This window comes from Dermacentor variabilis, chromosome 5 (assembly GCF_050947875.1).
Source record: "Dermacentor variabilis isolate Ectoservices chromosome 5, ASM5094787v1, whole genome shotgun sequence".
NCBI lineage: Eukaryota > Metazoa > Arthropoda > Arachnida > Ixodida > Ixodidae > Dermacentor > Dermacentor variabilis.
The window spans coordinates 159,035,587-159,107,675 of record NC_134572.1 but is presented as its reverse complement, the minus strand read 5'-3'; the positions used below and the strand labels follow the sequence as shown (position 1 = coordinate 159,107,675).

Genomic DNA, 72,089 nt, shown 5'->3' with positions numbered 1-72,089 from the left:
ACAGTGTAATTGTAGTGTGCCTGCGATGAACGGACATGCCTCCAGCGGAAGAAGGCAGAACGCCGTCCCTGGTTTCCCGCAGGGCCAATCGAGTGGAGTGAAGCGGGTGCACTTCACCCCACGGCGTTTTTCTTTCTTTCTTTTTTTTTTTTTGCAGCCAAACTCGCACCGCGTCTCTGGAGGCCTAAACATCCGCGCGAGCGTCGCGCATGGGGCTGTCGGGAACATAGCGGGACAGCACGACGGCGACGGCGGGCATGCGTGTCGAACGTCCGTGCGATCGCTATCGCAATAAAACCGTATCTGTCGCATAGAGTTTCCCATACAATTACTAGAGGGAACCATGACGCTGCGATCGTTAAGCCACCACGCATGGGAATAATGTGTAGCGCGTGGATTTGTCTGATATTCGTGCTTGGGGCTTCAGACTTTCTGCAGCTTTGTTTATTAGGTTTCATCTGGGCCTAAATTTGCCTAAATTTCAAAGCAATTTATGCTTTATATTATTGCAGAGGGCAATAAATAAATGAATAAATCTGCAAGCACACGTAATCGCTGCTAATTGCAGTCGTTCCGCTTGTCCATGCGTCTGTGGCGTAGTGGTTTGAATATCGGGCTCTGTGCTAAAGCCCTGCGTTCGAATTCCACCGTGGGGACAATTTTGATAATGCTTATTTCATTATTTGTAACGCAGTGCTTTCTTAAAAATGATCGCCTAGCAAAGTCACGAAGCCACTTAAATCGAAAAGGACAAAGTACAGGCATATCCATGTTCTACCCATTCGTTGTTCCCATGCTGGCTGAACTGCCTTGCCTGAAGCTCCCGCAGACACCAGTGCCACAGTTCCCTCTAGTAATTGTATGAAACTCTGTGCTCTGTTGTGAAGCCACACCTAGACGCACACCCTCACATCGTAAAAAACAAATACCAAAAACGACGCACCATCTCGAAGGTGCCGCGACAGCTTCCGGTGACGTAACAAAGTTTGAAAGCGTCATGCCCTGGTATACCTATGATTGCTCATTAGGCAAACGAAGATCGCGTTGCATCCCTAACGAACCAAAGGCCCAGGCTAGGAAGTTCCGAAAGATCGCTTCGGTGCTAAGACGGCAGATATACAAAACGCATTCTCAAAGTGCATGACGTCGCAGTGGCGTACAGACACTGACGCATAATTAAAGACAAGGCAGTTTGGCCCCGGCATTTCTTCTATTCACCTAATAAACAGTTTTCCGCCATGCAAATGAAATTTTTTACGCATAAATAGCTTTGAGACAACACTTCGAGAAGCTCAAACTGTTTTCGTGATAATTCAGTCCAGTTTTCTCCTGAAGCGATTGCAATTCGCTTCTAGAGACGAACGCAGATATTGTGAGCAGTAGACGAAGGCTGTATAGCAAACAAGAATTCAGCACTCGTATTCGTAAGAAGATATCTTCGGCTGCGATAGATCGTAAGCGCAGCTGACAGTCAATGGAGATGGTGGGCGTAATATATAGCGATGATGGCCGACCCACGGCAAACAGCCCTTACGAACTTAGAGCTTTGTGAGCAGGGGACCAGACCTGATTTTGTGGTTTTGCGCGCGCAAGCTGACGAAGCCATAGAAGAGCGCATTGTGACCGTTGTCCGCAAATGTGCCCCTGGCCTTGTTTGACCTGGCTGGCTGGCTACGTACCTATAGATGTATTTTCTTGCTTCGCAGGACGGTCGCACTAATTAAGCGACGAGCTGCCGTGTAGGTACTCTCTCGGTGGGCAGCGATACCTCCTTGGAAGAATCCGTGCGTTAATGGCATAAAGACAGGCGACAAAGGTAATTTTGGGGTATTTTTGTGCTCTTAAGATACTTTTGAAGATACTTCAGTCAAAGTTGACTGGTCGCTCTTGAAGGAATGCACTGCTTCTTTGAGAACTTGACTCGTGATATGTGCTGGCAATTAATCAGCCTTTCAACGTGAAGACCGTCCTCACGGCATCAGAGCCCGGCTCCTATTGAACGCCACACTGTGTTGCACAATATTGGCGCACGAAAGGTGGGCATGCCGCCGTTTTAATGTCCCCAGGTTATCGAGTGCCTTGCGCTAGGAGCAACCAAAGCTTCCTTAGAAGTATAAGATGCTGAGGAATACATTCCTCAGTATGTGCTACTCTTATCTCAGATAGCTTAAAGTATTTCGTATTCTACCAGGTGAATTTTAGGCGAAGTATTTAGTACATAATCTAAAATAATTAGATACTTGCTTTGAGTATCTTCAACGTGTCTGGCTTCACGTAGAAAGGCTGCGACTTACTGAAGCTAATATGTCGATCTCACGAAGCCGAAAATTCACGTAGTTTCCCATCCTCGGGCGGCAGCGAGCGACCGCGCGTTCTAAGTTGTTGACGTGCGCAAGCCGGCTTCCCAGGTTGCGCACGAAGCTCTCTTCCTTCTACGAGGAAAGTAACGTTGTACAAAACGTACCGCGTTTCCAACTGCTTTGCCGTTCTTGCCCGAAAGAGACTTTGTGCGCGTTGTGTCCTGTGCAGTCACGCCGGCGTGCAAATGCACAGCTGCTCGCAAAGCCAGCGACCGAACATGAGATGGAGAACATCGGGCTGCGACCCATAGCCCTCTTTTTTTCTTTAATGATCGCCGAAGCCGCTGCTTGCTCGCAAAGTGCAAAAAATAGCCTCTTCATCTTCACGATTCTGGCGCTACACAAAGATTTCGTTCTCGTGAGACGGGAACGAACTCCCGACTTCCCCCCCACCCCCTTTGTGCATCCTCCCGGAAGTCACAAAAACGGGACGCGCGAACCTCTTCAAATGGCAGCTCAACTTCACATTAAGCACCTGCCTACGTTCGCTAATAATCTTTTTATTTATTTATCTTTTTTGTGTTTTTTTTGTTTTTGTTTTGCTTGGCGCGGGCTGAAACACGTGTCGACCTCGCGTAGTCATTGTGCAGACGACAATCTCGCTCACGCCTTGTTGCCGCGCTTTATTACGATCGCCACACGCACTGCCGGACAAAAAGCAGCAAACTGGAACATTTTTTTTTTTCTATTTCGAGTCAGAACAGGCGCTGAAAAGGACTCGTCGCCGCAAAAATTAATCGTCCTCCCACCGCAATCTCCCCCCGCATACGTGTCGACGAGGTGCAGGAAATAAAAGATAACGGCCGTGGGCCTTGGGGGAAAGAGAACGCGATGCCGCTAGAAGGTGGCGCTCTCGCCTTTGAGGGTTCGGTCGCCCAAACACACATATACAGAGAAATCACTTCTTTCTTTCTTCCATCACGGCTCCGCGGAGGCCGATTAAGAGCGGTCACGCGTGCCAGCGCGTTCCATCTCGACCGCCACGGTGTGCGCTGCGTTAAGAAGTCAGCATCACGAGCGCGCGCGATGAGCGAAATGAATGAAAGATGTGGAATAGAGCGCGCGGCTCCTTTCAGCGGAAAAGAAGGAGGCCATTGCTCGGCCGCCTATTGTTAGTGGCTGCCGGGTATGGAGCGAGCGAAGAACTGGCGCCACCAGAATATATATATATATATATATATATATATATATATATATATATATATATATATATATATATATATATATATACGAGCGCTTTTCGTCTAACGAGGCGGCCGCATCTTGAGCAATGGACGGGTGCTCCACAAGACGAGCGAGTTTTCCCGCGTCTCTAAATTCCGCGCGCTTTTTTTCCCCTATCAGCCTCTCGCCCCCCTTCTTTCCCTCACACACACACGCACGTACGTGCACTTCTCTTCACTCCTGTGGACACCTGACTGCACACCTTTTGAGGGCCGGGATAGGATTTTAATACAAATGAAAGGAAAAGCAACGAGAAATAAATTACGAAACAACAAATGCGAAGAGAAAGCAAAAACCAATGATAGAAGGAAAGCGATGCAGTGAAAAAAATAATGATAACAGCCTGGAGTGGACGAAGACGTGAGGGAGGCCGAGGCTCTGCTTTTTTAAAATTCAGAGCACGCGTTCAGAAAGAAAACAAAAGGAAAAAAAGATGCAGACGCCCTCTGTCGTGGGTTCGTGACGGCTCGCGCGTTATGCCGCCCGAAATTTGCGAGCTCCAAGCGTTTAGCGTCGGTGAGAGCGAAGGAACGAAGAAAAAGAAAGAAAGAAAGAAAGGAAGGAAGGAAGGAAGAAAGAAAGAAAGAAAGAAAGAAAGAAAGGAAGAAAGAAAGAAAGAAAGAAAGAAAGAAAGAAAGAAAGAAAGAAAGAAAGAAAGGAAAACGTCCGGTGAAACAAACCGCCGCTCGGCGACAATGAATGCCCGCTTCTTTCTTTCTCACGCTGGGAGAGATAACGAGATAATGCAAAAGAGCGACCGCTTTTTCGAACGACGACGCGCGCGCAATAAACACGTCGTATACACATCCGCGCGGCATTTGTCCAGGGCGGCGACTGTGTCCGATGGCGTCGCGCTAATGAGCTCTTTTCGCCGGGCATGAAACTTTGTATCGTTGGCGCTTGTTGCAACGTTCCCCCCCCCCCCCTTTCTTTTTTTCTTGCCAGCCGGTTAGCCAAGCGTGCCAGCTGTAACGTATGTGCGACACTTGTATACAAGGCGAGAAGCAACCGGTAGGCAGCGCATTAAGATAAGTAACTGCGACTCGCGTTCTCACAGCCGTTTACCGGCGAGCACAATAAGATTGCGTCCCCAGCAAAGCTGCTTCTTTATACACGTGTACTTATGTTCTTACAGGCGCCCTCGGCGATTGAAGAGCGATACTGGGCGCGGCGTGACCGCCAGCGCTTTTTTGTGCCACCGGAGGGCGCTAGGGACGCTCAAGCTGATGCATTGTGGTATACGACGAAAGCTAGCGCCTTTGTGACGCACTAATACTGGATTTGGTCTTCCAGCTGTCGCCCAGCGATCTACAGAGGCGCGTAGAACGCTGGCGGCCATGCATAGACACCTGATCCACGGGGGCCAAGGCTCTGGGGCCCTCCCTCCTTCTGAAGTTTTCCCACCCCTCTGGCGATGCCGAAGCCTCCCTGCCCCTTCCCCTTCACCCCATTCCCAGAAAGTGTCATTACCAGACTTTTGTCACCCACATCATTTGAGGTCTCTTTTGAGTTGCCTCTACCTGTTTACTGAAAATTTTATTGTCGCTAAAAGCGTACTGCATCGTTGTTGGCGCGGACGTTCACAGCTTCAATTGATACTTTCGCTTTATTTCTGCAAATCCTCGCCATAAGAGGACAAGCGCATTAGAAGCACCAGCGGCGGCTACCTCGTCCGTATTTTCTCACTTCAACATTTTTTCCTTAATTTCCACTGTAAGCAGCATGAACAGACACGATATAATTACATATATACAGAGGACAAAGTTTATTGCACTATCTGCAGAGAAGGAGGTTGCCAAAAGCAATTATTTCTTATAGTATCGACAGCCAATACCTAGAGAACGAGTTGTCGTTATTTCCTTGTCCTCGTCTTGTGCGCTGTTCCCCCTTACATGGAGCTAGAGAATAAATGTGTTGCTGTACGTTCGACTCTCCTTCAAATAGCCTTGTGTGCCTCTTTAGCCTGAAAAAAAAAAAGAAATCTGAATACTTCAGTGACCCCTTGAGCAGAGTATTTTATCAACGGAGTGGGAAATGCAAGTGAATTATATCTATCGCAGTATTGATCCTCTTTCCAGTCCGCAACGTTCACGACTCCCGAAAAAAAAAAAAGCTCTTATAATAATTTCCGGGATGGAAACATCGACACTTGCACGCAGAGATAATAAATACATATATTTCAGTCACTAACTGAAATGAGGCCATTCCGGATTCACTCAAAATCAGAATCAGCAACAGTCATTCACAGCAGCGTCTATACTCGGACTCAGAGTAAAATAAAAAATGAAGAAGAAGAAAGAAACAAGGACAGGCTGCAGTTCGCCGGCAAGGCGAAGCATTATTAGTGATGGCGAAGTACAACACATTTACACCAAGGGAGATTAGACCATCGAGAGAGCCCACATTCTTGAAGGTGCGAGAGTACTCAGGCTGCAAAATTGAAATGTCCCCTGCTATGAGACCTTGTAAATACTCATATAAGGCCGTCACTTCAGTGAACAATTCTTCGATGTCACAGGGAGTTTCTCCAAGTGCAACTGTTATACCAGGTAATATATATATATATATATATATATATATATATATATATATATATATATATATATATATATATATATATATATATAGTCATATCATGAGAAGCCAACAAACACTGACACCAAGGACAACATAGGGGAAATTACTTTTGCTGAACAGCACAAGTAATTTCCCCTATGTTGTCCTTGGTGTCAGTGTTCGTTGGCTTCTCATGATATGACTAATAAAAATCGGGACCCTCGGTTAACCCCCTTTCTTCTCGTTTATATATATATATATATATATATATATATATATATATCGGAAAGCTGGTCGGACCATAGCTCCTTCCCCCCCCCCCCCCCCCCCGAAATGTTGAACCTTTCGGCCTATGCAGCAACGCTCTTTGCGTATCGCGCTTCAATCGCCGAGCAGTGTAGTGCATTCACGCGAGTTTGCACGCTCGCGGCGTTTTCTGTACATAAGGCTTAGCTATCGCTGCAGTTGACGTACTGCTACATTCGCTGTGAAACGTTTACGGGACAAGGGTAGCGCGAAAGTTAGGAAACTCTTGCAAAGCTTGCTGGTTCTGATTTAGTAGAACAGATTGCCCTGTAGGCAGTAGAAGCTTTTACTGATTACAATTAACTCTGTATTCGCGACTATATGTAAGGATTCGCCGAAAAAGAAAAGTTTCTTTATTGTTATTTATTGTAGATCCTGCGTCCCCTGAAGTGTTTTGACGTCGACTGTACAAACTTTTGTGGTTGAGTTTTAAAAGCAGTACCATTTCTAAGGTACCAACTTTTGCACGATAATGATAGTAAGTTGGGCGAGTGGGAACCCGCCACGGTGGCCTTAGCGGCTGTGGTGTTGCGCTGCTAAGCGTGAGGTTGCGCGGGATCAAATCCCGGCCGCGGCAGCCGCATTTCAATGGGAGCGGACTGCAAAACCGCTCGTGTACTTAGATTTAGGTGCACGTTAAGGAACCACAGGTGGTGGAAATGAATCCGGAGTCCCCCACTACGCCGTACCTCATAATCAGACCGCGGTTTTGATATGTAAAATCCCATGATTTAATTATCTTTAACAGCAAAAAAAAAAAAAGAAAAAGAAACAGCGTCGTATGGCTGCATCGTAAAAAGCGAACTGTCGTGCTCATTTTCTTGGCCTGCGTGTTCGTACACAGGTTTATTTTTGTGATGCGACCAACTTTCGCGCTGCGTCTTTTTCTCTTATTTATTTGTCGACGCGATAACATCAAATGGCCCATTGACCGGGAAAGCCTGCAGCAGCGAAACGGCACCTGAAGCCCCATTGGCTGCGACGCCACGTCACACGTCACGAGCGCGCCTCGTCGGAGCAGAGCGGGCGAAAGGGAAGAACGCCTGCTGCCTCGCTGGCGCGCCTGGTGCTGCGTGAGGGGAGAGGGCATCGCCGCGACGCCACGTCACTCTTGCTCCCAGAAGGCGGCGAGTGGTCCATGTGTGTGTATATATATATATATGCGGCGTTGGCATCGCAGGCTGCTGCGGCTTGCTGGCTCGGGCGGGTACCACTGTGGTACCCGCAGCGCAAAACTCGAAGGAACGCTCAGCAGCGTTCCATAGGACATTAATGCTTTCGCATTCACAGCTCATAAAAAGTGGTTAGGTGTGGTCGGATTTTTTTTTTATTATTTTATCCTCGGGCTTTGTACATTACAGAGGGCAGGGACGTATTACAAAGTGAAAATTAACAGTACGTACGATATCAAATATATAACAATCGACACATTTGTAGAAAATAATAAAGCGGTAAAAAAACAACTGAAGTAGAAATTAAGAAAAAGGAAGAATCTATCGTAGCAGTACAAATGAAGCGTCTAGAAGAAAACGAACATGTCAACCAGAAGAACAAAAAGCACAAATTCGAGAACACAGCCAAATACAGTTACGCACCTTATTCAGAATACGTGTAAGATACGCTGTATCCGTGACAGCATTACGTGCTCCTGGTAGCTGGTTCCATACAGAAGTAGTTCTAGGTAAAATGGCATGTGAATAATTTCTACAGCGAGGAGCATCGACCTCTCGTGAGCGGTCAATTATAGACAGACAGTCTAAAAGTAGGATGTTTACCGAACAGGTCAAACAATTTAATAAAAAAATCATCGACAGTTACGATACCTACTAATGCGAAATTTGAGCGCAGCTCAATCGATGTTTTGAATTCGCACGTCAATATGTCGTATTAGATTATATAGGCAAACGATTTTTATTAGAAAGATAACGCTGTGAGTAGCGTAGCTGGCACGGACGATCAGTCTCGCGCGGCACATGTATTTTCGCCGACGCTGACGGATTTTCGCTCAACGGGGCATATAATGCTTTCGAATTAAAATAAATTCTGATGCTTTACGAGCCACAAACGCGGTAATGACTCGCGTACTTCTTCATCTTTTTCCGGTGACCACTTTTGACCGGCTAACAAATGTCTAAATGTTTAAAGGGACAGACAGTGCTCATAACATGAATCGAGATAACCCCGCTGATGGAATGATTCTCTATCGTAGTGGCTAAAACGAGCAATGTTTTTTTCATTAAACTTGGATGTATATTTTTGATTCATCACTAAAACTCGCAAGAAATGACCTTTGCCGGCCCACGAAGCAAAAGCATGAAGCTTAAGAGGTCCACCACGTGACCTTCTACTTATGTAAGCGGTTCCTGGTCTCTTTATCAGTTTTGAAATGCAGCATACTTTTTATTATTACAAGTTTTTCCTGCCTTACAATGTACAGCTAAGCCTTCGTTTGTAGTGGCACTGCGATCGCCTTCGTTTTCAGTGAATTGGCTCTGCTCGTCTATAGACAGAACAACGACGACCGGGGCCAGCCAGCCATGTCGTAGGCATGTGCTTAGGGAAAATGCGGTACAAATGCAAGAAATATCTGTACAACAACGCGAACTTATTGCACCAGCTTTTTATTTTCGAAAGTGGTTGAAAGGCTCGAAATGTAGGTGGTTTACCACAGTTACACTGATTCCTGTGAAAGCAGAACGATGGACGGCTGCCACAATTTGAGAGGCGGGTTATCGACATCGCTCTCACTTGTCAGCGTTGCTGGAGGAGGGACTCTTACTTTTTTAGAGGCCGCTCAGACCGAAAAATCCTGCTTGCGAAGTATCCCCGCAGTTTTTGAAGTAACCGCTGCAGGCGTAAACACTACCGACGGTGAACTTTGCTGCACGCCATAAAAAATTAGGTGCTTAAAAATTGGTTGTCAGCCTCTTTAAATGTTATCCCTCGGCGCAGGACGCCCATGCGTGTATCGGAACATTCTCAATTGTCATAGCCGGTCTCTCTGTTGCCTATGTTGTCGACGAGCCTTGTGCAATCAAGTTGCGCGCGCGATGCGAATGGTAGTGTATATACAATGTGTTTCACGCAACTTAAAACAAAGGTTAAAAAAAAAGTGCCTAACCACAACTGAATGAAACCAACGACATATGATTTGCCGTCATGTGGTGCTCCTTAGGATATTTTTATATTGCGCGTAATTAGTTAACTACGATCAAGTATGCAAGATTTTTAATATTCCCTTTAGGGTCAAGTGCGTTTCGTTACGTTGTAGAGTTCAATAGAAAACGACCGATCCAATTTTTTTTTTTTTTTTTGTGGTCACGTGCGTGCTGCGTGGCCGTTTTTCTCGGCGTTTAAAGAAAGCCCGCGAAATATGAAATAAAACCATGCCACTGCGCTCGTGCGCTATCGCATTCCAGCGCGCCCAACCGTGCGCCGAGTCTATCGCTTATCAGGGACGACGGCGCTTCCTTTCCGTGTGCCACCGTCAAAGATGCTGACGCACTGTGAAGCCGATGCCTAGAGCCGTGGCCTCTCGCTTCGCCCCGGTCCGCGCGCACGGTTCTTTCGCACGCAGCGCGGTTGAGAGCGCTGCAATACGGTAGCGCATGAGTGCAGTCACGTGGTTTTGTTTCATATTTCGCGGGCTTTTTTAAACGCCGAGAAAAATGGCCACACAGCATATACGTGACCACAGAAAATTGGATCGGTCGTTTTCGAATGCCCTGTACGACGCAATGAAACGCACTTGGCCTTAGAGTGAATATTTAAAGACAGTTGCACAACTGATCTCAGTTAATTAACTAATTAAGCGCAATATAAAAAATAAAGCATAATGAGCGCCACATGACGGAAAACCGCATGACGTTGGTTTGATTCAGTTGCAGTTAACCACTTTCTTTAAATCCTTGGTTTAAGTTTCGTGAAACAGCCATTATACATTCTATAACTTACACGAGCGCCAGCGATCGCGCTCTGGAAGGTTCATGGAGCCTTGCATAAATAGCCGACGCGTCTGATTCACAGATCTGTTTTTGATGATCAACGAGTGTGCTCGTCGCTATGATGGTGCTGAGTGTTTATTAGTCGTTTTGCCGGGTACAGGTTTGTCGAGTGAACAGTTAGTATCGTGGCTTGCGTTGCGCCACTGTGGTTCTCCACCGTCACGACAACGTGACAATATAATTATGAGGCACATCGTAGCGGGGAGACGCCGGACTTCTTTTGACCACATGGGGTTCTTTAGCGTTCACACAAAGCACGGTACACGGGAACCATTGCATTTCGCATCCCCGCGAATTGCTATGGGTGAGCAGTTATAATTGCTATGATAATAAGTTTGATGAAAAAGAGTGAGTCGATCTGTTTCACACCGTATGGCAAGTTCTGGCAGGTTACACTGTGACTTGGACGAGGTAACACTGGATGCGCGGTTATAATTGAATAAGATGAAGCGAGTTGAAATGATTCTGCACTTATTTCTAGTTCATTTACTAATGTCGTGCACCCGAGATCTCAGATAGATTATGGATATTCAAATGACGGACGAATGTAAATGGTGTAGAAAAGCTTTTTCAGGTAATGGGGGCACCCTATAAAGGCTTCTTCGAAAGTACCCAAGAGAACGGTTAACTTTACGATTATGTACGTCCCTCGATGACGTACAGGGGGTGTCAAAAGATCCCAGGACACAGCTTACGCGAACACGTTGACTTTGTGCGCACGTGGTTTGTCATGTATCGGATTATATGAGCCCCAAGGTATTTTGTGAAGAGGGCTAGGGACACTGTTTCTCACCACCCCCAGCTCCCTAGTGCCAAAATTACTCCAGGAGCTCCTCAACTTGCTTGAAGAGTAAACGTTGTAGAACACGCTGTGGCGTGGGTACTTTTGACCACTCCTGTACATGTAAGATTGCTTGAAGTATGGACGCAAAAATATTTATAAAATGAAACCGACTCAAGAGATGGCTTATCAAGAAGCTAATGTGGGCATGTAATTGCGGTACGAGATAGACACATAGACTCGCATTTAGATATGCTTAACTCCAGGTTCCGCTATTGGCAACCGGAAATTATGCTATTTAAGTTTGTCTGCAGAGACGCAACACCGTCTTAATTACATATTTTATGCATAATTACGCATTCATCCACGAATATGCAAGCCTTTGATAAAAGGTAACTGGGTAAGTCATCGAAAAAAATTAGGAGAGGTAAGGCTCCCAAGACTGAGCCTTGGCGAACGTACAAGAGCAGGGACTAGACAGGTGAGTCAAGGATACTATAGTGGAAACATAATGACTGCGATTAGAAACGGAATCTCGAATCCAGTCAACCACATTAAGGTTTAAATATAATTGGACGTGCTTAGAAAAAGTAGCGAATAATGACTAACGTTGTCAAAGGCTGCTGAAAAATTGAAAAAGAAGGACACTTGATTACGAGTCCTGAGTCAAGCAAACGAGGGAGATAATTATTAAAGACAAAAAATTGCGGATTCTATGTGGTGAGGATGTAAAGAGATGGTTAAACTCAACAAATGTATGAATGTGGGTGAAAATAATGTGTCCGAATGCTTTAGCCGACATCCACCACCTGCTGTGGGTTTGCTCTGCGTTGAAACCGACGACGGACTACGGGTTACGGACTGGGTTCCAAGGGAAGGGAAGCGTAGCAGGGGGCGGCAGAAAGTTAGGTGGGCGGATGAGATTAAGAAGTTTGCAGGGACGACATGGCCACAATTAGTACATGACCGGGGTTGTTGGAGAAGTATGGGAGACGCTTTGCCCTGCAGTGGGCGTAACCAGACTGATGATGATGAAACCGACGAGGCTCCGGTAACTCGCAGCAGCGGGAATTTAGCCGCATAATTCTAGCCGCCTAGTCCTAGCCTAGTATGCTTGGACGCAGGGACCACATTATCGGTCCCTCCTAGACTTTATTAGATGCGGAAATCTTTTTTCATTCATTTAATCATCCTTATGCGCCTGCATCCCATACCCCTGTATGCCCTGGGACATTAACCCTGACATTAAAAAGAAAGAAAAAAACACTTTGCATGGAATGGATGTAAGGGAAATCAAGTGAAAGTTTGAGGGACTTCGTGTCACCGCAGATTTGTGCACAGGGACAACTTTCTATATCAGCCAGTCATCCAGAAGTCTAGACTGCTGCAGAGACTGGAAAATAATGCATGCTGAAATGATGGAAGAATATTCTACGCCGCATGAGCATGAGTTTTTATGAGCTCCTCAGGAGTACGTATCGCGCATGGCCTGCCCATATCGGAGTCGGGGAGAAACTGCTGCGCGGGCGCTCGACTGTGACGGAGAACAACGACGTCACTACTGGCGCAGCCAATCGCGCGCCTATCTTTCTCTTTTTTTTTTCGCATGTGCGTAGTGTTGCGTCGGAGGAATTTTCGGCGTACAGGCGACTGACAAACGGTCGGGCGAATCCGCTAGCCATTTACAGCCTCTCTGTAAAATGTGCCCGTGGGTCATTAATTGGGTACAGGCAGGGAATGTTGTTTTTTGACACCTACTGGACGAGAAAATGCTTCTATAAACGTGTTTATTTGTGTATTTTCCTTTCATCAGTGCTCTTTAAAAGTGTTCACTTGTGTTTACCGCTGTATACTCCAGTGCATTTTCTGTACCTTTTCTTAACCCACTCCTGCTATAGCGCAAATTGCGCTGCAGTATGTATAAATAAATAAATAAATAAATAAATAAATAAATAAATAAATAAATAAATAAATAAATAAATAAATAAATTTGAGATGTCACTTAATACAGACACCCATTCTATGCCAGCCACGTGGTGTCCTTTCGTCGTGAAAAATGCTATTGGGCAGCGTTAGTCAGCTCGTAAGACACTCCAAGCTTGTATAGAATTATTTTTTTGCGTAGCTGGAAGAGTTAGACTCTGATTTAAAAAGGAAAGTTTTGCTCGTTTTATTTCAGCTAAGTAGGTAGCGGTGGCATGTTTATCGGCTGACCAACGTGTATTGGACTGAGATTTGATAGCAGCACGATAGAGGCAGTTTTTCTCTTTTTCTTGCGATTAGAGAAAGGCGGTTACACGGTTAGAGCCTTGTTTTGTAGATTGCAGTATTCACCAAATTGCGTGAATTCAGCGTACTGACTTATTCATGATCATTTATCTATTTCGTCGCTGCGTCGACATTCGCTAAGCAATAATGATAATGCGCAGTAATGTTGGAATTTTCAATACACCACTATCAATTGTTTACAGTAAGCCGAAGCTTGGTAAATAAGGAGGGGAACAAAATCGAATGACTCGTGAGAACAATGTATCGAAACTATCGCGCGGGCTCCCCATACATTATGAATTACACGCACACACATGTACCTATAAACAGATACACAGCCACACGTAGACACACACACGCACATAAACACACGCACGCACAAACACACACGCGCGCACAGACATTCACACACATACACATGCACGCGCCGACAAACACACGCACGCGCACAAAATCGCAGATATGGGACAGACAGACAGACAGACAAGAAACTTTAATTGGTCCTAAGGGACTACGTTGTCGTAGTCGCGGGCCGCACTTGCACTGGGGGCGGAAGACCGTGATCTTCAGCCCTGTCGCAGGCCCTTTGGACAGCCCGAAGCTGGACTTGAAGGTCGTTGCTCTTGACGGCTTCATCCCAGTCTTCTTGCCGGTTTAAAGGCGAGTGGCGCAACGCAGAACATTGCCGTAGCATGTGGTTCAAGGTCGACCGTTCCTCGCCGCAGTCTGGGCAGCGGGGATCCACACGCGGAGTGTAGTGGCTCAGCCTCGAGCGAGACGGAAAGGAGCCCGTCTGCAGCATTCTCAGCACCGAGGCCTGGGGTCTGCCCAGCTTCGGGTGAGGAGCCGGATACTGTCTGCGTCCCAGCTGGTAATGAGTAGTGATCTCGTGGAAAGTAAGCAGCGGTTCCGTGGTTCGGTCGATCCCCTGCGAAGCCGGGCCCCTGGGACTGGCGCGGTTGATGAGACCTCGCGCCTGGTCGTGGGCCAGCTCATTAGGGTTGATAGAGCCGGGGGAGACGTTCCGGCCCATGTGAGCCGAGAACCAAGTGATGACATGACGGGCCGTGCCAGTCTTGCGGGTCCTCAGCACCGCCGCAGCCTCGACCGAGACCGAGCCGGCGAGAAAGGCCATCGCCGCCGACCTGGAGTCCGTGAAGATCTGCGTGCGCCCAGGTTCGCACAGAGCCAGCGCCACTGCGACTTGCTCTGCGACGGACGCCGTCGAGCGTTGTATAGACGCCGCATTCAGGATCTTGCCCTGGGGGTCAACCACCGTGGCCACGTACGAGTTTGATCCGGGATACCGCGCCGCGTCGACAAAGGACGCGAGCTCTGGGGTTTGCAGGGCAGTCTTGATGAGTGCTCGGGCTCTGGCTGCGCGCCGGGCCTCGTTGTGTTGTGGATGAACATTCCTCGGGAAGGGGGAGACTCGAAAGGTTTCCCTTTCACTCTGGCAAAGCGGGACGGCGCACGACTCCTCGGCCATGGCTGCCAGACCCGCCATCTCTAGTATTCGGCGGCCGGCCTTGGTGGTAGAGAGGCGAACGATCTGTGCCGTTTTCTGCGCTTCGACGACTTCGCTCAGGGTGTTCTGTACCCCGAGTTGCATCAACTTCTCCGTGCTGGTCGTCATGGGGATGCCGAGGACTCGTTTAATACTCTTCCTCATGAGTGTGTCGATCTTGTTCTCCTCCGAACGTGACCAGTTTAGCGCAGAAGCCACGTAGTTGATATGGCTCATAAGGAAGGCGTGGTAGATCCTTATGAGGTTGGCTTCGCTGATGCCCCCCCCCTCCTGCTCGTCACTCGCGAAACAAGTCTGAGCATGTTCTCCGTCTTCGCACTCAGGCGCGCGATCGTTTGCGCATTGCTGCCCTTTGCATTGAGGACCAGTCCGAGCACTCTGAGAGAATCCACCCTCTGGATGCGCTGACCCGTCTTCGTCCTGAGTTCGATCGGTACTTGGTCCAGCGTCGTGTCGAACTTGCAGCCTTTTCTGTCGGGTCGATACAGCAAGAGTTCCGCCTTAGTCGGCGAAAGGACCAGTCCCGTGCCCTCGAGGAATTCTTCTGTGACTTGCAAGGCCTCTTGCAGGGCCCGCTCCACCGCTGCGTCCGACCCACCGCCGCACCAGATGGTGATGTCGTTCGCGTAGATAGCGTGATTGAGATTGACGGCCCCGATTCGGTCGAGTCGGACTGATAGGAGTCTCATGGAGATGTTGAAGAGCAGTGGAGATAACACCGCACCCTGTGGCGTGCCGCAGGCTCCCCTATTGAAAAAATTGTATGAGAAATTGAACGAGATGTATGCATGTCGCACAGATTTGACGAGAAATGAACGATATGCTATGCATATTGAACGACTTCTCGTAGAAGATGAGCGAGATCTCTACGATGTGCTACGCAGACTTTTACGAAGTGCACGAGATGTATGCGATGTGCGATAAGAATGCGTAGAGAAGTGCACGAGATTTATGCGATGTACGATAAGAATGCGTAGAGCTTGTATGACGTGTGCGATAAGAATGCGTAGAGCTTGTATGACGTGTGCGATGTGCTGCGTAGACCTGACGAGATTATGTATGAGGTGTGCGAGGTGGCATGCGATGTGTACGCACTGTAGTCGTATGAGCAACATGATCTTTGAGGATGACTATGAATTGCATACAAAGTATGTGCACTTAAGTCGTAGTGCATACAAAAGCTCATCAATGACAGCGAGATTTATGATGAGTTGTTTGTAGTACATGCAAGAGCATGATCAATGTGCTGTATGACACTGAACCATTGTGACACATATTTACCAGAGCAAACGAGATGTTCAGAGTTAACTTCTGGAATTTCATGCAACGAACACATACAGCCCCATCAAAGCAGGTGTCGGTACTTTTGATGCAATGATTTTCACTTGGGGACATAGTCTCGGATGAACGCTTATGGCAATACATGCGTTATGCCTTATGAATGCGTTATGCCTTTGCATAACGCATTCCTCAAGCAACCAATAAGCAGTGCATATAGCACAATGATATTGTCAAAAGCTATCAAGAGAATGAATCCCTTGTTCAGAGTAGATCTGCCTAAGATTTTAATGCAATATAAGAGTCGGGTACCATCAAAGTTTTATAATAAAATGCTACATGTTTGTGCACACAATAAAAGAATCTGGCAATGTGATTATAGCGCATTGGAAACACTTCAAACAAGGACGAGTTGGCAAAGGAGTTTATTGCAGGCAGTTTGATCAGTGAGAGAAGACGCATGCACTTTGTCACATCCTAATAATATTGCTTGCATCAGAGATGTAAGTCAGGGATATTCATGGACTTAATGCATTGTACAATATCACCGTAGTGTTTCATGATGGAAGTGCACATGCCCAGTGTACAGCAATTATAAACAGTGTGAAAAATGACTTTGGCAGTCATTCCTTGCATCAATGCCTCCAGATAGAATGGACAGAATTGGTTGTGAGTGAGAACACATATTGTACCTTGGGATTAGCGAAATAGTTCTGAAAAAGCTTGACACAACAAAGAAGTTTCATAATCCTTATGGTGATAAAAAATCAGTACAGTGCAAGTTCACGAGAATGAGTATTGGTGCATGTGAGCCAGTTTGTAAGAGCTCGCCTAATAAACACACAATAAGCATAAGAAATTGTGCTTTTCAGTGAAAAGGTCACTGTTTCACATTCCTTCAACTTTGTATCTGTCCCGCTTCAGACAGCACATGCACTGTGTCAGGTTCTCTGTAGATGACACTTGCTTTGAAGCAACATGAAGTACCTCATGGACAAAAGGTTAACAAAAGGTGCTGTCCTGCAGCATTGCACCTTTTGTTAACCTTTTGTCCATGAGGTGCCAGGAAAAATAAGTGGGCAGCTGGAGTACACACTACTTCTTTTACAACAAGGCATTTGCATTACATATATGTCATTTAACAAGCTGCATTATACAATGCATTTATTTGTAAAAACAGAATGGTTACATTCAATCACTTCATTGAGAACAATTAAGGTTTGTGCTGGATATAAAAACTGTTCATAGCAATCTGCGACCCAAGCAAGTGGCGTTAAAGAGACTAGTGAAGACCACAGATTATTCCGCATTAATACTTGAGCACAAATAAGCAGTTGTGTGCATGGATTGAGAGCAAAATTGTATGAACCATTGAAGTGGTGGTCAAACAGCACCGCTGCGCTCTATGTACACTCATTGATATTGAAGAACGGCAATTCCTGTATCCCCATCATGGGTTTTACCTTTTTCTTTTTCATATAATCGTATGTGGTTTTCATTATTTCTTTTCTGTATCATGTCCCCAGCGGCTTTGCGTTCTCTTTAGTGCATGTTCCAGGACGTATGGTATTTTACACAAATTGCAAATACGCACACATGTGAACTGGGGAAAGCTGGACAGGTCGATACATTGTCTACTCTTTGGCTGTGCTCTTCAACCAAAGTTTTCAAACATTGTTTGGCATTGCCTATGTTTCCCAAGAAAGAAAGCTAAGTGCATATTCCACCCAACCTTTACTGTGGGGTCGCATTTCTTTGTTGGTGGCAGCCAACGTGTAACGTGCAAATTTGTAGTTGCAAGTTAACACTTTTACCATTTAGTATGTAGTTATGATGTATTACCACCAGGTATGACACTGTACATACAAGGAACTGTTCGCATTCTCTCATCACAGAAAACTTGAGCCAATTGACTTAGTGTTAATGCGCGGGTAACTGCGTTATGTACTATGTCTTCAGCATAGCACAAGTTTTAAAAATGTGCTTCAGTCCCATGACACAGGTGCAAATGCCACAAATTTCCACAATGCAGGTTTTCTTCATATGCTCAACTTTAAAATTCCTCTGCCACCAAAAATGCCCACACAACTGTGGAAACTCTATGCGACTCAAGCAACAACACATTACAGTTTCCAGAATTGGCCTAGTTCAGACCGCATCATCTCCGGGACCAGCCCAGTTTACTAAGAATGCATCAAGCATTGGCTAGTTTACTCAGCAAGAAACTTGCCAAGTATACTCAGAAAAAAACTGACTGAGCAAACATCCCTTGCAAAAGCCAAAGAAAGCTTTGCGTAAAAATGATGCACTTGGACAGTACAGAAGTTTCAGACAAAGGTACGCCACCACTGGAGGGCTCAGCCGTGCAGTTTGGCCACCATTCCCATGGTCCCTAGAATTTTGCTTCAACAGCACATGCTCAATCTTGTTATTGTCGTAATACCTGAAAAATTGTGATCCACTGCCATGATCTGGGTTCCAATATGTAGAATATTAACTACCGATCTGGCCGATATATTCTACAGCAAAAACACCCCTGCACTAGTTCAACTAAGCACATTACATGTCTCCTAATGCATAGCTTACATACATAAGCTCAGTGCAGTGTTATTAAGAATTTACAGTACTACGTGCTTATCAGTGGACAACATGTACCTTATGGTCTGAATTCCTTCAAACTAGTGCAGGCAGTAGCTGTGATTTCAGATTTCCATACGCAACAGAACTATACTGGTGCACCTCTTCCAGAAAGAGGATTTAATTATCGGCCATCAAAGTATTTCTCCAAATATAATGGCTTATAAGTGTGACGGCTCATCGTCAGAAACAGCAATAAGTTTTCCCAATGTGGATTACGAAACAAGATACAAAAAGGCTAACTATTGATGAGTTAATTCATACTACAAACACTATGTTGCAGTGACTTACTGTACAAGAATACAGTAAGACATCGCTAAACTGTACCTGCTTAAACAGCAGTTTCATTTTAAACGTAGTAAAGTGAAGTCCCCAACTCAGCGGCTATTCAACATAATCTGTTTTGTATTCGCATAAACCGTTCCAGTTTATTGCGTACATATTGGTTAACACATAGTGTTTGCACTTTTCCTAGCACAATCACGGCGGTAGGTCGGCCAGGCAGAATGAGCCTGAGATCAGAACGGCCTCAAAGCACGAACGCAGAAGCCGCTTGGAAGGGTGAAACCACACTAACATCAACATTATTTCGGTGCCGAGCCAGATAGTGTTGTGGCATCGTGCAAGCTAGGACTTGCGTCATGCCAAAGTTTGGACAAAAACCAGGTGCTCAGCACAAATGAAAAATTGGAATTTGTTTATGCTACCGAACGTGGCACAAAGTTGGCGCTGGCACGCGAGAAGGATCTACCGTTCAATATGGTATGTGGCATTTGGAATGCGAAGGAGAAGATGCTCGGCAGTGCTGCTGGGACCGCGAAAAGACGTTGGCTACGAAGTTAAACTTTTTGAGGTTTGTCTTTTCACCATCGTTGCCTCTGTTATTGCTGAAGTGTCCCCTAACGACAGTGATGAGGACGACACAGAAAACGACAGCACGGGCGATTCAGGCCCGACAGTGGCAGAAGATGCGCATTACGTCAGCCTCATGCGAGTGTTTGCCGAGCTTAAAGGAGTTTGATGCTGCTGTCGTCGCTGCTAGGCTGCCGCGGCATCAAACGAATATAACAGACTTTTGTCGTGCAAAATGGATAATACTGCATGTTTTTTGCCCTTTTATTGCACTCTCTCTGACTTCCGTTTTTGACAGGTAAGTGAGCAACCTAACACTATTTCAGTTTAGCAGTACTACCGTTTAATACATACTTTTTCCAGGCTCCGGCCAAATACGGTTTAACAAGGTTTCACTATACATGTAAATTTAACATTCTCATGTACAGATACTGAGACCTACAAATGCAGGTAGCATAAAAGTTAAATATTTAAATTGGCTAGTTGGTTCATGTTTCCAACACAATGTGCTACATATATGGGACAGGAAAAACAAGTGTACTAACTTATGTGCAGTGTAATTGTAATACCGTAATTACTGGTCGATACTTCTAAAAAGAAAATGAAGTACGGAAGCAAGGGGTCGGCTTAGATTTGAGTCTGTGGTTTAGCTGCAACTGCCACATACCTATCGCCACCTCACAGTCACAGACTTGTAGCAGCATATGCGTGCGCCATTGTGTTTTCTGGAAGCGATTGTTCAGAGCAGGTTGTCCAAATTTTTTTCAAGTGTTGCGCTGTAGCCTCGTGCCAGCCACTGTGATGGCACTGACCAAGTGGTGCCACTACACTACAGGCTAATGGCAAAAGGTCGTTTTACACATGGAGAAAACCTCCAACCTCCAAGTACAGCACGAGTTCGGCATGGACGAAAAGAACATGCTACGGTGGCGGAAATGGAACAAGCTTTCTAACTGCAGTGCAGCCCGCATGGGTTTCACCGGACCACAGAGGAGTCAACACCATGAGGTGGAAGATACGGCGTATTCATTAGGGAACAGAGAGAAGCAGGAATGCACATAATGATTGGGATTATACAGGCAAAGGCAAGGGAGGTCACCAATGCTAGGGGTATCACACAAACCAATTTCAAGCGCAGCAAAGGCTGGGTAACGCGTTTCATGAAATGTTTCGGCTTCAGCCTCAGACGACTGGCTTTCGTGTGCCAGAAACTAGCCAGCGAATTCTGAGGAAAAGCTCATGGCATTCCAGTACTACGCCATCGAAAAATGGCGGCAAAAGAGCTATCAACTGGAGCAGATTGCAAACACTGACCAGACACCTGTGTTCTTCGACATGCCCATGGCATATATACACAGTAAACGAAGAGTGAAAGAGATCAAGCTTAGGACAGCAGGTTATGGGAAGAAGTGAAAAAGAGCAATGCTGTGCTGTTTTGTTGATGGACGGACACAACACACTACTGGCCAAATAAAAGTTCCCCAGGAATGTTGTTGCGCACGTTCACGAGAAAAGTTCGATGAACAGCGCCACGATAGACTGGGTGACGATTTGAAGCAGCCTGCCCTACAGTGTCAGCGCTGCTGTCGTGGCCGTCACTGTCGCTATCCGATGCACGTTCGTGACGATCGCCTCAACAGTTAGAAGCATTTGGTTTCCAAATCTATAGCAGTGTGCCTTCTTTTCGCCAGCAACATAGTGCATTGCTGATGATCAGCGGGCAGATCAGCCATCTTCCATTTCGGCAGCAACTCATACAAGGCTGAGAAACAACATGGCCAGGAATGGCTTCGATGAAACAAACAGACAAGCACGAGTGACTTAATCCATTAGCAGAACTGGGCAGAATGAGGAACATAGAATAAAGAACCAACAGTGAGGACCGAGCCATAGAGATGGCCCAGCGAGCAATCTGGGAGCAGTGCTGGCAGTGTAGTTGGCGTGGTCCATTTGCGTTTTGGAGAGTGGCGAGGCACAGAGCTATGGCCGCAGCCCATTCTTGTTCGGAGGGGTGGAAGGGCGACGGGAGAGATGCGCGAGGCTGGTGTGAATCTGTCATGGAGAGAAGCGCGCGGCGGCAGTTGCAGTGGCGGGCAAGCATGCAGCGGCTAGCATTTCACTTTTTTTCTTTTCAAGGATTTCAGATTCCATTACCTTTCAGCACGGACATTCAGCAGCCAGAATTCATCGTTATAACTGATAATGCGGCATGGGGCCACTGTAGAAAGCAGGTTATTTCCCCATACAAAACATACAAAAGTTGACAGTGTAGCAGCTTTTTGTTGTCCTAACCGATATCTTTATAAGTGGGTTCAACTGTAGTATCACCCTCAATTGCACACTGATTGGCTGGTTGAGAAAAATAGGATGAGCTGATTGGCTGTTTGAGCATTACGTCACATGAAGACAATGGTATCACCAAAGTGATCATTGCAGAATAGATGCCCTGGTTTGCAGTGGCATGGGATGAAATTCCAGCTGAAATGATCACCAGAGCATTCCGAAAATGCTGCATTTCTAACACGCTGGACTGAAGTGAGGACGATGCCCTTTGGGAAGAAGTGAGCAAAGAAGAGGACAGCGATGTTGTGGATGACAAGTGAACTTAGGACGTGCCTATGGTACGCACACTTATATAATAAAAATCATGCTTTTCTGTCAATTAAAAGGGCCTTTTTTTAATTCTGCTTGCATTTGAGGTAAGTTTTCTTTGTTTTTTTTTACAATAAAGGGCCGTTTAGATTTGAGTAAATACGGTAAGCTTAGTCTGCCACAGTCTATTCTTCAATTTCTGCAAGGTTACAACTCTACTCTGGCAATGAGGAATGAAATGATCATGGATGTGAAGATCAGCACAGGTGCAAGGACATCAGCTAGCTTCGACACTATCCAGATTGATTGATTTAAGGGCAAGCAATCTGCATGATGAGCGCAGACTAATAGGATCATTCAGGAAGCCCAATCCTACTTCATTCTCCTAACATCGACATTGCCAAACATTCAGCAATGCAAGCTCGTCTCTGCTTTCGCAGAGTAAAGCCCAGTTTGAGGAATTTACTCCGACCAAACAGCTCAAAGAGCAGTATACAGCCACAGTAGAACACAGCAATGAAGGAACCAGCGTGCTTGCCAAGCTTCATTGCCAAATCATCTATATAAAATGAGCACAAAGCATACAATCACAAACTTCAAGCGCACAAGGCAGTCATATTGCCTAGAAACGAGACAACAGCCAGATTCGTAGGACCTCGATTGCTACCTCTACATATGTCCACATTCAAGGGGACATCAATGAGTGGACAGGCTTCTGAGAACAATTTGACCCAACTATTCACCTCAACTGATTTGACATATGTTCCGCCAAATTTGACTACCTAAAGTGTTTTCTGGCTGGTGATGTCGCAGCAGCAGTCTCTTGTTTGCACGCACTTGAAACATGCTGTGTGCATGCCACCTCACTGTTGAAGGAAAGATTTGGAGATTGAGCAAAGATTATTCAGGACCACTGACGGCACTTTGACATCGTTAGAATGAGAAGTCATACAATGACACACGTGGTCTGCAACGATTGTATGACGCCGCGTAGCTACACATCCATTGCCTTGGCACTCTATGTGTACCAACTCTAATGCTCACTGATATCGTCCAGCAAGCTCTACTTACGACAATATTCTCAGCTTCACACGAGGGAAGACTAGTCACACTATGAGGGTACACTTGTGTAATAGTCTTTCTGCAAAAGCCTGCGAGTCTCTTTCACCAGCACCTTCGTCACACACCGAACTAAAGAATGTCCTACTGTTTATGCAAGTGGACCTGGAAAGCAGTGAGTAATGCGTGTCACCATCTCAACTACTACAGTAGATCACCATATTGAAAGGCAACTTAGTGGTACACCCATGGAATGTAGAAAAAAGATTAAATTAAACAAACAAGGCCAGCCAGTGTAGGCAGAGAAAAAAGTGAGTGGAAGACATCGGTGCTATGTACGCCATGGCTCCCATCAGAGTATGTTCATTCAGTCAAATAAATAGTGCATGTCAGAATGAGCAACTATAACTTCATTGTGGAATAAACAAAAGATGTGAATTTGTTCCAAGATAAACTTCGAAAACGCAGACCCATACTGACACTGTACTTATGGGATTCTAACCCATTCAATTTTCACGAGATTAAAGTAACAAAATAAAATTATGTATGAATGCAACTCGCCAGATTTATAATAGAAAAATATAGCATGCCCTAAACGTTCAGGATCAGAATACGAGACATGTAGAAGTTACCTTCACCAAAGGGAATTTTTTTTTATATATGAGCTTTCGTAATGAAAGTGATGCATTATCATTGAAGTTTGGCCTTTATTGGCCACAGATACCAAGCACACAGGGGTGGTAATCTCAAGCAATCACTTCTAGAGAGAATACTGACTTTCAAGGGCTGTGGTGCTGTGCTGCTAAGCACGAGGTCGCAGCAGCCACATTTTGATAGGGTGGATTGCAAACACGCCCATGTGCTGCATATTCGGGGCACGTTGAATATACCCGAGTGGTAAAAATTAATTCAGAGTCCCTCACTACAGCGCACCTCATAATGAGATCATAGTTTTGGCACGTAACACCCCAGAAGTTAATTCAGATTATATGCAACTCTGCATCTGACTTGTCAAAGTATGCGGCAGCGAGCGTTCTTGCAGATACCGAGCTTTCCACAATGCCACAAACGCTGGTGGCCATATACGCAGCTTTTGTTTTATATAAGTTCAGGTTATTTTTGAACGCAGTTTCTCAGAAAAAACGTGCTAGTTAGATTTCCATAAATACAGTGACGCAGAGACTTTTGTTTTCGTACTTCAGTTCAATCCCGTTCTACAATGTTGGGCAATGCACATACATACTGCTTGCTTTCAGCCTCAAAGTCTATAAACAAAGCCGGCATTGCAACAGAAGCAGGCTTTAAAACAACACAAGTGTCAACAGGTGACAAAAAACACTCTTTGATGTGAGGAGGAAAACCATCAGCATTTTCACCAATTGCCAGTTTCTGACAAAGCAAGAGAACCACGCCAGAAATGCCGTCAATTACATGCAATATATGGGAAACTATAAAAAATTTCCCATCATGGCTTGCAACGACAGAACAGTCACTTTTCTTTGCTTTTCTATACTGCTGGCTGTGTATAATTGTGCCTTCAAAGCTCATTCTTGAATATTCCTCAATTACAGCAGATGTTGTGTCCAAGAAATTTTGCACAGATTGCAGTTCCCGCTCGGACAACATAGCTGTAACTGGTGCTCCAAATAAGCATACATTATCAATTCGAGTCACTTTCTTAACAGGAACATTGCCAAGCAGTCTTTCGCAAAACCTCACCACATCATGCGGAAGAGAAAGCAAATGCAGCGCAAGCTCCAGCTCTCCTTCCAGAGTGACTCTCTCCAGTATTTGTGTCGGAGCTCCTTTTGCTGCCTTTACCATCTTTGTCAGCTTCCCATTCCCTGTTTCGAAGGGAAACGCTGAGTTTGCCCAAAGGGGACCCAGATGCTTCACGCTTGACGTCAGATGGCGAAGCTGGTGGACATTAAAAGTCATGAAGCGAGTCCCATAGAGGTCTGCAGCTCTGCACACAAATGATTCAAGCAGGTGACCTAGAAAAAATAATTGTTTCATGTAAGAGTATTGTTGAAAGAAAGCTTTGAGTAAGCTTGTCAATGCACATGTAAATTATCACATCTCCAATACTTTCATCCGCTTAACGTGTGTCTCTAACAAGGTTTAAATTAGAGCATCCCCATGTATCAAGAGTAAAACTTTACATAATGGGGGACACAGAATAAATACACTCTGACATAGCTTGAGCATCTATTATGGTGTCTGGGGATGTATCTACAATAGTCACATGATAACTGCAGTCCAATACTCAACTTCAGAAAACATCCACCCCTGTTGGCCGCTTCACTATCGTCCTTTCTCTGTCCCTTTTCATGAAATGTATTTCACGCCACAATCAAGCATACCTATGAAATGTGCACAGATTGAGTGTTTTATCTTCCTGCATCGCATTTTGTTTTAGCATTCACAGCAAAAAAAAAAAAAAAAAAACAGAAAAGAAAACAATGTTGCCATGGTTGTCAATGAGAGTGAAATTGTAATGACTCAGAGAGTCTAATTAAAGGCTTCATAAATTTCAGAAGCTATGGCTACCAGAAGAAACCAGCAGTGCACAAAATTAGGATAGTTGGTGTTGCACAGCTTCAGAAGTGCAGCAGTGGAACAAAACAAATGCAGTTCAGAGCACATAAAATGCAACCTATTGTAGTGCAGGACCAGATATAAGTCTTTTCTGACTCTTGTTTACCCTCCTATAGAAGTTAGAGTGTGTGCACAATGCTCCCACATCTGTGCGACCTCAAATACCAGACAAAACACAGCTGCCAGAAAATCGTGCAAACGAGGCTGCGGGAGCACTTTTTCACTGGGTGCACTGCTGGGTACAGGGACATCGAGGGGAATATGCAGAGTGAATGGACGATCACAAATGCACCTGCCACAGTGGTATATAGCATGCTGTATAAGTCATGAAAGAAAAGTAGTGTCAGGAGAAAAGCTTTGCACTAGAGGATGCATTTGTTTTACAAGACTCGATCCAGGGACAGGCACTTTTAGGGCCTTTCACTCTGCTATCTGAGCGAATCAGAAGGCTATATTGCAGAACAAGGTTGAATTCATTGACAAATCCAAGCCTTTGCCATAATCAGTGTCGCTTTGGGCTTGCTGATTACTTCAGCCTGCAAGTATAGTGGTTAGCTAAGATGGAAAATGACCACCTAGCAAGGTCCCACAGAACTGATTGGCTAAGGCACGTACTATGTGATGCTTTAATGATGCGCAAAAGGTTGTGTAGGGGACAGAGTAGTCTCTGCGCCTCTGCTCTAACCAAAGGTGTGCACATTGTTGCTCTTTGGCTTTTCAGTTTGTGTACAGTAAGTATGTAATGTGTATACTAAAATAACATTCACATCATAAAATTACCCTAAACAATGCTCTCGAAAATTTCGATTTTCGTTTACCTATTTCTAATAATGACATCCCTAACTTTGGTCTGAAGCAGACTTGTGACCAAATGGCCATGCAGTATTTTTTTGCCTTAACACTTAACAGCTGTCGCTGGGGGCTGCAGGTTTGATGAAGGACCAGCTAACGACTATGACAAGGGAACACTGGCAGCAGGAGAATGGTAATAACAGGCTGAGTGGTAAATACTCTTAAAAATAGAAGCAAGATAGTCTAACTGCAAGTAAACAATTTACCTGCACATTGAAGATCAGTTGGTGAAATTTCACTCTTGAGCAGAGTGAAAATGGCTTCGGCCAGCATTGACATGTGCCTCCAGAACCGCAGTGGCAGCACTCCGAGTACTGTTGGCAGAGAGTAGTAGAGCAGCCAGTTCTTCCACTCGCTCGCCTTCCAGAAGCACCTGTCTGCCAAGGACCGTGGCAGCCGTGTGAAACAGTGGGGTGGGCAAATACTCAGGAGACGTTTATCCAGCTTGGCTATAGTTGAAGGAGCACCTGCACAAAAATTAGCCGTAGTTACTACCACAAATTCCATCTATGCCATGAAGAGGATGTTTGCCTCACCGATTACAATACCTGCAATGGTTGGGAATAGTGAAATCATATGCCCAGTTTCTCAAGTACCAAGACTAGATGTTAACCATGCCTTAGTAATACCCTAGTTTTCACGCAATGCCATGTGGACACAAACACATAAAAAAACTACAGACTCCGCATAGTATGGTAGCTATGGCAAGGCCACAAATATTTATAGCAATCCAAGCATTAGGCATTACTAAAACGACATTTATTAGTGCTTGGTGCATTACAGCCAATGTTGGCTGCTGTGATATGAAACCTATACTATCATCAATTTTCTTAATGCACAGAGAAGCACATTGCCTTTACAGTTATATGACATCCAGAGGCTTGCAGTGATGCCTGACACTGGCAAAAGATGCAGAGAGCGAGTGGGACTATACTAATCCAGGGACAACCAAATTAGGAAGGCACACTAAGCTTAGACAAAGACACTCCCTCACCAGAACCGGAATTGGCCTCTCTGGTACAGTATTTGGCCACCCCCTCCCTTATGATTCCTACAAATAACCCATGGGCCTCAGTCCCCAGCAGCTACGGAGCACCTGACCAATGCGGCGGTCAACGCAGCAGAGGGTGCTAAGCATCTCTGGGTCTGGACAGGCCGCCAATGGAAAATGACCCTGTCAACCTTTCACAGCCGGACTCTGTCTAGTGAGGCTAGCTTAGTAGGACTCTTTGAGGAACTGTCACATATTGTTTGGGATATCATCGGCCTTAGTGAGACTAGAACTGGTGACGCTTATACATTGCTGAATAACGGCCATGTCCTCTGCTATAGAGGTCTCCCAGATAAGAAGCAATACGGGGTAGGATTCCCAATCCATAAGGTCATGGCAGGCAACATTGATGAATTCTACAGCATTAATGAGAGGGTTGCAGTACAAGCCTATGCTCCAACATCCAGTCACGATCATGATGAAGTAGATCGGTTTTATGAAGATGAATTAGCCATGAGAAAAGTGCAAACTCGGTATACTGCAGTAATCGACAACTTCAATGCAAAAATGGGGAAAAAGCAGGCTGGGGAACAGGCAATTGGAAACTATGGCATCGGTTCTAGGAACGCTAGAGGACAGATGCTGGCAGAATTCACAGAAAGGAATAAGCTTCGAATAATGAACACCTTTTTCAGGAAGCGTAGCAATAAAAAGTGAACCTGGAAAAGCCGTAATAGTGAAACAAGTGAGATTGATTTCATACTGTCTGCCGATCCCAGCATAGTGCAGGATGTAGAAGTGATAGGTAGAATAAAGTGCTGTGGCCATAGGTTAGAAAGGGCTAGGATTCACCTCAATTTGAAGAGAGAAAGAGCAAAATTGGTCAAGAAGAAACAGGTCAACCTAGAGGCAGTAAGGGTAAAAGCAGACAAATTCAGGCTGGTACTTGCAAACAAATATGCAGCCTTAGAACAGAGAGACGCTGACATAGAGGTAATGAATGAAACCATAACTGGGCTGGCTTCAGAGGCAGCAATTGAAGTGGGAGGCAAGGCACCAAGGAAACCAGTAGGCAAGCTCTCCCAAGTAACAAAGGACCTAATAAAGAAACAACAAAGAATGAAAGTGTCGAATTCAAGATATAAGGTAGAATTCGCGGAACTGTAAAAACTGATCAAGGCGAAAATAAGTGATAGTCTTTACTATAACATGAGAAAGACTGAAGAAGCCGTAAAAAACGGACACAGCCTGAAATGAGTGAGAAGGAAACTTGGCAAAGGACAAACCAAGATGTATGCACTAAAAAATGAACAGGGTAATACCATCAGCAATCTTGAAGGTATAGTAAAGGCAGTGGAAGAATTCTGTACTGACCCGTACAGTGCCCAGAGGACTCGGGAGAACTCCATTCAAAACAGTAAAGAACAGAATACAGAAACTCCTATAACTTGCGATGAGCTGAGAAGGGCCTTACAAGACGTGAAACAAGCAAGAGAGCGCAGCAGGAGAAGATGGAATAACAGTCGATTTAATCAAAGATGGAGGAGACATAACGCTTGGAAAACTGGCAGCTCTTTATACGAGGTGACTATCGACTGCAAGGGTCCCAGAAAACTCGAAGAATGCAAGCATTATACTAATCGACAAAAACGGAGACGTTAATGATGATGAACATGCAGACGCTGGTAATACTGCAATGACGTGTTCAAGTTTCTTTAAGCCACATGCTTACCATAGGTCTTAGAACATGCAAGTCACAGAATATCACGTGAAATTAAAAAAGTACTAACAAAAATTTTGGATTGTGTCTTTTCTGTTGAAATAACTAGCCGACAACTCAGCAATCAGCTGTTTTATAACTAGTTCAACCCAGCTCGGCCAAATCTGTCAATTTCGGTTACGTGTACTTCTTACATAAAGGCATTCCTACTGTAGTGTGTAAACATTTCCTTTTCAGTGCTATTTCCAGGCAGGTATCCACACTGGACCAATTGCAAGTTTTAGTGGGATATTTTTCACAATGCTCGGCACTCCCCAGTATACTGGAATGGTTGATTGCCCCTTCTTTTTTTTTCCTGCAATTTAGAGCATGGCAAGCGCATTGCATTACATAAGTATTCTGACTTGTGCGCAGGATATGTAATATTTCTAAAAAAAAAAGAAATGTTTGTATGTATGTAACATCAGTACCAGCTAAATCATGGATGTTATCAGGCATACTCTTGTCACATGCACTGCAAGAGCAAATTGTTATTTCCCTTCAAAATTGACTTATCTGAACAAAATATAGAATTCAATTACTCCACTTTAACAAGTGAGCACAGGTACATACCGATGTAGAACGGCTCCTGGGAGTTTGCACTGTCCAGCCAAAACTCGGTAAGCTGCCTTGTCACTCCAAGCAGCACACAGTGCATGTAGTCAACTGCCTGGCTCAACACTGGATTGAACAAATTAAGGTTTATCAGGGGCGATGGACCCTTGATGCCATTCACTGGCACATTCAGCTCAAGGGCAAGCTTCATGTCTCTCAGGACCCCTTCTTCTGTTCTCAGTGCAAAGTCCGTTTGGATGTAACGAGGAGTACCTGCAATGAAGGAAATGCCCATAAATTTTTTTACATACACCTAAAAATACAAACATTTATAGGAAATCCCACAATGTTTATTACAAGTGTGCTCATAGTGACATATTGGTGCTTTGTAGGGTACAATGTAGTAGGTTGCCTGACATTTACATTAATGCGATGCAGCACCTTATGCATCTCATGGCCCTTCACAAGTTAAACAGTAACAGGTAGTGACATGAAAGCTATGTTGTCAACTGCAAGCAATTCAGTACTTTCAACAAATATGTGCACAGAAATGTGAAGCATATGTTCTTTTTATTCTAGCAAGAATCTGCATCAATATAGAATGCTTGCAGGAAAGTGCCAGCCAATTTGTTCATCGTGTACTTGTCTCCATCGTGCCTTTCCGTCCTTTGTATGCTGTCACACCGGGCACATCATGGATTAATAACTAGCCCAGCCTCACACCTTGCTTCAGCAGATTTCTAGTTCATCACGTTGCACTGCACCAAGAACAGCCTGAACAAAAAGATTTTAGCATGCTCTAAGTCGCCAAAAGGCCTCAGTGCAAACATGCCACTGACCTATATACAGCCCACTTGACATGACTTTGGTGAATCAGCGCACTTGGGAAAAAACACATTTTCACGAAAATGAATTATGAAGACATACACATGCACTGATGTATGTCCAAATGTCCAGGAGCAGTCCTTTTCCAAGTGCACTGCTTCACCAAAATCATGGGTACCCAACTAGCCCGTCAGTACCTATAAAGTAAGCCCAATAGATCGGTTTAATCAATACACTAAATGCTACTGCCTCTGTACTGTGCTACCTTTTGTTACAAGCTATTGCCCACAGTGTAAATCGACAATGCAGCACTGTGTCCCCCCACTATAAAGTTGTTGCATAGCAGTTGCACTTCAAATAGGTGAACGCCGGAGCAGAGAGAACTTACACACCACTCCTCTATGGATGCTGTAAAACACAACATAATGCAGAGCATGCACCGCACTGTCAAAACATGGACAGAACTTGCGCATTCCATAAACTAGCTTAAGAAAACCCAATGCAAGGAAGTCGCAAGTATGCTTAGAAGGTATCATCACACAAAGTAAAACATTATAGAAGCCAACGTGAAAACAACTTTGATCTGCAATGTTTGAGTCTAAGACTAGTTATCGTGGCAAGACATTTTCCAACACATCCTTATGACGAAATGGCGTATGGTCACTCAATTAGCGGGCACATCTGAATCAGAGACAGCTAATAATTCATGAGCAATGTGAAAAACGCCATACCTTCGATTTGTTCTGCACAGGTCAGGCACCAGCAGCAGCCGAACCTTCCATTGAACTGTGTCTGGTTTGTCACTGCTGCACGGGCTGGTGCATCAACTGAACAGCAGATGGAATGAACTTTTGATCTAACCGTTTCTGTTCCATGCTGCCACACAACAGTTCCAACAGCCTGCAATGCCTCCACAAATTTTTCCATAAACAGCATCATGTCTGGATGTTTGTGGCCAAACCACAATCCAGCCAGAACAGGGCTTTGGCGGCGCACACCTGGCGGAAGTTCATTTATAGTGAACTGGATGGGCCACACAGACGCTTTCGACGATTTATAAACAGGGCTTCCGTCAGTGTTGAATGTGAGCGTCAAGTCCTTGTGGGATATCTTGCCACTCTGTCTAAGACTCTTGTAAAAGGCACCACTGGTGATGTCACTCACTGAATCGCATTGCAATCCTTGCTCTATTTTTTCCATTTGGGCGAACAGAAGGTCCTTAAACTTTGCTATTGACTGACCAATTTGCTGCTTGATGTTCAAGATGCTGAAAAAGCAACCTGCGTTATTCAATAGCGAGACTTTCATATCTGCTTGGCATGCTTGACAGCGCATTGTCTCTGAACTTAGCTGCTCTAGTTGGCTTCCGCAAATGTTGCAGTAGTAATGGCGATTCACGGCCGTATGCATCGTTGGATTCCACAACTTCCTGAGTAGATACTTGCTTCGAGGCAGCATGTCACCTTGAAATCCAAACAATGCTTCGATGAGACGCAACAACCCGTCCACGGTGTCCCAAGGCAGCCCATGCGCAACAACAAAAGCTAGAATCATTACGACTGCAGCAGCTTTTGTTGTTGTGGATCCAGGAAGGGTGCCCGTGCCATATTCGCGCAGAGCCGTTGCGAGCGCTTGGGCAACGTCTATCGGCGGTACTGGGTCGGATTGCCCGCTTTCGTTGCCTTCGTCTGGGGCCGGGCATGCATTGTCAGTCTGACGGCCAGCTGACGATGCGCCGATTTCATCGTCTGAAAGTAGCGGACAGTCGTCAAACGAGCAGGAGAGATCAGTTTCGGCAATGTTCGAAGCATGCCCTTGCGCAACCGGCTGTGACATGTGACGCAACCTATAGCGGCGTGTCGATGAGGGAACCTGAAAAGGTTGGCCATCGTGGAGGTACATTTTCCTCTTCCGAGCGGGAGGCTCCATTGATAGGCGCGAAGAGACCACGGTACGTAGTAAAAAAAGCTAAGCAAATGAAAGCGTACACAACCGCAGAGCAAAGCACCTGTCAGGATACGCGTGCACTCACCGCCAAGATTCACTCTTCGGAATGTAGTCACGTGGCCCCGATTGGTACGTTCGATTCGCCGTCACTAGGGTGCCTCGATGCCAGCGCCTTCACCACTTGAACCAGTGCACCCTGCCATTCGTTTCAGCGGTGCAGCAATGACGCCCGCAGAACCACGACGTTCGTTTGAAAAAGTGCAGGAAAGGTGCAGGGCTGGTTCGTGATTTTGCTGCACCCGCTCCACGGTCGGTGCCGACTTGGTGCAGGTGCGAAGCAGCGGCGCAGCAGACGACGCAGCAGACGAGTACGAGCACCGTTAAAACCCCGCTTACGCGCGTCTGATGTGTCTCCGCAACTGTGGTGTGCATTTACGCCCCAGAAACCGATCATACCTCCAGTTTAGGACCTCTCAAACTTACGCACACCGTGCACATTCGTCAGACATAGCACAACGCCTACACCGCGTCTGCACCTTTGCATTCGTTTCGAGTGTTTCGCTGAGCCTGCACACACACACACACACACACACACACACACACACGCGCGCGCGCGCACGCACGCACGCACACACACACACACACACACACACACACACACACACACACACACACACACACACACACACACACACACACATATATATATATATATATATATATATATATATATATATATATATATATATATATATATATATATATATATATATATATATATATATATATATATATATATATATATATATATATGTAATGTTCGAAAACGTTGATACATTCCTGACACAAATACCTGCATTATATACACCAAAATATTCTTAAGGATGTTTGTCAATATTTTGTTACGATAAATAGTGCAAAATTTTGTAGTGTATGAAAGTTATTATGAATTTGGCAGTCGCGTTTTCCGACTGACATCACGAACTAACTTTACTAGGAGTTTTGTAAATGTGTTTGGTTATTTGTGAAGCTGTGCGCATCGAAGATTTGGGACTGCTAGCTGTTATGTTTGGCGTATCTTTTACCGCTGAGAGTTTGGATACGTTGTGCGCGCTTAGTTCTTCACGCACGACGTCGATACGATTATTATATACTTTCCTACGTTGGGTGTATCTTCCCCACACACACATTTCACCGAGACATATCCCAGCTTATGAGCAGAGGAAAAGTCACAGTACAGTCGGCTATGTGCGATACACATTTTCTATCTGATGTGGCCGGGCGGACCCTTTCAGCCTCAACTATAGCTTCAGACAACAATAGCTATCTAAACATACACACCTATCGCCACAGCGGCAGGTACTGTGTGATTTAATTGCGTCTCGCGCGAATTACACGGTCAATAGTTCAATGCGACGATACAATAGATAACGTTGATTCACTGCATTACATTATTTACAGGGCTTTGGCTGTTCAATCGACTCAAGTGCCCTTCACTTTTTTATAGAAAGTGCGCATGCCGAGGACGGCTTATATACCTGTGAAAAATGTATACCCTTAGGGTCACGTGAAATCAATATTTTCGATGGGCTGATGCGTATTAAGGTACAGTCGTAAGCAAGTAGCCCAGACGCAGAGAACGTTTAATATGAATATTAATGCGAACAGCATTCTTGGCCCCGTCAGAACAGTAGTATTTCAGGCTATCTAGCTATCGACCCACCAAGAATATCCACCGATGCCGAAGATAGTGCAGCCTGAAAATGGTGGCCCGTTCCAGTGAGCATGTGCAATGATTCTATGCCGCTCTTCAATGAACCTGTTCGATGCCAACTTTTGTGACTGTTTACATGTCTCTGGGCTTGCGCGTACTTCACGGCGGCGACGCCAGAAGGCACAACGTGTCCATGAGGAAGCGAGAGAGCTAGAGGAGCCCGGCTGCAGGTACCCGCGTCACAGATGCGTTTCGGCTAATCGAATACTTTGATAGTCATATCGTACATTTGCCCGATTTCTGCCCCATTTCTTGGTAGCTTGGCATGCAGGCTGAAATGAAGGTGCCTGTTCGACTAATGTAATTCATTGAGACGATTGCGTCGCACGGCGCGCGCTAGCTGTGCTAAACGATAAATCTTTTTGCTAATACCGTCGTCTATGCACTTTTGCTCTCGAGTGTAGAGTTATCATGATGTGTTGAAAGCATGCGTGTGCATACCGAAGGCAAGATGCTTAATTGAAGTTTAAAGTATTTCTTCCCTCCTTTCCTTTCCCCTCTCTCTAATTTTTTGTATATGATGTATCACGTGAGCTTGGAGTTGCGCTAAAAAGAGAGGGACAGCTGCAGGTAGAAAGATATGATGGACCTAATAGTAAATAAACCTTGAGTGCCCCTTTGGGACACTTGTTACGTCTTACCATCAGCCACATTTAAATGGTATCAGCACTTATAAAAATAGTAACGACCTTTTTTTTTTTCTTTTTAACCAATATATACTGGCCGTATTTTTTAACTGCTAACAGCTCAGGCCTGAGTTATTACTCCGGCTCTAAGTTCAATCACTTCTGTGACAAAAATACCCTGACGATGTACCAGGCACACGCAACTAAATGCAGGCCACATGCACCACAGGAGGAAAGAAACTTATCGAAAATTTGGTTCATAACGTACACTGCGGTTATTCAGGTTATCACACCTAAGCACGTGAGACACGAACAGATCTTTATGTTCCGCGAATCGGTTCGCGTGAGGGTGGAGATTCAATATTAATGACAGGTGGTGTCCAAAACCACGGCCCAGCGATGTGCTCATCAACGTAATAAACATTGATCTTGAAGGCCATGCTGTTTCTTGCAGCAGAAGGCGGAAGCGGTTGCGGGAGTCAGAAACACGTCATAGACGTCAAATTCGGCGCTGAGGATCCTCAAAAAGGTATTATCAGGATAAGATAACGCGATATTTAAATGGTTACTTAAGCATATTGCAAATAGGTAGTATTGAATCCATGGCGCATCGACAATTTCAATTGGTATTAGATCTCAAAGGCTATGCTTTTGCGGCCTGCACACGACGGAACTGAGAATACGGCATGGCCGACATGTGTTGTGCATAAACGTTTTTTAGTTTTTCTTTTCTCCACTGCCATGTAGCAACACAGAGCACACACATTCAGTACCTCCATAAATTCGTATACGGTGTCAGCAGTCTATGCATATTTACTACAAGCCATACAAGACTATAAAAGCGCGTGTACGTCTTTGTGCAAAGCCCTGCTACCCTAGCTCCTGCTATCGTCGCTGCTTTCCTCGCCATATTTCTGCATACGCCACGTTTTTTTTTCATTCTTATATTCCTATTCCTATATATTCATATTTCCTTTTTCTATATCTCTTTTTATATCTCTTTTATATTATCTTTTATATCTTTATTACTGTATCTATATATAGCTTAATTTAAGTGTAGTGCCGTGATTATTTTTTCTTTTAAGTTTTCTCTGTAAGTGCTTATATTACTTTATTTGTATGTGTGTATTCAGTGTATAGTTCCTTCATCTTTAATTATATAGTTGTGCCACTTTTTTGATTACTTTTCGTACTTTTGTAGGCCTCGTATTTATTTCTTTGTGTTAGTGTACTTTGTCCTTGGAAATGTCAGCGCCGACGCACGCGTATGTGGAGTATGAGGACGGAGGCAAGGCGATCGTCTCTGTAAGCCTCATAAAGGATTACAGTCCCAATGACATAAACGATTTGGCCTGCAACAAGCGCATTTATTGGAGAGAAAGCGGAAAAGGCTTCGAAGGCGACGAAGGGTACTACTCCGGCAACATCATGGTGTTGGGATGTGAGTATATATCAACTTTCAACACTTCATTTGCTTCGCGGGGGTCGATCGCAGGGCAAAGTTGTGACTGGTGTTGTAGATGTCGCGGGGGGCTTTTCTCGTAGCTGGGTGCTTTTTTTTTTTTTTTCCGTTGAGTCGATATATTGCATTTTTCACAAGTACTTCTCCAGGAGGGCACATGTAACAGGCAAACGGAGGCCTCAGGGAAGCACCTGAGATTATAGTAACAGGTGCAGATCGCGGTGCTTTGCGCTGCATTTCATGCAGCCTCTATGTCGCTAAATGAAGCATGCACACAGCGCTGTGTGCGCGTTCCTTTATTGGGTCCAGTTATCGTAACGAGTCCTGATCGATGAGATTAGTTGATTGATTGATTGAGTAACTTTTATTTTACAGTCCTGCAGAACGCGTATTAGCACGTCGCGGGCCGCTCCCACGTCGGGACCGACAGGCCTAGTGCTGCGATGTTATGGCGATGACTTTTCCAACGTTATTCCTCCTCGCAGCATCAGTGGTCATAGTGACGTTCCGACCGCGCTAGAGTGGCATAGAATCGGCGTAAGGCATTGTCACATAATCGCGGCCTATCTTAGCATACAACTCACTGTGCGATCGTGGTTATAACATAGGCGGCTTATATGTCATTGATAAAGGAAATGGGAAAATAACTGAAAAAAAATGTAGCCTTGTAGGTGCTCGCCACGCGTTTCTTGGTCTGAAATTGGGCCTCATTGCCGACTCTACCGAAAATTTTTGCTCAACAGACTCTGTTTCTCATTTGACACGTGCGACATGTGTTCAAAAGAACGGAAACCTGCTGCATCAAGACTTAACCTGTGTTAATTAACACACGTTAGCACGCAACATGTTAACGGATGTGATGTGAAGCAACAAAGTGCCCATGCTGTAGTGTGCTTGTTTTGGGGCACTTACTGCTTCCGCTTGTTACTTTTCCTTTTCTGTATGTCTTGTAGAATCCCTCAGTTATATTTAGCGCCTAATGTCTCTACATGTGTCATTATTATTGCTTTTTAATCGGTAACTGCGATGACCATCACAAATGCCATATTTTATTGTAATCAGCATTGTGTTTAAATTATCCTTCAGGTGGCAAAGCTGATTTGATTTTCCGGCTGTCAAAGCAGCACAAGCCTGTTCCTATGGACGTGTTTGAAGAATCGAGTGAGAGATATCGGCACAAGCAGAAGCCAGCCCTCAAGGTAATAATAATGATAATAATGCTTTAACAATTGCAAAGTTTGCCGAAACAAATATCATGCAACTTCATTTTCCTCTTGCCATTTACATTATTACTAGGATGTACCAACAAAGGAAAAGCGGCGCCGACTAGAAACTGCCAAAAAATCAAGAATGCAGAAGATTCTTCAGAAAAAATCTGCTGCTGGAGATACGGACTCCAGCAGTGAAGATGAGCTGGTGCCCCGGAAGATGCTGAAGAAAGCAGAAAATGAAATTGCAGCACTCAAAAACAAATTAAGAATATCCGAGCAGCAGCGGATTGAAGAGCGGCAGCAGAATCAGAAACTCCACAGCTTACTCGAGGAGAGGATGAGTGAGCAATAATTTATTTTTAAATGACTGTGTCACTTTGTTCAGAAATTTATTTTTGCAGTATTCTGTGTCGCCTCACAAGCGTGCTGTCAGTCCTTGTGCATGAATGGCGTAGTAAAATGCCTCAGCATGCAAGCTAAGGTTTTAGATTAATGCTAGTCAGTGGAATTGATTGTGCTATGTGTGGACATTTATGTGACAATTATGATTGTGTTTATGTAAATGTGCACCATGCAGATTCCATGGAGGCCTCCATAATTGAGGCACTAAGAAAAGAAGTTCGTGCGGCAAGGCTGCCTTCACAGGTATGTAATGTGGCATGTTGATATTTTATGGGGAGCAAAAGTTCATGATTTTGAAATGTCAAATCAAGTCAGGCACTGTTTCCCATGGACAGATTTATAAATTTGATTGCTTGACGATCTAGTTTAACCTTTTGCTGCCGCAATCACACTTCTATCATGACATTTCTTTGGCAGCTCACATAATTTGCACCCATAGTACTTGATATAGAATTTCTCATCTAAGCAGCAGCAAAATAATATTTGTCGATCTGAGTACACGAGTCTAGCTGCATCCTAATAAACAACTAATAAATGACACTTCTGTATTGCTCATGCACTGATCTCACATTTTGCAAAACTTTAGCCTGTTTACCTTTAACCATGGAGGAAGGAAAAGGATAGGTGGGAGCGTACCGCAACACGATTGAAGCCAACCTGGTGACCCAACCTGTGGTCGCATGCCTAAGTTTGCGGCTGGTTTTAGTGTTCCCACTCTGCAGGCAGAGCCACGGCAAGGCAGCTGAACAAGCGTGCACCGAATAAATATTGGCATAGTTACTGGGAACCAAACGTCTTAGCAGATCTCGACCAAAGAGGTCACATGTTGGGCCACCACTGTGGCTTCATGGAGCGTTCGCTTGCCAAGGCTGGCTGCCTGACGTAATGCTCCCTCCTATATCTTTCCTTCCTCCATGCATTTAACTGCACAATTATCAATGCATATCTCTAAGCACGTGGTAATCTAATAGCTACAGCAATTTGTCTAAAGCAGCTAAACCTTTTAATTTGCAGCAAAGCTTTGTTGTGTCAAAAACAAAACCCTACAAGCTTTAATGGCCTTACTCTTTTACCAGTGCCTATTGGAGAAAATGTAAATGGACTTCTGATAACTGTACTGTTCAATTGCCCTTTAGGGTTGTGCTGCAAATGTTTGCAGCGATGATGTGCAGGAAACAGTGTGGGAAGCTCCCATGAAGCCATGTGAGGTGAGAACTTCATTGGCATTGGTATATTTATTTGTTAGAAATGACTATGCATTATGCATTGCTCATTATTTATGTAGTCAGCTTTAAAACATATCTAACTTACCACGAAATGCAAGTGTAAACTTGATGGTATTGAGCTTTGGTGTCGTATATTTTATGCTGAATTATAATTTAAGGTAATCAAACCAAGGAATGGGGAGTGTGTGTTACTCAACAGCATTTCTAGTTTGCATATGTACGGCTTTGTTATGCGCTATGCACATTTCATGCATGTTAGTGCTCGTAATACTGCACTTATGGCTATATACTAGTTACTGTGGATGAGCTTTTCTTTGCTTCTTTGCACTTTCCTGCTTGTGTACAGTCTAGCTTCTGTATCACTGGTGAGCACTAGGTAGCATTATTGTGCAATGCATGGAATCCTGCTAATATGTCTGCAGTGTAGATTTCTCAGCGACGAGATCATTACAGTTGTTTTCTGAAATAAAAATGTATTTCGCAGTGCAAGAAATAATGTGTAAACTTTCATTAAGGGTTATGTTTCAATGCAGTAGCAGTATAATTAGCAGAGTGGCAAATTGAGTGAATTGGCATTCGTTGTCAAATAAACATAACAGCACTAACAACAAGGGAGAAAAAATATACTACACAGGAAAGTGCCTGTAGCACTAGCTGTTACTTCCGTTTCAAATTTAGCTAAAGTTATATCCACCACTGTGGTTCAGCCACTGCGACGTCCTACTACAGAGCACAAAGTAAAATGAAATAATTATCAGTGTTGTGAGGCACAATCCAATGAAGCCAGAATTCAAAACAGCTCATGCATCGATTTATGTGTACATTGACGAACCTGAGGTTTTAAAAAAGTATCTGGAGCCCTTTACATGGCTTTTCTCATAATCTATGGGATTCACGTCCAAAGGCCAGGTTATTATATCTCCTTTGCATTAAACAGCCATAGGCAGAAAAAGCAGATACTAGCTCATACTTGCTCGCCTATATATTTGGAGGCTATGCACTCACTCGCAGTCATTGGCACTTGCATTCATGAAAGAAAGAAAATCTATTCCCGCATAGTGCAATACAAAATGGTATACAGTATCATGTGGCATTTGCAGTTGCTTGCATTGACACTTAATGGTACCCAGTCATGATAATTCTTGCATCCACAACCATTCACTCACATTACATTCACTCGCACTTGTGGACAGCCACCTATTATACTCGCATTCACTGAAACTCGCTGCCACCAAATTTCATTCATAGTCGTGTTTATCAGCACTCGCTGTTATTCATACGTCCCCTCAAGCTTGTTAACACTCCCATTCATACACACATCCTTGCACCTATCGTTACTCACTAGCACCCTCCTATGCCTGTGAAATAAGCGTGGAGCAAGTACGAGTTGGTATACTTGTGAACATTTTGACCTATACAAATTAAAAAGCTGGTGTTTTTCTTCCAGCGCAGCAATATGCAATAGTATAATAATTCACTACAAGTTTCTGGGGCTTTACTAGTTCTCAACAGTAGTGATAGCATGTAGTGCTCTGCAGTGTTGCACAGTTGTCACACATGAGGCAACACATGGGTCGTAGTATTTCCGCCAGCAAGATGACCTTATGCATTCAGCTGAAGAGCACCATGTAGTGTGACACAAATTTTTACGTGGTTTAAAGCTTCAAATATTGGGTAAGCTTGCTTTGAATTTAGACTGAAGAATGCACACACTTCAGGTTGTCCCCATGCAGCAACCAAATGAACAATCAGTGTTTGATGTTTCTCTTTCCTGTTGTGCTGCATCATTCCTACATTCTGCTCCCAAGCAATCGTTTTTTCTAGCCCAGACATATGTTCAAGTAATAGCTGACAAGCACGCTTCTTGCTTCTCGGTCCAGATCTATGCGTTTTGAGCCATTGGCAAGGAAGGTGGCGGGTTAGGCCCTGTTTAATTTCAGAAAAGGGCTCAAAAAGAACTTTGCCATTGCTCTTAGACACTTCGCATAGCTTCTTTATAGTTCATGTGCTAATGCTGATAAGTCTGTGGCCTACACATTTAAAGAATTGATGTGTGGTGGTAATTGCAATGTGGTTGGTTCCTGGATTTCAGGATAATTTCATTCAGGAAAACCCCCGCATGGCAGTCCATCAGCAGCAAGAGTCTACCACGCTGTATGAGGTATGTATACACAATACATGAAAGCCCAGCTAGTGTGTTTTGCATGGGGCTGTGAAAAATTAAGATCTGGAAATCTGAACAGCCAGAACGAAGACAGATTTGTACGCATTTAGTTTGTACTTTGCAAGCCTAATGTAGCAGCCACGGGACTATAAATGATATTGTTGCTTTCGCCACTTTATCTGAAAGAGCGGATGCTGAAGTGAGTGGTGAAAGCACTGTCTTGTTAATTTTTATCAGAATAAAATGACCTAGTGAACATTGTCTTTAGCTGTTTTGGATTGCGAGCACTTTTTTCTTGAAGCTAAGCTTTTTTCCTATATTTTTCTATTTCCCCTTTTCCTAAGCCTGTGTTTGGCATGGTTGCTGCTGCTGTGGTATCTTTGTAGGTATGATTGTGGATATGTATATGAAGGTTTATGTGCAAAGATTGCAGGCTCCAGCACTTGGGCTGACATAGCTCTGTATGCTTTCAGACTCACTAATGCCAGTTAGCATGCTATATTCTGGATAAAAAGAAAGTTGCTATTTAAGATGTGGGTATAATGATGACTTGAAGGTATTTTTAAATCACACTGACCTCTTAATGGAATAACATGTTATATCCAGTGGCATGCACCTTGGGTTTAGGCATTCGGCATGTGCCACTGTGACCCAAGGGGGTACAGAATTATTAAATTTAGCTAGATGTGTGCCATACAAACATCATGATGTTGCTTTTGTCATTGTTGCATCGCTGCATGCAGTAGACATCTCACAATATGTATCTGCATCTGCTTTGTTTGGCATTTGCAATATGGCATAACCTGTGAGCAATGCAGTGCATAAAGAAAAAGAAATTGCATGAGACACTTCCGCACATATGTTTATGGTGAACGAACATAAACATTGCATAATTAAAATTACAGGTCCCACAGGGTGAAAGTAAAGACTATTATATGCACCTTTACTTTTATAGCACTTCATTAAGCATGTCACTAAGACTTTGCTTCACGTTGACTCCAGTGTGTCTTGGATCTGCATGATTATTTTTTGGTGTTCTGCATGGGCTGCCACACTGTATTGCTCAGTTGTATTTGTTCTCTAACCTGCATCCATTGTACACCCTTGAGGTACTCGTTGCTATGATGTGCTATCAACTTGCTATTTGTGTTCAGGATTTGGATCTCGGCACTGCCCCAATGGATGAGGCACTGCCAGCTAATTCCGAGTCGGCAAAGCCCAGCTGCGTCCTTGGGCCTCGAGAAGAGGTGGCAGGCAGCCAGGTAGCCAGCCATGTGCCTTCCACCCGTGTGAGTGTATAGATTTATCCTGATAATTTGCACCTGCTAAGCCTCTATGCTTGCTAGACAAAGCCTAACGAAGTGTTTATTTCCTCTTGTTAAACATTGTGTCATACTGAAGAACTAATATTGCCATGAATGCACTTGCAGTTGGTCTGCTTGAATTTTCGGATCTTACTTTGTATACTAGTTTGTGCCAACTCATTATGAGAATCGTGCTATGCGGATAGAGCTGTCTGCCTCCTGCTCAGAAGGCACAGTACGCACCTCTTTGGCCTCTGCTTCACGTAGACGCCAACCCCAGGCTGACCCACCCGGGAGAAATCGGTAGTTGCCCTTTCCTATCCTCCTCTCTAATCTTCGTCTTTCTCTTGCTTTTCGATCTTCACTGTTTCCTCTTGGCTTCCTTTTACTTCCACTTTTTCCAGACAGCAAGGGTTAACCTTGTGTGGGATAGCCAACCTTGGTTATAACAGATTTGGTTATAGTAGTGTCGTACAGCTGGCGCCTGCAGGACGTGTTTTTCACGGTCTTGCAGCATCCCCTTGTTGGGCTTCATATGGAGGTGGGTGGTTGGCGGGGCTGCCGAATTTCCGCATATATTTATGGCATGTTCTTTTCCCCCACTTGCTGATCGCCCTCATAAACGAGGGCGCACCGAAGTATTTAGCTTCTATGGCCAACATAGTGAAAACTTTCCCAAATTCCATGTCATACATTCCGAGAACACTGCAATGTCAGTGAGAATGATCTCCTTTTCTGGTGTCGAAATCAATAACCGATGTTCTTGGTCAAGGCTATAAACTTTCCAAACTTCCAAGTGGAGATCTTCTTTTAGAACTCAGAGATAAAAATCAATATGAAAGGCTGCCGAATCTTGTCTTTTGGTGACGTTCCAGTGAATGTGACGCCGCATCGCACCATGAACACCAGCCGTGGTGTTGTATTTGATAGTGACCTGATTGATCTGACAGAGGCTGAACTACTTGAAGGCTGGGGTGACCAGAATGTGATCAGTGTAAAACGAATCAAGATGAGGTGCGATGGTAAAGAAATACAGACTAAGCATCTTATTCTCACATTTGGCTCAGGTGTTCTGCCTGAAACAATCGAGGCAGGCTATGTGAAGATCAGGGTCAGGCCATATACACCAAATTTCCTCCGATGCTTTAAATGTGAAAGGTTCGGCCACAGTTCCCAGAACTGCTATGGCTGAATAACCTGTGCCAAATGGCAGCGACCATGAACATCCGTCCGAGTCATGCGCGAACACTGCACATTGAATTGTGAAGGGGAGCACCCTGCGTACTCGCAGTCCTGCCCATCTTGGAAAAAAGGAAAAGAAATAATGGCAGTCAAAATCAAAGAGCATATTTCGTTTAAAGAGGCACGCAGGCATGTATCCTTCTTGCCAAAGTGGCGCGTCGGGGCAGTGCCACATCTGCCTCCAGCGGCTGTCCGGCCCATACACAGTGAGCCGGCAGTGCCGTCACCTGCCCCCTGGGCGGTTGCAGCTGGCGCTGTTCCACCGTCCGAGATGAAGGGGCCATCGACCTCTGGGCTGGTGGCCTCAAAGGCCTCATCACTTGAGAAGAGGCTTTCTCGACAAACAAATCGCTCTCAAGAGCCGGTGTCCAGCGTCTCGCAGGAGGCGATGGACACAACACTTAGTCAAACGGCACCACCAGCGCCTTAGGAGCGGCGAGAATCTTGACCGTTCCATAACAGAGAAACATCGCATTATGGGACCGGCAAAGGGCCCTGTAACCTAACTTTTCTTGTTAGACACACAGCACTAACCTCGTTCCCATATGGATACGCAAATATTACAATGGAACGTGAGCGGACTTCTTCACAACCTTGACGATGTTAAAGAACTCCTCCGCAAATTCACTCCAAAGGTGCCGTGTGTACAAGAAGCACACCTAAAATTAATGCAGACCAACTTTCTAAGGCAATATGCCACTTTCCGCAAAGACCGTGATGATGCACTCACCTTCTCGGGGCGTGTAGCCGTAATAGTCTGTAAGGGCGTTGAATGTCGGCAAATAAATCTGAACCCCCCTCGAGGCAGTTGCATTACGAGCTGTGCTATTTGGTCACCTAATCACGGTTAGTTTGATGTACGTCTCCCCTTCCTGTCAACTTACTAAAGCAGAGTTTCACAGCTTGATCGATGAACTTCCTCCACCATATATAGTCGTGGTGATCTAAATGCACATAGGCCCATGTGGGGCAACACGTGCGGATGCGTGTGGGCGCCCGATAGAAAATTTTGTTTTCTTCAGGTGCATGCTTATTGAACAAAACAGAACCAACATACTACACTGTTACACATAAAATATACTCGTCCATAGACTTGGGCATAGTTTCGAGCTCACTATTTCCGTACCTGGAGTGGTATGTTCTGAAGAACCCCTATGGGAGTGACTACTTCCCAATTACATTAAAGGTAACAAAACCAAATGCATGCTGTCCGCATTTTCCTTGATGGAACCTCGAATCAGCAAACTGGGAACTTTTTCGAGAACTCGCATATTTAGGCGGTGATGACAATTATGATTTTAACGTAGATGATGCTGTGGCATACCTAACTGATTGTGTTATCGATGCTGCAACAAAATGTATTAAACAATTTAACGGACTGGCAAAGAATCGTCGCAACCCATGGTGGAATGACGAATCTAGGAAAGCCCTCAAAAATCAAAACAAAGCTTGGGGATTGTTTCACAATTCTCCAACAGCTGAAAACCTTATTTCATTGTGGCCAGAATATTGTCTCAGGCTTTTGCTATCCTGAGGTTTGACTATGTGTTAATTGAATGCTACACTAATGAACTTGTTTGGCGTGGGAAAATTTGTGTTTATAGCATTGAAGAACCATTTATAAAAAGAAAGAAAACTTTTAATGTATCTCCAGATAGGTTCTGCTTACATAGTTTGTAGTTTACTTTTTGCCTGTGGCGATGCTGGCTAGTCTTATAGCACGTGCTTGATGCACAAGCAATGTGGAAATGAGGTATAATCACATTCACTGATTATGCATGCTTATTGTATGCAGTCTTCTGTAGGGTATTCTTTCTAATGTCAGGTTTGATGTTTTTTGTGTAAAACAGAAAAACTAGGAAAGGTAGGTTGGCTAACCACATAGGTGTGCTGCTTTTATTTCAGGGGCCAGTCCCAGCACCTGCAGAGCTGGGTGTGGAAGCTCCACTCTTCACACCAGTTGGTGGAAAGGCAAGCTGTGTTTGCTTATCTGAATCAAACTAGTTTATGTCATTATAAACGAGATTATGTGCCGAGTACTTTACTCGGTACTAACTGTGGAGCTTAGTGTATGCAGTTGTCAAAGCAGCCAGTACAGCAGTGTTCTGAAAAAATAACAGGTGCTGATGTGCTAGTATTTCAAGTTCATTCGCAGTGCATATAAAGATTGTCATTATTCCACTAAAATTGGTATTTCTGGGAATGTACCACTCCTACAATTGTTTTATTCGTCTATTAAAACGAATGCTCTGCTAGCAGTGGTGCATTGCTGTGTGAGCAGGAAAAGTCGACATCAATCGTCTATGAGCAATGGTTTATGAGAGTACTTATGTACTCTCATAAACAAGGTACTTATGTACCTTGTTAACTGAAAGTAGTAAAATCTGGAAAAAATTTTGAGACAAGTGAATTTTCCAGATAATCAGTCGTGGAAATTGCAGTGAAAAGTTGAGTTCGTTTTAAAAAATTTACTGCTACTGACAAGCTTTTCAACAACAGCTAAACATAAAGGTTTCAAAGAAATAAATAAAAACATGCCAGAGATATCAATCAGCTCCATTTTGTGGCACTGCAGTCTTATTCTGTGCATGAAAAGTGCATAGGGCTGGTCTGCTTCGTGGTAGCTCCTGGACCTAGAAAAGCGTCCTCGAGCCGCTTCACACATCGCACGAGCTGATCGTTCCCGACGCTGCATTTAACTTTATTTCGCAGCAAGTGAAGCACGTTTCTTGTTTCAGCAGATGTCGGCACCTTTTTAGGTCTTTCATTATCATTGCCTTCACCGCCCCTTCCGTTTGTAGCCATCCCAGCGATTTCGGTGTCAGTAAATTCACCTATCACCGGTACATCCTGGTTGCATAGCACACACTTGTAAATGCTCATGTCACTTTCTACTATGCAACACACGTAGCACAGACTTACAGGGAACCCTGCCACAGAAAGCAACATGAGCATTCACAAGTATGCGCTATATGCAAGCAGGGCATACCGAAACGCATGCTGCACATGGGTTTTTATTCTATTCTGTATGGACTAAAATTCAGTGCCGCAAGCATTGTGTAGAATAAAGGTAAAACGGAAATCGGACCTCTGATGGTAAATTGCATGCGTTGCACAAAGCGAACACAACGAACTGTGTCAAGCATGCTATTTTGCCGGGCCTGACTCTGCTCATGTCTCTCCCATCACATGATGTGCTACATGGTTGCTTGACAAAGTTGTTATGCCACTAGGTTCTGAGTTCACATCCTAGGAAGGTGTCCACTTTGTGGTAGGTGCAGCAGTCTTGCGTGAAGCTTGTTTAACGGTCCTGCGGCAGAGTTCTTGTTCCACTCTTAGTGAAGATTTTGAGGTATCCGCTATTTGGTCCAAAAATAGTTCGATGCCTTGGAAAATTTCCACAGCTGATTTTTTTTTTTTAGATATGAGAGTTTGAGTTAACACGGTATTACTGTAGTATGATAAGGCACCTCAGGAGTTCTTACCATGTTTACTAAGTAGTGTGCCAAGGCCTTGATTCAGGCTAGTTGGTCTCGTACTTGGAGCCTCAATATCGGTTAAAATGCAGGGACAGATAAATGACTACCACATATGGTGCCAACTTCCAACTGCTTATTTTGGAAAGGAAGATGTCCTTTTATGGACTCTCCACACATCCACAATGGTGTGACATCCTGTAAATGACAGCACGCAAACATCACTTTTTAATTAAGCAAGTTCTTTATGGGATGGTGACAGGGACGTAGTGCTGACGCACCTGTCTGCTAAGTACAGAGTATGAACAGCTTCTATTACCTCGCATGTCAGCTGTTGTCTGGCTCTGCCCACGATACTGCACTGGTCAAACAAATGTGCAACCACACTTTCTACAATATTGGCCCAGTGACTCACTGCCAAATTTCTTTACACTGTTATTATGCTCCCGTAGCCAATCATTCAGGCATCATCCTGTTTGTCCTACATAAGATCTAAAGCATTGCAGGTGTAAGTGGCAGATGACGCAGTGGTGTTTGGCAACAGCATTCAGGTTAGTCATCCAGAATAGCCTTGCTAGCTTGTTAGGTACAGAGAATACTAGTTGTACATTCAATCGCTGGCCAATCTTTTTTGAGTTGTGTGATAACTTATGTATTTAATAAAAAGAAAAGCCTCGCAGTTAAAAAACAATTTGTCCTGGTCCGGGACTCAAACCCGGGACCACTGCCTTTCCGGGGCAGCCGCTCTACCATCTGAGCTAACCTGGCGGCTAGCAGGTGGCAGGGCGAAGTCGAATTTGTTGACACCTCGAAGCAATTAAAGGCAAGAGTTTGACCTAATAATTCTGCAGAAAACCGCAAGGTAAATAGGGGTGTGCCAAGGCATTGATAATCCGCAACCGCAAATCATTCACAGCCACGACTGTAGGCAACATTCAGTATGAGAAAAGAGAGCAAAAATCAAGTTTGGTTTAAATTTTCTCGGCTGCTAATCAACCCCTTTTTTTTCTGCAAGAATATCTTGGCAATTGCTATGAACGGTTGGATGTCAGCTTTACCCTTTATTCATTACTTCTCTCCAACTTGCGGGTTTCTGTAGAACTATTAGGTCAAACTCTTGCCTTTGCTTCGAGTTGTCAACAAATTTGACTTCGCCCTGCCATCTGCTAGCCGCTTGGTTAGCTCGGATGGTAGAGCGGGTGCCCCGGAAAGGCAGTGGTCCCGGGTTCGAGTTCCAGACCAGGACAAATTGTTTTTCAACTGCGAGGCTTTTCTTTTTATTAAATACATAAGTTGTCACACAACTCGAAAAAGATTGGCCAGCGATTGAATGTACGACTAGTATTCTCTGCACCTAACAAGCTAGCAAGGGTATGCTGGATGACTAACCCAAATGATGATGCCAAACTCCACTGCGAAAAAAGGCGTGAAAATAAGTTTGTTGATTGTGCCTCGTGCATCATCAGGCAATTACACCTACAGTGCTTTAGATTCTCTATGTAGGACAAACAGGATGATGCCTGAATGATTGGCTACGGGAGCATAACAATGTAAAGAAATTTGGCAGTTAGTCAGTAGCGTGCCATTGTAGAAAGTGTGGTTGCACCTTTGTTTGACCAGTGCAGTATCGGGGCAGGGCCGAACAGCAGCTGACATGTGGTGCAATAGAAGCTGTTCATATTAAGTACTTAGCAGACAGGTGCGTTTACATTGTGCCCTTGTCACTATACCATAAGGAACTGGCAGCATACGTTCTAGGAGAGAAAAAATAATAGAGTAATGCAGAATGTTGCAGGAAGCTCATTGCATAAAAGATATCTGATAATAGTTTAAGTCCTGCATCTGTTGCGCTACCCAATAAAGAAAAACCCATGCTAACGGTTATATCCTACATGTGCGTGGAATGTGGTCTGGCGCAAGTACCATGTGTTGAATAGTTGCTTATGCTATTGTGTAAGATTTAGAAGCTTTTTTTTTTTTCAATGCCATGAAACCAGTTGAAGACCAGTGCCCTTTCTGTCCTGTCATCCTTTCTGCATTATAAGACATTTCTTTTTTCCTCCAGAGGATGAGTACTTCTATTCAATTAGTTCAGCACTGCACGTGACATTAGGTATTGCCTAATGACTCGGGCTCTGAGCAAGGTGTGCGACTATTGTGCAATGCAAAAGAGCAAAAGCAGTGCCAGTGTCCAACTGAAATGACACAGCAAGTCAACATTGCCTTGTCATTGGGGGAAATTGTACAGGGATGCCAAAATGTGTCATACCTTGTTGTGTCTTTATTCTCGCATTAGCTAGCTGCCTTGCATGACACTGCATTGGCCACCTGCCTTCAGAACTGCATAATTGCCCTCTGTAGTCGTGATGATCATGACCACGGTTTCGTTCGCAGCTGTTGTGACAAGTAGTAGTTTCATTGTGACTTGGTGCAATGCATGCAGTCTCACAAACATGGTGGCTATCGAGGATAGTGATTGTACTGTGGCCAGGCTTGCATCCAATCAGTCAGTTACATTGAGATTGTTGTACAATCTGTTACAGTCAGCTCAGTGGTGAAAAAATTATCGGGATGGACATGTGGTAGTGAATAGCATGCCTCCGACAAAGATGCGGCCAAGTCTTGTGCTATGACTGCACTGCAAAGAAAGTACTTCCTCAAGGCCCTTGCCGCTGCGAGCAGTATGATCAGTCGCGAAATGACATCTGCAGCTCCTGCACTGCTTATATGTGAAGTAGAAACAGGATTTGCGGATTGATTCAGTATAAAAGTGTGTTGGCGTGAACATTTGTTTTTTTTTTCTTTTCATACTCTTAACAATTCAACATTTGGTTAATTCAGAATTTAGTTCCAGTCCTGTGAAATTTGAATGAATGAGGTTTTACTGTATTACACCCCTTCTTTCACCGCATGTGTAATTTGAGCTCACTGGGGTACTGCAAGAACTGTTTTCAGCCTCAAGGGTAAGATTGCTAGCTCTGGGACAAGCAGCTCCTTAAGCGTGCAATAACTTAATTTTACTGTGGTTTTCTACTCTTCCCATCTGCTTCCCTAGACTTTTTCTCAAGTCTAAATAAAAACTAGTATATCCCGTACAAAAGGTGCTTGTCGCTGACTGTGGGATTAAATGTGGTGAATCCTCCGAGGTAGAATTGTTGTCCCTGGGCCATTATCAGTGAAGCTTCATCGACTAGGGCTTCCTACAGTCAGGGCGTAAACTTTGAACCTTTTGCATATATCTTGGTTTTATCCTTGAGTGCCATCACTGTGTTTGGCAATCTACTTTTCCTTAATAACTGTTACCTTTTTTATCCATTATTTCAAGAACATAGACTTTTTCTGAGAGTACATATGCTCTTTTGTATTTCAGTAATTAATCTCTTGCAATTTTTATCTTTTGTAGGTTCACATTGGAAATGGGTTATTTATTTGTGCCGACAAGTGGACGTGGGTCAACCAAGCAAAGACTGACAGCACGTTTGCCAGGGAGGTTGCCCGTTGCCTGTGGCAGCCACATGAATTGGTCGGCAGGAGTGTGACGGGCAAAATATGTATGCGGAAACTAAAGGAAGGTGGCGAGGCAAAGCCAGCATTAACACCAGAGAAACTTGGTGCAGTTCGAAGTAAGTAGACCCTGTCCTGCTAGCTCATGTTTTCATAATGATTACGAAGTGTTTTGAAGTTAAAGGAGCAATGCCTATCACATGGTGCTATTTCTGCACGAATAGAATGGGCTGTCGGTAAGATGGGGTTGTATTGAGGTGATCTTCTTATATGGGCCGACATAGTTTACATCTACACATCAGGGGCATGCATAGCTGTATGTGCATATTTAGTGATGCGCTCTTGCTAACAAAAACTATCACTTAGTTTCTTTAGTGGTATTATAGGTGCATTAATCTTTCCTATTAATAGTTCTGCACTGGCATCTATGCAGTGTTTTCCATGTGCATATTCCGCGGTGCGGTAGCGAAAAGCTGTGTAATTTGTGTAGTCACTTGCATGAGCTGGTATATACTTGATAATTTAATGTAAAATATGTGTGGAAATGTATTAGACTATTTCTGTGGTCTTTTATTGCAATTCTGCAGCCATTTATATTGTTTGTAAAACATGAACATTTCACAGAGATGGGAGCAAGACAATGCGAGGACGAACGCTTGCTTTCAACTGCTGTGGTTAATGTTGAAATATCAATTTATGTTGGTAAAAAACTCGTAAGCCTCCGTGTTCTATTTTTGCGGTTTCTCTGTGAGATGGGGGGGGGGGGTCACGCTTTACACTCAATATCGTGCCAGAACTAGCCCAATCAGTTACGCAGTGGAGCCACCTACTGTGCATGTCAGTTCCAATGGCTTGTGGAATCTAACAGGGCATGCTTTGTTTGCATTTTTTGTGCAGAGTCATACGAGCACTTCGTGGCGAAGCATCCGAGCTCTGTGGACACGGAGGCAAGGAGGCTCAAGGACTTTAACAAGCACCTGGCCACCATGCTGCGTGACGCAAAATAAAGATGGTTTGTGCTGCGTGCCCTAAAAAGTGTCCTCTTTGTCTCGGAGCTGGCTCATTGCCCGACTCACGTACGTGCGATTGAAATTCACTCGCTGCAATGTTGGCAGACGATGTTAGTGTGTGCAACTTCATCAGAAATATTGCATGAACAAAAGAACTCGTTCAACACAAATGAGAACACTTGTACAATGTAGCTAAATAAGAATAGCGTCTTTTGCATAGCTGAACGAGAACATTTTCATGTAGCATACACAAACGAGAACGATATCGTTGAGCGTAGCCATGCGAGAACGATCTCGCTTACTGTAGCCATACGAGAATCTCGTTCAGTGACGATGTCCTCTCGTACACATGTGACATACGATATCGTAGAGACTACGATATCGTAGAGACTACGATATCGTAGAGACTACGATATCGTAGAGACTACGATATCGTAGAAGCAATAATAGCGTAGAGAAGTTCTCGTTCAATTATCATACATATTTTTTCAATAGGGTCCCAGCGCGTATCCGTCCGACTTGATCTGGACCAATTTGATCGTGGCCTTTCGATCCCTTAGGAAAGAGCTCACGTACGCGCGAAAGCGTTCGCCGAGGTTCAATCTCGTCACAGAGTCGAGGACGTGCTTGTGCTTGACCGTGTCGAAGGCCTTGGCGATGTCCAGCGCCAAGATGCCTCGGACGTCTCTCGTGACCACGTCGACTATCTGCCTCTTCATCAACAGCATGACCTCTTGAGTGGACAGCGAGGGTCTGAAGCCGACCATATTCGGCGGGAGGAGGTGTCGTTCCTCGACATGCCTCGATATTCTGTTGTGGATGACATGCTCCGCCACCTTGCCCACGCAAGACGTGAGCGAAATGGGTCACAGGCTGTCTATGGCTGGTGTCTTGCCCGGCTTCGGAATTGGGATCACCGAGGCTTCCTTCCAGGCATCCGGTACGATGCCGGCCTCCCAGACATCGTTTATTTCTTTGGTGAGCAGTTCGATCGAGCCTTCGTCTAAATTTCGAAGCAGTCTGTTCGAGATTCCATCCGGCCCGGGCGCCGATCTTCCGTTGAGGCCTTGAAGGGCCGCTCTGACTTCCGAGACGAAGGGGGCGTCGAGCTCCTCGTCCGTCTTGCCGCCATAGGCCGGGTAATCTTCTGGCCCGGACTGCCTGATGGGGAGGTAGCGACGCGCGACTTCGCCCATCACTTCGCTCATAGATGCGCCTTCGCTATTAAGCTTGTGGACCAGCCTATCGATAGCCAGAGTGTGGTTTCTCTTAGACTGGGTATCGTCCAATAACTGCTTGAGGAGGTTCCACTTGCCTCCCGCACGCATCTGGCCCTAGACGGACGCGCATACTTCGTTCCATTGCTGCTGGCCGAGCTCGTTGCAGTGCGATTCGATCTCGCGGTTGAGGGCCGCAATCCTCCTCCGGAGGTTGCGATTCAGCTTCCGCGTCTTCCATCTGGCCGTGAGGGAATTCTTGGCTTCGAGCAGGTGCGCCAATCGAGCGTCCATGCGATTGAGCTTGAGGTCCGTTTCGACGGTCCTGGTGACCGCAGCTACATCCTTCTTGAGCTGCGCTACGAGGTCCGCAAACGACTCGTATTTTTCGTGGTCGTCCTTCCTTCTCTTTCGGCAAGCGTCCCAGTGGATTATTTCGAAGGCCCTCTGCAGGGCCACGCTGACCGGTAGGGAGATTTCGACGATGTAGTGGTCACTTCCCAGGTTCTCTTGTAAGTTGTGCCACTCCGCTCCCGGCGCGTTCTTGACGAAGGCCAGATCTGGGGTGGTGCCTCTCGAGACCGAGTTTCCCACGCGTGTGGGGTAATGGGGGCCGGTTATCAGTTCTAGGGAGCTGCCAGTCGCTGCCTGCAGGAGTCTGCAGCCTTTGGGAATGCTTCTCACGTAGCCCCAGGCTTCGTGCGGCGCGTTGAAATCTCCAGCCATAACGAGCGGCGTCTACCTCGCCTTGGACGATGCCTTGGTTGTTAGGCTGTAGAAGGTCTGCCGGTTGTCCCTAGGCGAGCAGTACACATTGATAACGTAGACGCTGTTCTTGAGCCAACTGTTCGGTATGATCTCAACGAGCAACGCTTCCAGCTTGGTGTTGCCAAGACGGAGATCGTGCTCCTGGAAGGCGCACTTATTTGCAATAAGTATGGCGATGCCGAGCCCGTTCTCCGCCAACGAGGAGACAGCTCGGTACCCCTGGAGGGAAATCGTTTCCATTTCCGTTTCCTGTAGCAAAATGACGTGGGGCCTCTCTTGCGGCTCCCGGGCCTTGATGAACTGCACCAGTTGAGGCCTGCGCCTCCGAAAGCTGGCGCAGTTCCACTGCCACACGATGAGCTTACTATCCGGTCTGGCCATGGTTGGGCATGTTGGACCGGAGCTGGGCTGAGATGCCATCTTGCTCGTCAGCCCACGACTGCTGGTTGTCTTGTAGAATTTCACTGGACACCGCCTCCGGCCTGGCGGCGTCGCCGTAGTGTACGTCACATCGCTTGGCAAGCTCGTTCTCAAGCAGTTGCACTCTGAGTAGAAGGGCCTGGTTACTCTGTACTAGCTCGGCAAAGGATTTTTGCATGCGGTCCAAGGACCTCTGCATGGCAGCCTCCACCATGCTCACGTCCTCAACAAGGACGTGAGCACGGCGGAGGCTCACGTCCTCCCACCTCCTCCCACCCTGGGAGGAGGTGGCTCTGCGCTTGACCGCTCTTGCTGTGGCCCCTTATTCCGTAGACGTTTGCCTTGGCGCGGCTGCTTGAACGGCACTGGCGTTTCGGAAGGCCTCAAAGTCGGCCTTCATTCTCCGGATTTCCTCCTTGAGACTGGCGTTTTCGGTCATCAACTGCGCGATCCTGGGATTATGCGCCCGCCGGCCCGTCTGCTTCGTCTGTTTCACTTTGTCGGCCCAGGTGGGACCTCCTGCGATGCGCACGTTGGACTTGGAGCGGCCCCTAGATTGAGAGCGCCCTCGTTGCACGGAGCGCTCATGTGAGCGGGAGCGCGTTCAAGAGCGGGAAAGACTGCGCGAGCGGGAGCGTCCCCTCGAAGAGCTCCTCTTCCGTAGCGCTGACGTCAGTGCCTGGCTCATCTCGCGTGCCGCGTTGCCACCCTTCTTGGCGTCGCCAGTTTTCTTCCGCCGGCGCCTTCGGCGTCTCTGCCTGACGACATACGGCGTTTGGAAGCGTTGCTCGCACTTACGATCAGCCGTTGGGTGAGGGCCTCCGCATATGCCGCATTTCGCCTCACACTGGTGGCCTTCAGTGGGGGACGCGGCTCCGCATCCCCTGCACTTCTTCACACTCGGGGTCGGACATACATCGGCCCTGTGGCCCAGTTCCCCACAACCGTAGCACACATCAACTTGCCTTCTGTATAGAGAGCAGGGCAGCATGCCTGCTCCACATATGACAAAGTTCGGCACCCTCAGTCCGTCGAACAGGACGATAACCGTAGTGGTGGTCTTGATGCGACGCACCTCCAACGCGGTGGGGTTCCGCCGGTGTACGATCATTGCGCGGAGCTGAGCGTCGTTGAACTCGAAGTCGACTCCCCTCACAACATCCTTGCATGTATTGTCCGAGGCGGCCATGTACGCGGCCACTTCAAAGACCCCTTCGCGCAGGTGTATCTGTTGAACCATCGCGTAAGCACGCGCGTTCCTTTCCTCTGGTGTTGAGACGACGTAGATGTTTTGCACGTTATTTGGGCAGACGATGTCTTCGCCAACCTCGTCGGGTGAAAGCGCCGCCGCCATAGCCAGCGCCTGTGCCACTCTAATAGTGCTGATCTTTTTCACGTCGAGGCCACCCCTTGGCCTAACGATGACTCGAATATGGTCCCGTGGCAGTCTCGGGAGCCTTGAGGCTGCGGCTAGCTTCTTCAGCGCGTTCCGCTGGGCTGCCGTGCGGCGGCCGCCCCTGCCGCCTCCCTGCTTTACCGGGCTCGGCGTCGACTTGGAAGTTTCTTGCCTTGCCTTCTTAGTCTTACCCGTTGCCGTGGTCCAGCCGGGGCACCTTGCTTCTTCGGGGGTGATTTCTACCCCCTCCACCATCTCGACTTCGGGCATGATGCCCCACCAACCCGGAGTTAGGCCAAGGCCTAGCCCGTACTCCTCACCGGCGTTAACCCATTAGGGTTAGCTCCGCCCGGCGTGGCGAAAAGTTCAAGGTCGTATAAAAGTTCCAGAAAAGCACCTACCGATATAAATCCGGTATCGGCTTGATCCGCGCAACAAACTGCGTCGAATGATGCACAGTGTTCAAGCGTTTTCGCGGACTGTACCACCGAAAACATTTGAGAAAACGGGAGCCGATGTTTGCGCGTCCGCACTTCTCGGCGCCCCCTGGCGATCTTTTCGCAGATATGGGAGAAAAAGATTTATGTTCTTTACGTCTGACTGAAGCCCCGGCTCTGCTGCTAGAAAATAAAATGTAAAAAGAATAAACGTTCTGCACCAAAGAAAGAAAAATATGGCGATAAAGTGTTGAAATAATAAAGATGCTCAATTACACTGATGCAGATAAGATTCAGGGGTTTTAATTGTCAATACCACGACATGATCATCAGGCACGCCGTTGGGGGGGATTCCGGATTGATTTTTACCACCTGGGGGTTCTTTAAAGTGCAGCCAATGCACGGCACACTAGCGTTTTTTTTTTCGCATTTCACTCTGATCGAGATGCGGACACTTCGGTCGGAATTTGACCACGTGCCTTCGGGGTCAAACCTAATACCAAAGCCACTACGCCAACAGAATGGATTACACTGATGTAGTAATTTTCGCCATTGTTTCTTAAGGCGACCAACAAGTTAAACGTGAAATAATGCTCAGCTCTAATATGTTATCAAGCAAAAATCCAGCACGCCGCTGCTTCGCTTGTTCGCATCGCTAACATTCTACTATACCCTTTTACATGCGGCGAGGAACTGTTGGGCAGGGAACTTCGCCGGCACGACCAACTAGAATAGGTGTTAGTGAAGTATACTTGGATAACCGATTTCTAGTATATATATATATATATATATATATATATATATATATATATATATATATATATATATACTGCTGCAACTTTCTCGCTGTCTTAGACGGTGCCTCTAGAAGGCTAGCGCGAGTATACAACAACCTATGATATACCGACAGCTTGATGTGTCGCTAATCTGTTTCTCGTGGACGTAATCAACGGTTCCAGTTCATTTAAAGGGAACCGAATAAAGTAACCTCAAAAGAACAATAAACATCAATTGAAGCTGTTTCAGGAAATTTCGATTCAGCAATTGCAAATTCGTACTCATTGTATCGACTGGCCGATATTCAAATCAATTGTGGAAGACGGTTGTCGTGATGGCATGTCCTCTAGCCTAGAGGACATCATAAAGGTTGCCCTAGAGGCTGCCACGCGTTCGCTTCCGAGAACGTCTACACGCACTGAATACGACATTGAGCTGGAGAAGCTTCGTGCGATCCGTCGCCATGCACACTGAAGATACAGGCGCACAAAGTCTGCACATGACTCGAGGTTAGCCAGAAAAACTAAAAAAAATCAGCGTCGCATGGACCAACTTGCATCGCAAAGATGTATGTCATTCTGCGAGTCTTTGGATCCACTAAAACCTTTGTCTCACATATGGAGAACTGTTCGTAGTCACCGTGCAACACCTAAGCAGGCCATCCTTTCAAGTCTTTGGCCCTTCACCAACTATGCAACATTATTTCTGCAGCGGGATTGCTGCCGAAACTAGATCCGCTCGAACATCGACGCTCGAACACTCACCGATTTCCCGCGACCGCCGCATGGGCAGTCCTTTCACCTTGGACGAACTCGAAGCTGAACTTGGCTTTTCGAAGCGTTCATCATCACCAGGACCCTACGGTATAGCCTACCGTACCTTATGTATTCTTGACCAAGAGGATCGGAAAGTGCTCCTGCTCTGGTTCAACAGCTCCTGGCAGACAGGCACGGTTCCCCAGGAATGGTAGACCAGTCGCCTAATTCTACTGCTCAAGCCTGGCAAATCGCCTGCAGACATTGCATCGTACCGACCAATTGCGCTTGCCAGTTGCATCGGAAAACTAATGGATAGAATGGTTCTAGCACGGCTAGGATGGTACCTCGATTATTACCAGGTATATCCAGATGCAATGGCCGATTTCAGGCTTGGCCGTTCTTTCATAGACGACGTTATCGACTTGGGGACTTACGTCGAGGCGCAGAAGTCCTGCAAAAGATTATCTGCTACCCTGTTGCCGGATGTAAAAGGAGCATACGATAACGTAACGCACGAAGCGATTTTCAACGCTTTAGAGGCAGCAGGACTTGGCGGCAAGATTTGTTTCTGAATTAGTAGCCATCTACATAAGAGATCCTTTTTCATAATGCCGAGGGTAGCCCAACCTCCCAGCATTACAGTATAGGTGGGGTGCCTCCGGGCGGGATACTGAGACCAACGCTCTTCAATCTAACACTCATTGGACTCACTGACACCCTTGCATGCACCGTTGCGCTCTCCATCTATGCCACCGGCATTTGTATTTGGAATTGGGTGTGACGTGACTGCAGCTTTGCGCGTGACTTCAGAAGGCAAGCGCTTTAACATTATCCTACCTTCGAATACAAGGGCTTCAAATATCATTTGAAAAGTGTGCAGTGGTGGCATTTACAAAGAAACCAATGTCTCCATACGTGATATCCGTCGACGGACAACTGATCTCGTAAGCACAAGTCACAGATTTTTGGGGGTGGTCATTGACAGAAATCTCTCCTGGACTCCTCATGTGAATTATGCGAGAGAACGACTTATGGTAATTTGCCATATCATTAAGTTCCTAGCAGGAAAGACCTGGGGAGTGCCAATACAATGTATGGTGCCACTGTACAGGGTCTTGCTTATTGGATTCCTGTGGTACAGCCTACCGGTCATGTCCAACAACTGCAAAACTAACCTGAATATAAAAGGCATCCAAGCCCGGGCCCTCAAGATACGTGTTGGTGTACCGCGAACTGCTTCAACGACTGAAGTTATTGCAGACGCTCTAGATTACACTATTAGAACGCACATTACCATTACTGCGTAAGACACTTCATCCGGACCCCTATCCATCAGCTCTCAAGTCTCCCAGTAGAAAGGCCCCACCAACATTCAGTGCAACTACCTTCGCGCACCGTGCCTCTATTAGGTCAGGGTAAGCATCAGCGGGAAGACCTTCGATTCCTCCATGATGTGTGACCCCTACTCAACAATCCTATGACTTCAGAAAAAGTCGAACTTGCCGCCATCTACACTCAAGCAGGAGTGCAGCGGTGGCGTAGAGGTAGAACACCCGCCTCGCGTGCAAGAGGTCCGTGGTTCGAATCCCGGTGCCGGCAATTTTCCACCGGATTAAAAAAAAAATCCGCGTGTTGATAAAATTGCACAAACAGGCCTGGAGTGTGGCCTGATCCCGGTGACCAGAACCGGTAACGCACTCCCTCACCAGAGCAGGATTGGCCACTCTGGTGCAGTACTTGGCCACAACCTCCTATGAACACAACAATCAAACCCCGGCCCTCAGTCCCCAGCAGCTGCGAAGCAACTGACCACGGCGGCGGTCAGACCTGCGACGCAGCAGAGGGTGCTAAGAATCACTGGCTCCGGACAGGCCGCCATTGGAATATGAACCTGGCAACGTTTAACGCTAGAACGTTATCTAGTGAGGCGAGTCTAGCAGTGCTATTGGAGGAATTAGAGGGCAGTAAATGGGATATAATAGGGCTCAGTGAAGTTAGGAGGCCAAAAGAAGCTTATACAGTGCTAAATAGCGGGCACGTCCTGTGCTACCGGGGCTTAGCGCATAGAAGAGAACTAGGAGTCGGATTCCTGGTTAATAAGAATATAGCTGGTAACATACAGGAATTCTATAGCATTAACGAGAGGGTGGCAGGTCTTGTTGTGAAACTTAATAAGAGGTACAAAATGAAGATTGTACAGGTCTACGCCCCTACATCCAGTCATGATGACCAGGAAGTCGAAAGCTTCTATGAAGACGTGGAATCGGCGGTGGGTAGAGTGAAAACTAAATACACTATACTAATGGGCGATTTTAATGGTAAGGTAGGCAAGAAGCAGGCTGGAGACAGGGCAGTGGGGGAATATGGCATAGGCACTAGGAATAGCAGGGGAGAGTTATTAGTAGAGTTTGCGGAACAGAATAACATGCCGATAATGAATACCTTCTTCCGCAAGCGGGATAGCCGAAAGTGTACGTGGAGGAGCCCGAACGGCGAGACTAGAAATGAAATAGACTTCATACTCTGCGTTAACCCTGGCATCATACAAGATGTGGACGTGCTCGACAAGGTGCGCTGCAGTGACCACAGGATGGTAAGAACTCGAATTAGCCTAGACCTGAGGAGGGAACGGAAGAAACTGGTACATAAGAAGCCGATCAATGAGTTAGCGGTAAGAGGGAAAATAGAGGAATTCCAGATCAAGCTACAGAACAGGTATTCAGCTTTAACTCAGGAAGAGGACCTTAGTGTTGAAGCAATGAACGACAATCTTGTGGGCATCATTAAGGAGTGTGCAATGGAAGTCGGTGGTAACTCCGCTAGGCAGGATACCAGCAAACTATCGCAGGAGGCGAAAGATCTGATCAAGAAACGCCAATGTATGAAAGCATCTAACCCTACAGCTAGAATAGAACTGGCAGGACTTTCGAAGTTAATCAACAAGCGTAAGACAGCTGACATAAGGAAGTATAATATGGATAGAATTGAATATGCTCTCAAGAGCGGAGGAAGCCTAAAAACAGTGAAGAAGAAACTAGGAATTGGCAAGAATCAGATGTATGCGTTAAGAGACAAAGCCGGCAATATCATTACTAATATGGATGAGATAGTTCAAGTGGCTGAGGAGTTCTATAGAGATTTATACAGTACCAGTGGCACCCACGACGATAATGGAAGAGAAAATAGTCTAGAGGAATTCGAAATCCCGAAGGTAAAGCCGGAAGAAGTAAAGAAAGCCTTAGGAGATATGCAAAGGGGGAAGGCAGCTGGGGAGGATCAGGTAACAGCAGATTTGTTGAAGGATGGTGGACAGATTGTTCTAGAGAAACTGGCCGCCCTGTATACGCAATGCCTCATGACCTCGAGCGTACCGGAATCTTGGAAGAACGCTAACATAATCCTAATCCATAAGAAAGGGGACGCCAAAGACTTGAAAAATTATAGACCGATCAGCTTACTGTCCATTGCCTACAAAGTATTTACTAAGGTAATTGCAAATAGAATCAGGAACACCTTAGACTTCTGTCAACCAAAGGACCAGGCAGGATTCCGTAAAGGCTACTCAACAATAGACCATATTCACACTATCAATCAAGTGATAGAGAAATGTGCTGAATATAACCAACCCTTATATATAGCTTTCATTGATTACGAGAAGGCGTTTGATTCAGTCGAAACCTCAGCAGTCATGGAGGCATTACGGAATCAGGGTGTAGATGAGCCATATGTAAAAATACTGGAAGATATCTATAGCGGCTCCACAGCCACCGTAGTCCTCCATAAAGCAAGCAACAAAATCCCAGTAAAGAAAGGCGTCAGGCAGGGAGATACGATATCTCCAATGCTATTCACAGCGTGTTTACAGGAGGTATTCAGAGACCTGGATTGGGAAGAATTGGGGATAAAAGTTAATGGATAATACCTTAGTAACTTGCGATTCGCTGATGATATTGCCTTGCTTAGTAACTCAGGGGACCAACTGCAATGCATGCTCACTGACCTGGAGAGGCAAAGCAGAAGAGTGGGTCTAAAAATTAATATGCAGAAAACTAAAGTAATGCTTAACAGTCTCGGGAGAGAACAGCAATTTACAATAGGCAGCGAGGCACTGGAAGTCGTAAGGGAATACATCTACTTAGGGCAGGTAGTGACGGCGGATCCGGATCATGAGACGGAAATAATCAGAAGAATAAGAATGGGCTGGAGTGCGTTTGGCAAGCAGTCCCAAATCATGAATAGCAGGTTGCCGTTATCCCTCAAGAGAAAAGTATATAATAGCTGTGTCTTACCAGTACTCACCTACGGGGCAGAAACCTGGAGGCTTACGAAAAGGGTTCTACTCAAATTGAGGACGACACAACGAGCTATGGAAAGAAGAATGATAGGTGTAACGTTAAGGGATAAGAAAAGAGCAGATTGGGTGAGGGAACAAACGCGAGTTAATGACATCTTAGTTGAAATCAAGAAAAAGAAATGGGCATGGGCAGGACATGTAATGAGGAGGGAAGATAACCGATGGTCATTAAGAGTTACGGACTGGATCCCAAGGGAAGGGAAGCGTAGCAGGGGGCGGCAGAAAGTTAGGTGGGCGGATGAGATTAAGAAGTTTGCAGGGACGGCATGGCCACAAGTAGTACATGACCGGGGTTGTTGGAGAAGTATGGGAGAGGCCTTTGCCCTGCAGTGGGCGTAACCAGGCTGATGATGATGATGATGATGATGATGATGATGACACTCAAGCAACTTAGTTTACTCCTCCTGTACGAGAAATACAGCGACTGCACACACGTCTATACTGATGGCCCAAATACGTACACCAATTCCGTTGGCATTGTAGTTATACAAACAATGGTAATGACGCAGCGGTTCAAGATTTCCCATATCACTACGTCTACAGCTGCAGAGCTCACGGCTCTCAGCGACGCGCTTCATGAACGTGATAAATGCTGAAAGTCCTCGAAAATGGGCAGTCTTCTGCGATTCAAGGCCGGCCTTCCAATGTGTGCATTCGTTTCCCCGACATGGAACTCACGATCAGCTCACGTCCTAAATCGTGGGACTTCTTCATCACTTGAGAGAAAAATGCCATGGTATCTCTTTTCAATGGATACCAGGCCATTGCGGTATCATCGTAAACTGTGACGCAGATAAGGCAGCTCGGACGTCAAATAAAGAAGACCGCTGCGTCCCTATTGCTCTCTCAAGGACCGACGCTGCGAGACAGCTTCGCATTGTCTTAGCAGAGCTGAATACCGCACATACAAGACGCACCAGACTGCACATTCTAAACCCTTCACTGCAACTCGTACCTTCGGCCGGACTGCAGCGACGGAAAGCGTCCCTTCTGTGTCTGTTGTGGGTGGGAGTTGACTTCACGAAAGCTTATTCAGCACTAATTGGAAATGCTGATAATCGTGCATGTGATGTTTGCTAATGCGAGGAGAACGTGGACCGCTTATTGTGCCACTGTCCTCAATTTGAGGACTGCCAGTATATTCCTATAAAACCATTGAGAAACGAACATTTTCTGCGCTTCTGCCAAAGTGATGCGAACCTTGTGTTTGTGCAGTTATATTTTTGAGTGTTTTACTTTTGCTTTCTTTCATTGCTTCTATACCGAGTGAATTGTTACTGCTTGCATAGTTTCTCAATTGTACAGACACTGTTGCTATCGGTGCCTGAGATTGGTAACATACTGAAATTAATTAATTAATTGATGGGCACCGCTAAAGATGGACTACATTGCATTCCAAACGAACCAAAGGCTTGGACTTTACAACTTTCAAAAACTTTTACTTTTCTGAAACCGCCGAAGTACGAGAATGCACTTCGAACGTCTACTCTCTGGGCCTTTGGTTCGAATTCTCTCGGGAAACTGCGTTTGTTTCTTCCTAGTTTCTCTATAAACACACCAACACTTTGGGATTCCTGTGACGAGCACAGTCGGCATTAAAACGACTCGAGAAGTCAGCCCATAACAGCTGTTGCTATAAAGAAAAAATAACACCAATGCGAGAGAGAGAAGAAAATGATAAATGAAAGGCAGGGAGCTTAACCAGCATTGAGCCCGGTTGGCTACTGTTACGGTTAGCGTGTAGCACCCCGTGTAAAAAGGATGCTCGACCACCGTGCCTCATCGAAACGAAGGGTGAATTCCCAATTTGTTGTAGTCGTCTCGAGGGGTTGCCGGTCTGGCTGGCACCCCGCAATGCTTACAGGCGCCGTTGTTTGTGTTCGACTTTAGAGGGACCCTTTCCTCGAACTGTCAAGCTCTACAGGAGAACTTTCGCGTACTAACGTCGCCTAGAAGAAAGGATTAAGCCACGACGAGGTCTTACAACGTCAGCTGGGACAATGGATCAGCCGCCTATCCACAACCAGACGCCCTTTCCGCGAACCAGCAACGCGCGAAAGAGAAGTGATCAGCTGTCTACTATTCCCAGGACCGCGGACTGCCGCCAGCGGAGGCGCGCTCATGAAGACGTCAACTGGGAGAATGGATTAGTCGTCTTTCCGCAACTAGACGCCCTTTCCGCGAACCAACGTCGCCTAGAAGAAAGGATAAGCGTCTACTATCCCGGACCTGCGGCTTGCCACCTGCGGAGGTGGGCCCGTGCATGCTCACCGGACAGAAGTGGGTGCCGTCGCCAAGCACCGTGGAACTCAGTGCATGTCACGTGACGTTGACGTATGCAAGATCCCACCTACGATTTCAGAGGGCATATTTAAGCGTCCCCGCACTGTACTTTGACTTCATTCCCTTCTCATCTTTCACCCACCATTGAATAAACCGCGCAAGTTTCGCACTAGAAATCGTCTCGTCCTTGCCTGGTCTCCATAGTCTACCCGACGCCTGCAGCGTGCTGACAACGCCACATTACCCAATAGTAACGCCGGTCGAACTTGTAGTAACCGGCCTCGCAGCAGCTGGTCGGCAGCGGTGGGATACGCTACCCTGGAGAACGCAACAACTTGAGGGAAAGGTTAAGAAAAGAGAAAGTCCACTGTGGATATTGCTGACGTGGTAGCCGTTTTCTGCTCTATATCAACTGACGGTCACTCAGTCCGGATCACTGGTGGCCGCTTAATCCGGTAGCTTTGAAATATCGCAGCAGCGCTTTTGTGGCCTTTTGTAGCTGCGATATGCGAGCCCATGGTCCCAAGATGTTGTTCAAGGTGAGCGGTTTTCAATCTAACTAGGTTAGAGCTGTGAAGAGGTCATGTGTTTCATTTTCAAAAGATTGGCGGAAGCCCAGTAGATGTTCTGTACTCTTCGACGTCACTGTCATTACACTCGGCGCTATTAGACATTCCAATCAAACACATATGTGCATTGGTGAATGCGACGCCCAAGCGTAAGCAACGCAACATTGTTTCTTCATTTCGCGGAAGCCCAGGTAACAGCCTCAGTTGCATAGACGGCTCGAGGGAATGCAATCGATGCTGGGTGAATTCAGATGTGTGCCACTTCTCCAGTGTCATACGGTGTGCTATAGCTTGCTTGAGTGTTGGGCTGCGTCAGTCCTCGATAAAGGTACAGAAACATGGTTTGCTCCTTCGTGTGCTTTTCTAGCAGCTTCGTCGGCTATAGTTCGTTGCCGGAGATACCGCCATGACCCGGCAGCCACTGAAACACGACGTCGTGTCCTTTCGCGATCATATGATGGTGCGTTTCTGGTATCTCCGACACGAGTTGTTCACAGGACTCGCGACCAAGAGCTGACAGAATACATTGCAAGGCCGCCTTCGAGTCGGAGAATATCTACCACCGACTAGGTGGTTGGTTGTTATCATAATCAACGGCACCTCGAACGACAACAATCTCCGAACCGCTTGATGTTGTGACGTGAGAAATCTTGCATCTGATGCTCATTTATCGTGATGGGATAACCCTGGTGGAGCTGGTCTGAGTGGAAGATCCATCCGTATATATGTGAACTCGGTCAGAGTAGAAAGTGTACAAACAATCCAGAGCTGCTTGCTTCAAGGCCAAGGTTGGCAGGCTAGTTTTCTTTGCTATCGCTGGAACGGAAAGGCACACTTGAGATTGTTTTAAATACCACAAATCGTAGGGTGAACGTGCCGAGCGTGTGAAGCCCGATGGTAGGGAGGCACGATGAATGCTGGCCACGTTGGAGAATGATGCGTGGGGTCGTCGTTCTGGAAGGCAGGCAAGAGAGCTTGATTACATCCGTGAAACGTGACGAATATGGGCCGCAAGTCTGTCGGTGGTAATGTAAGTTGTTATTGGATGGTCTTGAGCCATTATAACAGTTCCTGCTGTTGAGGTTCTCTCAAATATTTGACTTGCACGTTTGAGCAGGCACGGAAGAGCTATAGCGTAGGGATATGATAAAATGTGTTCGGTACAACTGTAGCGTGGAGCCCATAACGATCCCCATGTTTTTGCCGGCGATGAATTCGAAGACGTGAGCAATAGATGTGTGCTTGTTCATCAAGAGGGTAACCTGAGTGCTCCAAGAGAAGTCTCGGTCAACAATGACACCCAACAACCGATGATACATTTATACGAAATCACATGCCTCCATTTATCGTGGCGTAAATGGCGTAATGTCCGTATTATAAATGAAAACGGGCTGAAGGTAGAGTCTTTAGAGCCAATGTTGGCCAATTCAGCCAGCCGGCCATACGGCTTATATCAGATTTTTTGTGGAGCATCAGTGTAGCTTGTTTTTTAAGACAATTCTAATGGAAATGTTTAACAACGTGTCGATCAAATTGATCAAATTCTTTGGGCTCTGTAAGGAAAGAGTTAGTTAGAGACAGGTGGCGTATTTTGTAGCAATTCATTTAATTTGCTGTTCTTTCTTGCCATTAGTCATTGGCTCTCTCGAAGCTGTGCCCTTTCAATGAGAATGAACAGCCGGGGCGGAATCTTTGGGAAAAAATCTTCAGCAAATATTGCCCCGGCTTTTATGAACGCTCAACAAAAAGTAAAAACAAGTGAGCCCTTTTCCATCGATGTGCTATGAATAAAATTGATTCATCCTTTACCTCGGCCGCAGCATCTGTAAGAACACGCATGCATAGAGAAATACGTAAGAGCCACGATGGAGATTGATCACCTTTCTTTCTTTCTCATCCCCGATCTCAGCGGTCTGGCTCCACTTCCGCGCAGGAGAAGATTAGAAAATTCTGAAATTTCAGCCTTTGTTCTCCGCTATACAGTGCCTACAGTGATGGCTACATTGGCAACCATGTAAGTTTTGTTTGTAACCTGCATTTCTAATTTCTTTTCTCTTTGTGACTTACCTGCGCCGGGAAAGAATAGGGCCCGCGGGAGAAGCGAGTCAACTAACCCAACTTCTTTTAACGAGTGAAGCTTCTTTTTTTTATTTCTCCACCATATCCAAGGTCGGTATATTCAGCCCGCTTATAAACGTTATACGGAATGTAAAAAAAGAAAGCATATAATCCTTTTTTTTTCTTTTGTTAATTGAAAAGGAGCTCTCTGACACTGCTTGTCGTTGTTACTGACAGGCGCCTCGTGCCAACTGTGACTAATGGTAAAATGCTGGAAAAAGAATGTGGTTTCTGCCGCTGCTTCTTCTTTTTTGTTTCCTTCTCATTCCTTCGGCGCGTGCGCCACACGCCGAACGGAACCCGAGCCGTGGTGGAACGAAGCCGAACGCGGTCTGCTTGCCTCGTACACGCCAGCTCGTTCTCCTAACGAGCTCTCTCGGCATCGCCCACGCAGCTGCCAGGGCGAGACGTCAGGCCCTCAGAGGCCGCGTAGACGGCCGCGCGACCTTCCTCGGCCAGCAAGCAACGTGGCCGGCAGGCTCTTGGCTCGTCGTCGTCGCCGTCGTCGGAGAGTGAGGGGGGGCATCTCGCGGCGCGGCGAGCGAAGTGGGGTGCACTCGGTTCCCTCCGGAACAGCCGTCGAGCCCCACAGCGGGGGTCCCGCTGGACAGGCTCAACGTCACCTTCCCCCTCGTCCCCCCCGCACCTCTCATGCAGAGCCGAACGCAAATGAAGCAATTTCGAGAGGGGCCCTTCTCGAGAGGCCCGCCCCTCGCCGCAGCAGCCGCCACCGCCGCCGTCTCGAAGCCCCCCTCTCTCTGCCCCACCTCGACAAGACTCCGCGCGCTGTGAAGAACGCCTCAGCACCTCGCTAGCGAGGCCCGACGCAACGTCTCTGGCCCCCTGGACCCCCTTGCAATGCCCCCCCCCCCCGCTCCCTTCGCGCTTCCCGCTCTCCACGCAACGAAGCGCTCGCCTGGGCGGGCGTCAACAAGCAATACACCACGCTGCGCAAACTAATTTCTCGCCCCTCGTGCTCGCCGGGTCCCGATCGAGCGGGCAAGCGGCCTAGCTGGCCTTCCGAAAGTAAAAATTAACAAGAACGCTTCAGATCTCTTCTTCCCTTTTGCGTTCGTTGACGCGGGAGGCTCGCGCTGGACCCTGGAACGCGAGGAGTTCGCGAAACGCCGCGAAGCTGGTGATTAATATATTTTTTTGTCTTTAGTTTCTCTCTGTGGCCTGAGCCCTTCAGTAGTGGTATGAAGTGTACGAGCATGATGTTGTACTGTTGATTCTAATCTAGTGCGTCACGTGTTGCCTGGCCCGTGAAACGACGGTGCTCCGTTGATAGAAAACCATTTGGGGGAAGGCGCATGGACGAAATAACAGTCTTTATGCTTCGGGATAATACGGACATATTATCAGAAACTTTAAAGAAAGGGAGGTCAAGGGAACGGATCCACTTCTATCTGCAACACGCTGTCCGGGTTTGAGTGCTCTCGAGATAATTGGGCGCGTGATTGTTGGCGCGAACGACAAAAATTTCCATATAACGGGAGCCTATTACAGACCATAGTTACGCCAGAAGAGTAGCGAACATTACAGCCTGCGGTCTTCGTGCATACTTCGCCGCCATTTTCACAGTTACGCCGGTGTTGAAAACAAGCAAGCAAAATATATAGCCCGAGAGTCCAAGGCGCTCTTCAGTTCCTTATAACCTGACCTAGCGCCCCCACCCATGGCCCGACCGAGACAACTTGCCCGTGACAGGAGCAAGACCCCCGTCAGCGCAAAGAAAACAGGCACCGGCGTCAACTCGTAAGTGGAGGCCAGCGAGCGACGAGAAATACGCCGCCGCCTCGACAGGTCCTTGCGACTGGGCGCCATTTCGCAGACTCTTCGTCTTGCTGCTCGGACGCCCGGCTGGCTCGGAAGCGAGGAGGCGCGCGCTCGAAAGACAAACGCAGGCGCCTTCTTTGAGGTGTCCGGTTTCCGAGCCAGCCACCATGCGAGCCCAGCTGACAATGTGCAGTCGCCGCTGCCTGCTTGCGCGCTGGCCGGAGAAACGCGAGACTGGAGAGTCAGCACGCACGCAGCAAGCACCATCGCGCAGCAGCAGCCACGGGGTGTCTTGTGTTGCGAGCGGAACATTCGTCGAGAGAGGCTCGTGGTCCTAAAACTAAAGAAAGCTCGGCCATGGCAGCGCAGCTTGTGGTGTTTTGCGCAGGACCGAAGACGAGCTGAAGCAAAAACGGCTGATTGAGTTGAAAGACCCCGGAACGACGCTTGCATGTACTTATTTGTTGCGCTAGAGTGAGGAGAAGATGCGGAGAGCGAAATGCGCTTCGGAATTCGAAGACGAAAAGTTGACGGGGCAACAAATACGCTTTGACGAATTCTTTAGTTTGTGGGTGCCACGACTGACAGCTGTATGTACTAGTGTAGCTGCATGCGTTCATTACGCTATAGCAGACGAAAGCGCTGCTACAACGGTGATCCGTCTGCAAGTCTTTATTGTGCAGGCACCTGGCTCTGTCGAGCCTTTCGCCGTGATCGTCTGTTGGTTTACGAAGTTTCGTTATTGTGACAAAGAATGCTTCAATCTTTGCTTGTCGTGATTGTGAAACTTAGACACCCATTGCTTTGAGAGGGCGCTTCTACATTTGCACCCTTGGGCTACAACTGGCAGACAATGTATGCAGGCGTCGCCATCTCTGGGTCGTTGCCATGGTGCGGTGTAGTGATGTGTCTTCACCCAATTGCAATCCGCGTAGTCTTCAAGTTTTAACTCCCTATCAGAGGTGCCAGATTTGACGCGCAAGCAAGCTGGAATTTTCGCAATCACCGTCTCAGGTGTCTCCTGTAAAAATAATTTCACCGCCAATTCAAAATTTTCAGATATCAACAGGTTCTGCTGCATTACGTTATATCAACAGCAACGGACTTGTCGAACTCCTACAACTGTGCGAATGCTGAATTTGATGGCTTGCTTTATGTTTTCTTGGGTGTCCCATGATTGCGTATTATGGACTGCAGCAGCGAGGAAAAAGAACACAGCAGTATACATAGACTTTTCTCTCTTCTCATGGACTCATAGGGCGCTCAAGTTTCACATTCTGGTGTGTGACCTCTCTCAAGTGACACCTGTAGCTGACTCCGGCTAGCAAGTTGCTCTGATGCCAGGCGCAAGTTACTATAACAGATTCCACAACAATTTGGTAATAAATTCATTACGGAGATGTCCATCTACACTTTGATGGCTTCGTACCAGTGTCAACGATGTGAGCTTATGGAAGAGCTCCACTTCTGGTGGCGTCTACCAGACGACACGTTGGCGTCAATTCCTTGACATGTATGAATAAAGGGTATGTTATGTGAACGCATCCCCGAGAGGCTAAATACATCGCCATTACTAAAGCTATGGGAGCTGCGGCACTGTCACGCTGGAGAAACCAAGAGCCTGCACCCCAGAATGTTGCACGTTTTCTTCGCACATTCCTTCCTAATTGTCTTAATATCTCCTAGTATAATAGGTGATTGGCACTCTGTCCAGGAGCAACAAATTTCTCTTGCAAAATTACAAAAAGTGTCGAAGAAAAAAAGGAACGATGATCGTTGTCCTCACACCAGTGCACTTGTCGCTTTTTTCTTCGATCTTGTTGAAGAAGGAGCGGCTGACTCGAAACTTACTTGCTTCGGGGTCATTTCCATAGAACCAGTGATCATCCCCTAAAAAAGGTCTAGGTCACTTTTGATTTGATTTTTTTAAATTCTGGCTCAAAATAAAAAAAAACGATTTCGGGGATTTCTTGGTGTGCGTGTCTGTGTGTGCTTTCTGAGCAAGCGAATAGCTAATGTTGAATTCCAATGGCGGAGTCGGAGCAAGTTTTTCTGCTCGTTTCGGAGCAAGTTTGTTCCAATGACAGAGTGAGGGCGGGAGTAAGGTGTTCCAATGAGAGAGTCGGAGTGGATTCAGAGCGGGAGTCACTCCGTGGAGCAGAAAAAGATGCTCCACCAAAATCGGCGGAGTGGACCTGAACTCTGCGTGACGTATTTCTTTTACCACGCTTGTCTGCTGGGAGGCGCCACCGGTCACGACTCGCGAGGAAGCAAAAGCTGCTGCACGCTTGGTGAGATATCCATTCCGCATTTAAAAACAAAAAAACAAAAACAAAAAACAGGTGAACGGCGCTGTAGAGACAAGTGACCGGTGTGGCGGTGCTGGGAGCAAACAGCGGAGGTAAATGACAACCCGCAAGGTATCCTGGGTAACTCGGCGATAAAGTTCCGCTTCCGCCTTGCTTCGGCGGCGCAGGTTGTGTTCCACTCGCGGATTTGGAGGCGTTTCTCTACGCCAGAGTGGAGTGTTCGCTCGCGGAGTCCGTCCGCTGCTCCGACTCCGCCATTCGAATTCAACATAACATCGCGGTAGCGCGTCTAAAGCCTGACTCCGCACTAAAAATCCTACTCATGAAAGCTTCAACGCATGCCACCTGCTTGTGAAGTCTTGTCTGTCCTTTCCGTCCCATCCCCGCGCACTCGACCTAACAATGAAACCTAGCCTCCGACGGGACATATGCGTACCTTGATTCCCTCGTGTGTCTGCTTTCTTCTCCGTAGCCTTGCCCAGGCGTAGAACGTATCTCTGCGGAGAGGAATTCGGGCTGGAGTGGCCCTTG

At 46.1% G+C, this 72,089-nt stretch overlaps 2 protein-coding genes across 2 annotated transcripts; one reads left to right on the top strand and one right to left on the bottom strand.

Annotated features, from left to right (window-relative positions):
- Positions 1–21,345: 21,345 nt before the first annotated feature.
- Positions 21,346–33,103, bottom strand: LOC142583271 (uncharacterized). Its single transcript, XM_075693667.1, has 4 exons — positions 31,757–33,103; positions 30,219–30,473; positions 27,102–27,362; positions 21,346–25,439 (listed from the first exon to the last, which is right to left on the bottom strand). The coding sequence occupies exons 1-4, from the start codon at positions 32,952–32,954 to the stop codon at positions 24,649–24,651; spliced, it is 2,505 nt and encodes an 834-aa protein (XP_075549782.1). The 5' UTR covers positions 32,955–33,103; the 3' UTR covers positions 21,346–24,648.
- Positions 33,104–36,128: 3,025 nt separating this feature from the next.
- On the top strand, positions 36,129–52,389 carry LOC142583270 (uncharacterized). The gene is made up of 10 exons (XM_075693666.1): positions 36,129–36,813; positions 37,921–38,033; positions 38,131–38,386; positions 38,623–38,690; positions 39,584–39,655; positions 41,766–41,834; positions 42,992–43,126; positions 46,289–46,354; positions 51,263–51,482; positions 52,261–52,389. The coding sequence occupies exons 1-10, from the start codon at positions 36,618–36,620 to the stop codon at positions 52,368–52,370; spliced, it is 1,305 nt and encodes a 434-aa protein (XP_075549781.1). The 5' UTR covers positions 36,129–36,617; the 3' UTR covers positions 52,371–52,389.
- The last annotated feature ends 19,700 nt before the right edge of the window (positions 52,390–72,089 follow it).

What these genes read in the sequence shown, in the direction of transcription:
- LOC142583271 (XM_075693667.1), bottom strand. Translation starts at nt 32,954, where the DNA reads ATGGAGCCTCCCGCTCGGAAGAGGAAAATGTACCTCCACGATGGCCAA. An exon ending in CCAGGAGCCGTTCTACATCG is followed by an intron (nt 27,363 to 30,218) that starts GTATGTACCTGT and finishes ATTTTTGTGCAG; the next exon opens with GTGCTCCTTCAACTATAGCC. An exon ending in AACTGATCTTCAATGTGCAG is followed by an intron (nt 25,440 to 27,101) that starts GTAAATTGTTTA and finishes TATTTTTTCTAG; the next exon opens with GTCACCTGCTTGAATCATTT.
- LOC142583270 (XM_075693666.1), top strand. Translation starts at nt 36,618, where the DNA reads ATGTCAGCGCCGACGCACGCGTATGTGGAGTATGAGGACGGAGGCAAG. An exon ending in CTTACTCGAGGAGAGGATGA is followed by an intron (nt 38,387 to 38,622) that starts GTGAGCAATAAT and finishes TGCACCATGCAG; the next exon opens with ATTCCATGGAGGCCTCCATA. An exon ending in GCCATGTGCCTTCCACCCGT is followed by an intron (nt 43,127 to 46,288) that starts GTGAGTGTATAG and finishes CTTTTATTTCAG; the next exon opens with GGGCCAGTCCCAGCACCTGC.